Source organism: Bidens hawaiensis, unplaced genomic scaffold, assembly GCF_021521415.1.
Source record: "Bidens hawaiensis isolate Kalapana, Puna unplaced genomic scaffold, B.hawaiensis_p1.1 tig00028728_1, whole genome shotgun sequence".
In the NCBI taxonomy this organism is placed as follows: Eukaryota; Viridiplantae; Streptophyta; class Magnoliopsida; order Asterales; family Asteraceae; genus Bidens; species Bidens hawaiensis.
Window position 1 is genome coordinate 174,869 of NW_027494698.1, and position 72,089 is coordinate 246,957.

Below are 72,089 nucleotides of genomic sequence, written 5' to 3' on the forward strand. Positions count from 1 at the left end.
CCAAAAGTTCATCTAACTGTTTCTTCAACTCTTTCATTTCCGTAGGTGCTAGTCGATAAGGAGATTTGGCTATCGGTGAAGTTCCTGGTATAAGGTCAATTTAAATTCTACCTCTCTATCAGGCGGGGCTCCTGGTAACTCATCAGGAAAGACATCTTGAAGTTCAAATACTATTGGCACCTCTTCCATCTTCTTGGGTTCGGGTTCTTTGGTTATATAGGCCATGAATGCGAGGCATCCTTTACCTATGCAATGGCTTGCTTTGATATTGGAAATGATTCCTACCTTTCCTCCTTCTTTGTCTCCGATTATACGAATGGTTTTATTATTAGGTGTTAGAATATCGATGACTCTATCGTTACATAGGATACGGGCTTGGTTAAACGATAACCAGTCCATACCTAAAACTACATCAAAACCTGCCAATCTCATAGGTAACAGTCATACGGATGTGATTGGCTAACGAAATGGTGGCGTTATTTAAAGCTTCGGTTATTCGACTTACATTTCCATCAGCAGTTTCTACTTCATAATGTTTTTCTAGTTTAACTAAAGGCTCATTCAATAGACTACAAAATTTATAATCTATAAAACTTTGGTTCGCTCCCGAGTCAAATAAAACTCTAGCATAAACATTATTAATAGGAAACGTACCGGTGATCACGTCCGGTATATCGGCTGCCTTTTGAGTGTCTAGCATGAAGACACGAGCGTTTCCTTTCTTGGCCTCGGTCTTGGCACCGCTGCCACTTGCACCTACCGTATTTGTCATCAGCTTCTTCTTTGGGCACTCATAACTAAAGTGTCCCTTCTCCCCACACTCAAAACATACTGTTGTCTTCTTCCTGCAATCTGTTTCCGAATGACCCGGTTTCTTGCAAAATCCACATATAACGGTGTTAGTTGGTCGAAGACATCTACCGAAATGTCTCCTACCGCAAGATTTGCAAATGGGGCAACTATACACAAATGCCCCTTCCCGTTTCTTCTCGGTCTTCTTCATCTTTCCACCCACACTCGTTCTTCAATCATCCTTCTTCTTCTCATCACGGTTTCTAATCATTCCGTCCATCAAATACCCGGCCAACTCCATAGCAGATTCCGTCGAGGACAGCATATGTGAATGAACTAAGTCACGGATGTCGATTGGTAATCCGTAAATATATCGTGTCACTTTATTACTTTCAGGAGTCACCAGATGAGGCATAATTCTACAATACTCAAGGAACTTGGTGTTATATTCTTTGAGATTGGTTCCCACAACTTTGTGGTTCCACAGTTTAGTCTGAATCTAATCCATTTCATTAATCGGGCAAAACTTCTTTAATATCATTGCCTTAAATGTTGCCCAATCTAGATTATACAAATTCTCTCTACCTTTGATTCTGATCAGGGTATTCCACCATTCTAATGCCTCTCCTTTTAACATCTGGGAGGTATATTGAACTTTCTCTTTTTCCGTGCATTTGCTTATAAGCACAATCGATTCCATTTCCTCCAACCATCGGAGGGTATTTATTGCTCCCTTATCCCCGTGAAATTCCTTGGGGTTATAAACCTTGAATACCTTAAAATCACAACCTTCCTTTATTTTAAGTTTCTTTGTTTTCTCACGGAGGTCGTTTTCCGCTGTTGAGATTTCATCACTTGCTTCTTTCTTCCTCTCGGTTTCTTTTTCCTTTTTCTTACTTTCTTTCTTTTCCGTTTCTCTTTTAGACTCTTTCTTTGATTCTCTTTTTGAATTAACCGTTTCAATTTTGCTTCTACTTGCTCTTTTATTATATTGGGAAGCAGTTCGGCTTGGATCGTTTTTCAAGATTTCATAAATTGGACTCACAACTTCCTTTATTAGATTGCGAATACCGACTACATAGTCATTCGGTATTGCTTGAATATTTTCTGCTACAGTCTTTTCTTTGTTGTTGATTATTTATACATTTTCTTCCATGTTCTTTTCTTTATTATTTAATCGAACCTCTTGATTACTGTTGGCTTTAGACATGCTGTTACATGAATAAATTAAGGTTTAGGAAAGACACACTTTATATTACATTATTTATTTTACAAAAAGAAAACATAATAACTAACAACAATACACAACAACGATTTCTAATCCTTAATGCACTTTTTAATAAGATTTTTCATCTTGTCACATTTCTTAACTATCTTTCTCCCCATTTGCTTTTTGTCCACTTTCTCGTTCCTCGGCTCATCCATCACTGAATTTGGCGGGTTCGGATATCCCGTTGGTGATGATACGGATGGGAAGAGATAAGTGTTCTCTTGTGGATAGAGATGCGGGTTTGCAATGTATGTATGCATTTCTTCATCGGGAATATTGGTAGTATAAAATTCCTCAATAAGATTTGACTCCTCGCGGATCTCTTTAGCTTGTTGGGAGGTTGAAGGTCTCGTTCCTAAATATTGAGGAAAATAAGGATTCTCATTCTCCTCATCTTCTTCCTTGGGATCCTCCTCTTCTTCGGGATCCTCTTCTTATTCATAAGGATTTTTTATTGTTGATGGATTAAGTCTCTTTTTATAGGGCATGGTAACCCTCATATTTGGTTTCCGGCTTGGTTCTGCAGTAGTCGGTGGGATCTGGTATTGACAGTTGGACGGTGGTGATCCGAATTGCCATCTCCTTTGATCAGAGTGACAATTCATCCAGCTCGATGATTCGGATTCGGTCTCCTGTTTGATCTTGCTATGTACTTCCTGTTCCTCGGAAGGATGGTATGTTGGAATATTGGACGGATAGTACTGGGGAATGTTGTCGGTGGTGTCGTCAGAAATTTCTATTGGCATTTGCTGTCTTCCTGGGAGATACACGGGTTGGCTCCCATATGGCATCACCGGATTGATTGGTTGATTGAGATTGAAAAAGCTAATATAATAACTATTGCCACTCTCCATATCGGATGATCGTGAATGATTGTTGGTTTTGATCAGATAGTTACTCGGCGTCTATGACCAAGATAGTTAACGTAAGACATCTGCACTTTGATTAAATTTAGGGATAGGAGGTTTACCAATCCTATCTTATCCCTACGAAATGATAATAACTTTTAATGGTTAAAGCTTAGGTACTAATGTTTAATACCTAATTCGCTGAAACCGATGGCTCTGATACCAACCTGTCACACCCCGACTTAGGGCCTAGGCGTGTAACTACAAGTTGGTACCTGTTTTGTAAATATATCAGAGTTCATGGGTTAGTTTTAGCGGAAGACTTTAGGTTGAATATAATATTAATTTACATTGAAAATTTACTTGGGAATTAAATACCCAAGTATCGGTTTACAAAATATAGGTTTCATATTACAAGGATTTTATTTCAAAATGGAGTCATCTCGTTACGCGCTTCTATCTTCAATATAGACTCTAATCCTTGTTATTGCTACTTATGCTTAATTATCTGCAATGGGTAGGAAAATATGTTAGCTATGTGCTGGTGAAAACGTATGACTCAATAAAACATTTTGAATGACGATTGCAATACAAACATAGTTTTCAAGACAAACTCAGCGGAAGCATTTCTTCTTCCGGTATATGTACCACTGCCATACACACATAATGGTATTCTCCTAGCCATATGGCCCTGAACAGAGAACTGTCATGACCGTTTAAGCCCGCGGCTACCTTGCCTTTGATTGATTGATTGATTGATTGAGCTTGAACAGTTATGTTTGGATCCAGACACATGCGTATTCGGTCTGAGTTGATTTTATTCTCTACTTTGTATTATAATGTTTTAGAGATCACATGATCTCATGTAGACATTGATTGACTCGTTAAGACAAACACCCATTGATTGATTGTATTATATGTTTTGACTGATTGCAAAGGTTAACGTATTCACCTGTACTGTCAGTGTTGACAACCTTGACTGATTGATTGTGAATGATATTTAACCAATACATAAATAGGTTTTTATGAATGTTTTGAATGGTGTTTCTTGATTAAGTTATGTTTGCTAAGCTTAACTTTGAAATCGTTTATCTTTGATTGTGAATGAAAACACTTAGTTTTATGTGACGTTTGATATAGCATGCTTTCGCTTAATAGGTTCTAGCACGTTGGTAAGTTTCTCCAGTAAGTAAACAGGTCCCTCGGTTGATTGGGATTTTTATGAATTACTTTCCTTAGGCAAGAAACTTACCACTAGTGATATCCCCCTTACCTACATGCCTGTCAAAATATATCTTTTACTTTACATTACTTCATCATGAAGTAACGTTTATGAAAACTTGATTGTGAATGTTTATGAAAATACGATCAAGGTTAAAGGCCATAGCCTCGATTGATAGTCTAAGCTATAATTCAAATAACTTAAACATAACTCCTACCTTATACGGGTACTTAGATTTTTAATAAGAAAAGGCAGGATCTTGATCTACTCGATTGTATGATTGTTAGCTCGATTATAACTTCGTTCCTTGCACGAACTACGAGAAAATGGCACGTCGGCTCGACACGACAATGGGGCACGCCTTTCGATGTTAAGTGTGTGAAAATAGAGGTGTGATGGGATGAATTTGGCTTCAAACCCGTTCACCCCTTTTATAGGCGAATTTAGGACCCCGTCGCAATATGCGATGGGTTCTTTTACCCCGTCGCGTATCGCGGCACTGCAATTTAACGCCGCCTTACCAGCTCGTGACACGTGGCCTGTCATATTGTGCCACGTGTTGACACGTCGTTGGACACGTGTCTAGTGACTCAGCATGGTCATCGCGATACGCGATGACTGTTATATTTTGGGCCTTAGCGTATCGCTACGCCGCCCATTTCTGGGTCTGCGTGCAATTCCATCGCGCTACGCGATGGGTTTATCTTTTCCCCGTCGCGTATCGCGATGTATGAAGTTTTCAGAATATTCATTTTTGGTCCTTATACTTTCTAAGTTAGCATTTTAGGCTCAAATTTATAAGATTTAAGACGCGGTGTTACATATTCAAAGAATTTTTATAGATTTATAAATTTTAAAATTATGTTTATCTATCAATCCATAAGGTATTTTATTATATATATATATATATATATATATTATTAAATTTAACTTTTGTGTTGTATTTATTTAGCCACCCGTGTATCACACGAGCTCTATCCTAGTTAAATAATATAGCTCAAATAGCTACTTATCATATTAAAATGTATTTTCCTGTAAACACAAGCCTTAAACGAAGAAACAAGTGAAAAAAATGAAGAAAAATGAAAGAAAACCCAAGAAAACACTCAAACATGCCCCCCTGGGCACGCCCCCATGCTTTCCTATGCAATAAAAGACAAAAGTATGCAAGAATAGACAAAATACTTGGCACGTGGACAAAGGTCCGTGCCTCAGAAAGCATGGGGCCGTGGTCACCTTTCAGAAAAAACAAAAGAAATATAACAAATGACCGAAAACACGGGGCCGTGCCTCAGGAAGCACTCCCCCGTGCTAAGTCAGTATGTACCATATGACAGAGCATTTAATGCGACTGGACAAGTGGACACGGGGACGTAACTCATGGAGCACGGGGCCGTGCCTGAGTGCCCAGACAGGCTATAAATAGTGGAGAATATTTCACTCATTTGGTGTGCTTGAAGAAAACTTCTATACGAGTTTCCCTTATAAAAACACTCACATTACACTCATATTGAAGATCTTGTGGAGAGTTTGAAGGCTTGGAGGTCATCATCATCATCCATCACCATTGAATAAGGGATATTCATCCACATTTGGTTAGATTATTCTAGTTTGATAATGTGTTTGTTATCTTCATCTCTTTTAATGTTCATAACCATGCTCATTATGAGCTAAACTCCATTACCATCTAATTTCTATGAAGAATCTTTGTTTTACTTGATGATTATGCTGAACATGTGATTTAGTTTGGTAAAGTACATGGTTATTTTGCAATTATCCTTTGATGAATAAATGTTTTATCACTTTAACTCAATACATCAAGGTTGATGACTAATAGTCATTCATGATTCACTCATGTTCTTGGAGACTAGAAATGGTAAAAAGAATACATTGATAACTTATTCAAGATATAACATGGATCCTTATATTGTACTTAGAAATGATGTGATATAAGTTATGATCTATTTATCTAGTTTTGATAATTCAGAAATAACATTGTTAACATGATTGCTTAGGTTATCATGCTAGTTGAAGAAATCATATGTTAATGGAATGTGTAACTATAACCTAATTAAATTAACCAAGGGGAGGTTGTGTGAGTTAACTACAACCACCCAAAGTTGTTAAGATTGGTATTTTAGAAATAAAAGTCAATCATAATCTTTCTATTTAATTAAACTACTTGTTTATTTAAATTGACATTCTCGTGGTAGTATAAGATTAAGCAAGGATGGACTTGAAAATACGCATGCTACTTTCTTTTTAAGTCATAGAATATGTTCACTTATAAATGAGAGACTATTCTATTATATATTATTAGGATAAGTTTATCACATGTTTAATAATCATTAAGAAAAAAATAGAGTGGATTCTTGATCTTAGATGGTAACCTTCATATAATTGATTTACTCATTTAGAATTTCTCTTCTTGTCATATATATTATATATAAGTATTTTTATTAAAGTTTAAAAATCAACACCAAAAATGATAAAAACTCTCCGATTGAACTAAAACAAATATTCATTATTAGAAACATTTGTGTCCACGGATAGATACTTGGTTCTTATCAATACTATTCTACATATACGATAGATACATTTGCCTATTTTGTGTGTATTTAGTCTTAGTGTAAATCACTTTTAAAAATTTAAAACACGACATTGTACAAAAGCTAAATCTCTCATCCATCATATTTTATAAGCACACTACGCACAGACAACATAAGTAACTCTAAACCGAAAATGTAAGATAGGAAAAAAATGGTTGGCCTTGTGATTTTTAAACTCTTCGTACATATTTGTTTGTTTAACTTGTTGTATTTTGATGTTTTCGTTTTTTAAATTGGTGTAACGTTTAAGTTTTAATGAAAACGTTTTACTTTTTTTTAGTGTTTAATTTTTAGTTAGAAAAAAGGAAAATAATTTTAGATTACTAAAAAAAATACAATATGTGATTGTAGTATTTTACGTAGTTTTTGACTGAAATGACATGATGGTGCACGATTAGTAGAACCTAGGTTATCGACAGGCCCGACTACAGGGGAGGGCTGGGAGGGCTCAGGTCCCAAGCCCACTCTCTCTTTAGGGCCCATGAATTTAGAAAAAATAAACTTATATATGCATTTAGTTTTAGACGCATCACCAACCATTGAAAAAGAACATACAATAATAATGATAATAAACTTGGTCGTTATCAGAACTTAGAAGTTTTAATTGCTAACTTCACGCACCACTAAATATGTTGTAAAATTTGCAGTTAAGACTTTTAGATTTTAGTATTAAATTCTATATTTTTGTTAATTAGTTTGTTATGAATAACCAATAATTTAGCATAAGTATTGTCTATTTCTCTTTACCGATTATTGAATAAGTGTTATTAGTTATCAAGTTTTATGTTATTTTTATTTTTATAGATATCATGCCTCTTAAGCCTAAACATTTATTCTCGATAGTCAAAAACGTAAAAGTAGGAAAATAAAAGAAGAATCAAGAAATGCACAAATCGAAGAACGCGAAGATACATACATTTTCCAAAAACATCTAAGTTGTAATGTTAATGAAAAAAATGTACATGTTGATGAAAACGATCAAGGTAATTTGAAGAGTATGAAGCAAATGTCAATATGAATGGAGATGCTCATAATCATGCTAAACAAAAAACTTTAGTTTTGTTTTATTGGCTATCACATTTATCCGAATTATATAATAGTTTTTTATTTTGTATTTTAGGGCCTTTTGTTTTTCATGTCACATGCCTATTTTTTTTTTAATTCTCGGAGAAGACCCTGGTTATCGACCATCGGACCCCTCATTCCAATGAGTGCTATCCTTATCTTGTGATTAATTGAGCCGGCAGCAACTCACGTGTGCACCTACAACACCCTCTTCCACCGCCAAAACCAGTTTGCCACTCTGTCTGTCTTGTTCAACTACCACCAAGCTGCCCCTATCCATCCATTTAATTTTTCAAACGTACATATCATATGAGATTTCTTCTTTTTCTAAAAAGAAAATTTATTATAACGTACAATAAGAAGAAAAAATAGCTTAAAACTACTATAAATGGCAGGTAGTTTGACCAATAGATATATTTCATATAAACAAGTTAAATTAAATATGTGGCGTATACAAAGCCAAAACTCAAAAGAGAAAAGAAGATGCCCTTTGCCATTGAATTTAAAATGTAAAAATAAACTTTTAAATAGTTCAACTTCAACTATCTTTAGTCACGTTTTATTCTCAAATTTATTCGTGGTAATTAGAATCAGAATTTTTTGTGTATTACATATCAATAACAGCTGCACATCAGAAACCAATTTATATGCCTTTTTTAGTTTTTAAAAGTTTATGTACTGACTGCACATAAAAAAATAATTCTTACACGGAGAAAAAAAATCCTAAAATACGAATGACATTTGAAAGTACTAACTCCGTATTACAATAAATTCAAAATGTAAACTTGCATCAATTTTCTCATTCTAGTTCGTCCGCCTTCCCTCTATTTTTCACCCAAGGGAAACAATAACGTTTACTATCTTCCTTTAACCTATTAAATGATACTCTCGTTTTATTGAATAGCACATCATTCCTCATATTCTATAAGCGCCAACACGCCGTGAGAATAATCGATTGGATTATCCATTTTACTTGATTGTGCCTCTTTCATCTCTTAGTATTTACAATGGTGAAGTAAGAGATGACCTCATTCTTTTGCCATTGGTCCTCACACAATAACCGTTTAACAAACTTCGAAAGCGATTTTTTCCCTAGTAAATACTTATAATGTATTATTTTATTTTTACTTTTATTCGTATGTGTGGGCTTAGTATTATTTTTAGTCCCAATACCTTTTTTTTCATTTGTTTCTTATATTTTAAAAGCATTAATGATTAAAATAATAAATACTTTAATCGTTAATCTTTTTTCTTAGTATTATGGTTTTTTTAGAACCGTGTATAATCTAAAGAACGTGTGCCACGAGATTGTCAAGGACGATTTCTAGAAGACATGTTTGGAATCGGATTTTAGTTAACAGATAAAATTGGTGGATCAGCATAGCATCATGTATAATAAAAATAAAAATGGAATTAGATTAATATATTTTCTAAACTGATAATTTATTTATATATATGTATAGACATTATTAGTTTATAAATAGTTTTAATTGAGTTATATATGCCATTATAGTGCTGGTGCATGTGGTTAGAAGTTTCTTTCGAGCCCCGGCCTCACCCTCACCCACCCCAACTGTGCACCTAGAATATAGAATATACTTAAGTATGAATATGATGAGTGTAAGTAAATAGGAAATGTGAACAAATGAGAAGCTAGATCAACAACGAAAGATGATCAGGAATTCAGGTAACCTATTAGTAGACTTGGTGGTTGATTAAAAAGGCGGCTAGAAGCTACGTTTAAAGTGATAGGTGATGCATGTGAGAGGCGGTGACATTTTTTTATTTTTTTTCATACAAAAGTGATAGGTGATGTATGGGAGAGGCGGTTATTTTTCTTAACGACGATAACATATTGAAATATTGAGCTACTAAATTTTTTTATATATAAATGAGATAAATATAATTATTTTAATTAAACTTTTTTTTTGCTAAAGAATTAATTAAACTCATATAATAACTTTAAGTACAAGGCTAAAATAAAACTTTGTTTTTGAGAATATAATTCCAAAATAAATTTTAATTTATTTCTTAAACTAAGTTAGAATCCCGTGTGTATCCCATAGGTTAATTAAGGGGGTGTTTGGGAAATTTCTTATTTTTATCTCCTTATAACTTATTGACTTTTGTAAGTTAAAAAAGTGTGTGGATAATGTGACATTTTTAAGTTTTTAAATAAGGAAAAATGAGTTTTGATAAGTTAGGATATTATAACTTGTCAAAAACTTCTTAAATAAGTCAAAAGGAAGTGTAAATAAGGAATCCCAAACATGGCCTAAATAAATGTAATGTTATATCATAGTTAAAAAAAAGTTATGTTTTATAAAAATTTCATAGCGCATAGATTAAACAAACATGTATATTACATGAGCTAAATAAAATATCACTTACAATCGTCAAGATATATCTTTATGGAATAACTAGTTTTTATCCCCTGTATTACGGGGGTTGTTTTATATTGTTTGTTCTAATATTTTTTTTTGAATTTATATTTTTTTTATTGTATGAAAGTTAATAATATACTTATGGTTTGATGATAAATTGTTTCACAAATAAATGAGATGTTATAACCCGATTTAAAAGCTATATGGTTTTGATGAGACTCAAGACCCGTTTATCTTTTTTACTATAAAATTGGTTTTTTTAATTATAAATAATATTTATGAAAGTTAATAATATACTTATGGTTTGATGAGACCCAAACCCGTTTTTATACTATAAAATTGGTTTTCTAATTTAAATAATATATATATATATATTAAAATAAATAAAATATTAATTTTTAGTATATCCTATTTTATAGGATTTTTACATCAATAATTTGGTGAGAATATTTTTTATTTAATGAAATGTTATAACTCGTTTAAGGAATATATGGGTTTGGTAAGACCCATACCCATTAATTCGGGTCAAATGCATGAGAAGCCTCCATTTAAAAATCAAGCAAATCTGGTGACTTCAAAAAAAGGGGAAGCGACTACATCACGAGACATAGGATCTTTATGTTTTCGTTTATATATATTATAGATTTTTATCATGGCAGTTAAAATTTTTGTTACGCTAATTTTTAAAACATTTTTTTTTTCAAATGGGTTAACTTTTGGTTTTTATGTAATTGATGAATGTTAATTTAATTAAAGTTTACCTGGTCCTTCAAATATTCTTTTAGCTTAGTTAAGTTAACTTATAAGTTGCAATTATAGAAATATAAATAGTAAGAACTAAAATTAGGATCTCATATTAAAAATAGTAAGAAATGTTTTTGAGAATACTATAATGCTAATGAATATGAATATTTTTTAACAAACTAACAGATATATCTAATACTTACGGATATACCCACCTGACATATAATTGATCAACTTGTACTGGTATAATATAATTTTTTAATATAGTATAAGAGCATTCATAAGGGATTCTTCATATTATTATTGAGAGTGTTGTTCATATTTTAGGGTGAGTGGTTGTGTGTGAAAAGTATGAGATGTAATGATAAAACTGAACGTTGTAAAACTATGAGGAAAGTGATAATCATCAAATTGCTTGTAGTGTTACGATGATGCCAAGGTATGTGCAACGTGTTCTTTCCTGATTGAGTTACAGTATTTTAGTGGTCACGTTTAAAAAAAAAAGTTAATAATAATAATAATAATAAGCTTGAGCCAGATAGCGGGAGGCAATGTGAAGGTGGGATGTTGAGAGTATAAATACGAAAGAAGAACCAAATGCAATCCCCACTAGTACTACTACTACTACCAAAAACAAACCATCTCATATTCATTCATATTATTATTCATTCTCCGTAATCCCAAACCCTACATTAACCATTATTCTCTTCATTACAGATCCATTGCATACGTACACCAATTCTTTCTTCACTTATTCTTTCAAGTAACAGGTACATATTTGAACATGTTACGTTAGGTTATGATTGATTCAGTTTTTTATCTTAATTACTGATAATTAGGTTTACTTGATGCTGTTGTTGTGTTTTAATTCATAATAATCACCTTGACTGATTGCAACATGTAGCAGTTTCATTGCTTATTTTGTATCGGTGTTTGTTGTAGAGACGGGAAAACGATTCTGTTTTTTCCTTTCGGTTTCTTTCTTTGTTTGTTGCGTGCTATTTATTTTATCAATGAATGAATTATCATAGGTAGGTTTGTTGAACACGTTGTTCATATGATACACCTCACTTATTTACACGTTAACCTCATCCTCCTTATACTTTCGTTTAATGTTTAATTCATTTTTCTTTATCGTTCGTTTGGGATTCAGTTCGAAAACAACTACAGCTTTTTAACTTTATCAAAATATTAAAATAAACACTGACTTTTGTAATTGCCAAACACTTTTTTAACTTACTGAAAAACTCAATCCCTATGAAAGTTTCTCATCTACTCTCTCTGTTTTCATGCAGTGATATATATAGTAAATCATTTCTGGAAACATCAGCATTCAACTGAATTAAACATTCAAATATTATTATAATCATGGTTGCTATGAGTGCTACCACATCACTGTTTCCGCTTTCTTCCCCGAAGCCTCACTTTGGGGCCAACGCATCTGATAAGCTTGACGTGTTGTTGAAAAATTACTTTACCGAGTTATGAACCTAATCAGTTTGATACAACGTTATCAAAACTAATTAAAGAAAGGTAGAAGAAGACTGTCCCGTTTTCTGACGTATTAAACGACAAGTAAAATTAAAACCAACCTGGTGATCTTGAAACTTCAAAGACGATTTGAACTGCACGGATGACTCCTGTCCTTAAAGGATTTTACGCGCTTGTATTGCTGTAAGCGACAGCGTAAACTCCCAGGATTTAATGCAGAACTGATCTGGTATTCTAACAGCAATAGAAACCAGAAAACGCGAAGCTGGAAAGAAGAACGAATTGAAGGCAGAAAGCAGAGAGAATTCGTATGTGTTGGTGTGTGTTGAATGAGAAACAGAAACCTATATTTATAGCCTTTGATTCAAGATTTAAAACGAGATAAACTGATATAGAGATATTCCTCTAATTCGAACTGAAACTGATGTTGTTATCTGTAACGAGTTTGAATGAGAAGATAACAGATAATCTGATAACCCCCACCAGTTTCGAATTCAGACTCACATTTATCTCATTTGATCTTTATCTGATACACAAGTTTAACACACTTGACCAGACCCTGGCTAAAAATAAAAGCTCCTAGCGACGATGCGTACGTGCGAAGTGCAAAGTGCGCCTCAAACGCGCCCATTCGCGCCTCAAACGCGCCCATTCGCGAGCTCGCGGCTCGGCTCGGCTCGGCGCGCGTGTGGACTTAGCCCATTTCTCAACTCACACAACACTTTGTGAACCCATGAAGGTTAATTCCTTATAAACCACTCAACTTTCTTTTACACCACCAATGTGGGACAATGAAAACATACCAACTTGTATGTTAACACTTCAAATTTTCCAACAATCCCCCACCAAGTTGGAATGTTTTCTTTCACTCGGACAGAAGATGTTACTAGGTATCACGGAGATTAAACCCAGTTTAAGTTGATAAACAAGAAGAGACAGATTAGATGGTGTCCTATGGAATTAAACCATTAACCTGATGACCCCCTTCGGTTTACCCCCACACATCACCCGCCAACTTTGCGTTCTCACTGAGCGCGAATATGGCCGTGCGCTATAAATCCTTTTCATGACCCTCTAGAAGATAAACCACTAATCTTCATTTGAAGCGGCACCACCCTTAGATCATATAGGCAAAGTTTTACATCATCCACGTTGCTTGGATGCCTCTAATACTTTGTTAAGAGCTTTAGCTCACCCTAGTTCTCGGCAACGTCGTACTATCATACCTCACATGGATCTATCAAAATCGATAGTACCTTCTATCGTTAAATGATTTCGTTATTACCCATTAAACTTGAGAAATAGGAGCACTAAGTTCAAGTTGGGTTTCCATCACTAACGATTCTATTGTGGTTTTAGACCCATGTTTCTCGCGGTATTCACAACCAAATCTCTCGTCAGAGGTTTGGTGAACGGATCAGCCAAGTTCCTACTTGTCTTGACATAGACAACCTTGATGGTACCATTTTCAATCAGTTGTCTCACATAATTGTGCCGAAGACCTATGTGTCTTGACTTCCCATTATACACTGCGTTGTATACTTTAGATAGTGTGGCCTCACTATCACAATACATGGGAATAGACGGCATTGGAACATCCCACAGATGGATGTCACTAAGCAGATCAATAATCCATTCTGCTTCCTTACCAGCAGCAGCTAGAGCTATGAACTCAGCTTCCATAGTTGAGTGAGCAATACACGTTTGTTTCTTGCTTCCCCAAGAAATTGCTCCTCCTGCTAGAGTATAAATCCACCCACTTGTAGATTTAGAATCATCGGTTTGATCAATCCAGCTAGCATCAGAATAACCTTCGAGTATTCTGGAAGAAACAGAGTATGTTAGTTCTAAGTTACTGGTCCTTTTAAGGTATCCAAGTACTCTAACTACTGCCTTCCAGTGTTCTGTTCCTGGATTGTGGGTATACTGACTTAGTTTGCTTACAGCATAAGCAATGTCAGGTCGAGTGCAATGCGTTGCATACATCATACTTCCAATGGCACTCGCATACTCTAATTTAGCCATTGCTCTCCCAGAGTTTACCTTAAGTTTCACACTTGGATCAAAAGGGGTGTTAGACTCTTTGATGTTCAAGTGTTGAAACTTAGTCAGAATTTTCTCTATGTAATGAGATTGACTTAGAGAAATCTGACCTTCAGTTCTCTTCACCTTGATCCCAAGAATAGTATCAACTTCTCCTAGATCTTTCATCTTAAAGTTCGAGGATAAATATTTCTTAGTTTCAGTGATACCTTCAAGGTGAGTGCTAATGATCAACATATCATCAACATAAAGACAAATCACGATTGTATAACAGGATTCACATTTAGTGTAAATGCATCTATCAGCACTATTATGTCGAAACCCGAAAGTCGTCACAGTGGTATCAAATCTCTCATGCCACTGTTTAGGAGCCTGTTTCAAACCATACAAAGATTTAATAAGTCTACAAACTTTGTTCTCTTGTCCAGGAATCACAAATCCCTCTGGTTGCTCCAAATAAATTTCCTCATTTAGATACCCATTTAGAAATGCTGTCTTCACATCCATTTGATGGATGTACAGTCCTTTCAAAGCAGACACCGCTATTAGAGTTCTAATAGAACTGATTCTAGCCACAGGTGCATAGGTATCAAAATAATCGATTCCTTCTCTCTGCCTATACCCTTTAGCGACTAATCTCGCTTTATAGGCAGAGATGGATCCATCTGGATGATATTTCCTCTTGAAAATCCATTTGGATCCAATAGGTTTCTTTCCCTTGGGTAAATCAGCTAACTCCCAAGTTCCATTCCCCATTATGGAATCCATTTCATCATTAACAGCTTCCTTCCACAAAGGAGCATCTCTTGATGACATTGCTTCGCTGAAAGTTTTAGGATCATCATTCAAATTTACAGTGAAAATGACCTCTCTAGTCACTTTCTTTTGAGTTCCCTCAACCAGGTAAGAAAAGAAATCATCTCCATAACTTTTCTCTTTTCTAGCTCTAGTACTTCTTCTAGGTTCTTCAACTATCGGTGAAGGTTGAACGATTTTTCTAGAAGTACTAGAAGCTGTGGTGGGGTTAGAGTTTTCATCATCTCTAGAAAACTTGTCCTCAAAAAATTCCACATCTCTAGATTCTACAGCAGTACCTGATTCGTCATCCAAAAGTCGGTATGACTTGCTATGCGGAGCATATCCAATGAATATACTCTTGAAAGCTCGCTCTCCTAGTTTCATTGTCTTAGGATCAGGTACGCGATAATACGCCAAACACCCCCAAACCCTCAGATGCTCTAGGTTAGGTTTTCTTCCTTTCCACAACTCATATGGACTAGTGGGTATCACACGACTAGTGATCCTATTGTGAACATAACATGCGGTTAACAAAGCTTCCCCCCACATATTTAGTGGTAGACCCGATTGATTTAACATACAGTTAACCATTTCTACCAAGGTTCGGTTCTTTCTCTCAGCCAAACCATTCTGTTGGGGGGTATATGGTGCAGTTCTCTCATGTATGATGCCTTCCTCTTCACAGAATGCATCGAATTTTCGGTTAAAGTATTCTCCGCCTCTGTCCGAGCGAAGAATTTTAATGCGTTTCTCTCGTTGGTTTTCAACCTCGGCTTTATATATTTTAAATGCATCAAAAGCTTCGTCTTTTGTATGCAATAAATAAACATATAAGTATCGGCTATAGTCATCGCAGAAAGTGATAAAGTATCTCTTACCCCCACGGGTAAGAACTCCATTCAGTTCACAAATATCTGAATGAATTAGTTCTAGTAGTGATGTATTGCGTTTATGGACACTTGGAAAAGGTTTCTTTGTAAATTTTGATTTCACACAAGTTTCGCATTTTTCAAAATCTTTATCTTTTAATTTGAGTAAACCTTTAGTTTGCATTTTTCCAATGTTTTTAACATTTGTATGAGCTAAGCGTTTATGCCATAAAGAAATTGAACAAGCGATATAATCAGAAGACATAATTTCATTCAATTCAAAACCAATTACATTGCATTGACCAACACTAGTACTATCACTACCATAGTCACTACTGTCACTATTTCCACTATCACTATCAATTTCATTCCCAAAGCCATCAATCGCAGAAATGTCACTTTCATCCGAATCTTCTTCAGTAATTCCATCTCCAGTTAGGTCAAGACGATACATTCCACTCGTGTTCCTTGCTTGACCCACATAGATGTTATTCAGAGAAAAATTCACACGAAGATTTTGGAGAACCAGCTTGTAACCATTTCGATCAAACTTATCAGCAGAAACAAGACCTTTGGTAACACCCGGAACATGCAACACGTCCTGAAGAGTAACCGATTGACCATCTCTAAAGTTTAGTCGCACCGTGCCTCTACCAAGAACCTTCACATGATGACCATCAGCACACACCACCACTGTTCCTTCAGGAACAGGACCATACGTGAGAAACGAGTGTCGATTCCCACAAACATGAACAGTGGCTCCAGAATCCAGAAACCACCCTCTACATGCAATCACGCGAGTACGTCGAGAAAGCATGTTAACGTTTCCAATACCCACATTGGCTATTAGATTGGTGATTTTCTCAACCTCAACATTGCTTGTAGAACCAATCGTCTGCCCAGATTTCCTCTGAGAGCACTCTCGTGCATAATGCCCGGTTTCTCCACAAACATGACATTTTCCAGACCTCTTTGGTTGATGGTTATTATTCTGATTAGGCTTCTTGAATTCTCTTTTCTTTGGTGCAACAAACTTCTTATTTTTTGATGCCCACTTTCCCTTTTGCCCAGATCCTCCTGCCACATGATTCACACTCGATCCGACTTTACTTCTTTTGTCCCTGTTGCGTGTCTCCTCCTCAATTCGGAGGTGCTTTAACAGTTCATCCAAAGAGTAGTCCTCAGATTTGTGCATCATTCTCTTTGAGAAATCTTTCCAGTTAGGTGGCAGTTTAGCAATAATCACCCCTACTTGGAAGATTTCTGGTAGCAGGATAGAAAGCGCAGTCAATTTGTTAACAAGAACTTGGAGCTCATGCACTTGCTCCAAGATTGACTTGTCATCGACCATTTGGAAATCTAAGTACTTGGAAATAAGGTATTTGTTAGTACCTTCCTCATGTGCCTTGTACTTATCTTCCAAAGCTTTCCACAGTTCTCTAGCATTTGTTACCGGCGCGTACAAATCATAGAGACTATCAGAAAGGGAATTCTTGATGTGACCAAGACAAAGATCTTCAGTTTCCTTACGGATAATTCTTTGCTTAGCCAGATCTTGATTCGGTACCTCTCCAGCCTCAAGAGGAGGGTCTTCAGGAATTTCAGGCAAGTTAGGATCAAGGATATAGTAGAGTTTCAGCACAACGAGCATGAACTTAACCTTGTCCGCCCACCGGGTATAGTTCTGTCCATCGAATCTGTCCAGCTTGACAAACTCTTGGTTCATGAATCTCAGATTAGCTGTTGGTAGTTCAGCGTCCATATTTCTGGTGATTAAAACACAGAATAAAATCCTTTAAGAATGTTGAAAAATTACTTTACCGAGTTATGAACCTAATCAGTTTGATACAACGTTATCAAAACTAATTAAAGAAAGGTAGAAGAAGACTGTCCCGTTTTCTGACGTATTAAACGACAAGTAAAATTAAAACCAACCTGGTGATCTTGAAACTTCAAAGACGATTTGAACTGCACGGATGACTCCTGTCCTTAAAGGATTTTACGCGCTTGTATTGCTGTAAGCGACAGCGTAAACTCCCAGGATTTAATGCAGAACTGATCTGGTATTCTAACAGCAATAGAAACCAGAAAACGCGAAGCTGGAAAGAAGAACGAATTGAAGGCAGAAAGCAGAGAGAATTCGTATGTGTTGGTGTGTGTTGAATGAGAAACAGAAACCTATATTTATAGCCTTTGATTCAAGATTTAAAACGAGATAAACTGATATAGAGATATTCCTCTAATTCGAACTGAAACTGATGTTGTTATCTGTAACGAGTTTGAATGAGAAGATAACAGATAATCTGATAACCCCCACCAGTTTCGAATTCAGACTCACATTTATCTCATTTGATCTTTATCTGATACACAAGTTTAACACACTTGACCAGACCCTGGCTAAAAATAAAAGCTCCTTAGCGACGATGCGTACGTGCGCCTCAAACGCGACATCGTCGTGCGCCTCAAACGCGAGCTCGCGGCTCGGCTCGGCGCGCGTGTGGAGTTAGCCCATTTCTCAACTCACACAACACTTTGTGAACCCATGAAGGTTAATTCCTTATAAACCACTCAACTTTCTTTTACACCACCAATGTGGGACAATGAAAACATACCAACTTGTATGTTAACACTTCAAATTTTCCAACACGTGTGTGGGATCAAGACAAGGTCTGTTAATTCTGGTGGCATGCAAGTTAAGGCTAATGCGCAGGCTCCTGCTGAGGTGAACGGGAGTAAATCGCGTGTTATTAACGGGTTTAAAACTGAGGATTATTCTACGACGCACGCTCCAAGGACCTTTATCAACCAGCTGCCTGACTGGAGCATGCTTCTTGCTGCAATCACAACAATCTTCTTGGCTGCAGAGAAGCAATGGATGATGCTGGAATGGAAGACCAAACGACCCGATATGGTCGCTGATATGGATCCTTTTGGGTTAGGTTGAATTGTGCAAGATAGCCTTGTGTTCCGCCAAAACTTCTTTATTAGGTCATATGAAATAGGGGCTGATCGAACTGCGTCGATAGAAACACTAATGAATCATTTACAGGTATTTTACTTTCATTATAATAGATTCCATAGTTTTATTTTTAATCAGTGAATGATTTACTAGGAAGCTGCTCTTAATCATGTAAAATCTGTCGGTCTGCTTAGTGATGGATTTGGTTCAACACCAGAGATGTGTAAGAAGAATCTAATTTGGGTCGTGACAAAGATGCATGTGATAGTTGACCGTTATCCAACTTGGTGAGATTTATGAACCTGCTTTGTTTAATTATGACTTTGACCAGTTAATATCCTTTTTTTGACATTATCTATTGCAGGGGTGATGTTGTTCAATTAGATACTTGGGTAGCCCAAAGTGGGAAAAACGGTATGCGTCGTGATTGGCTGCTTCGTGATTGTAAATCAGGCGAGATTTTAACTAGAGCTTCAAGGTTATAACTTATAAAAAGTTTTATATAATCTTGTTTGATTTCCTATACGCTGATTATAAATTTTTAAGACAATTTTTTATTGCTATAATATATTTGCAGTAACTGGGTTATGATGAATAAAGAGACAAGGAAGTTATCAAAACTCCCGGATGAAGTCCGAGGTGAAATAGGGCAGTTCTTTGTAGATGCACCTCCGGTTGTGGAGGATGATTCCATAAAATTACCTAAACTTGAAGAAACCACAGCTGACTGACTATGTTCGGATGGTTTGACCGTAAGCCAACCTTAGTCTTTTTATACGTACATCGATGGTCTAGCCCGTATTGATATGTTTTATTATTGTTCATGCAGCCAAGATGGAGTGATTTGGAAGTCAACCAACATGTTAACAATGTCAAGTATATTGGCTGGATCCTTGAGGTAAAGCATCTTCTCCATACTGCTACATGAGTACAGTCACCAGTGTTATTATTGACAACTTAAATGTGTGCATATACACCCATATATCATGCCGAGAGCCGTAAGATATAACGTAACAAATTTAGGGTTGTTCATGTTAGAAACAACTTTATACACTACTATAACACTAATAGAGAGTATGAGAATTGCAAGATAATTGTGGAAGCATTCCCCGTATCATTCCCAGCAATATGCTCGATAAATACTTAAATAAAAATAAGCCGGCCAATCTCAAAAAAAAGAAAGAAATTGAGACTTGGGAAGGGAAGATCAGAACTATAGCGAGATCTTACCAAGACTATATTAGATATTTATGCCTAAACAATTACCCAGTGGATAATAACCCTGAACAATATGCTGAATGTGAGAGATTATATAAAAATAATCTCGCATTATTTAAGGAAGGTATGTTAGAGTCTTATACGAATTATAGCTTGCATTATTAAAGAAAAGAAAGAAAAATGATTCAATCAATTTTGATGAAATTCATTGGACTGGGCCGTTTGAAACTACAAACCAAAACAGACGGTTTAGCGATTTAACAGTTCAGTTTTGACAGTTTAACTTAACTAATCTTTTTCAAAATGGTTAATTTCTATTAAAAAGTAATAAATGGTAAAGATCCTTATGAATATAGTACATATCACAGGTGTAAACGAGCCAAGCTAAGCCCAAACTCGACTAGGCTTGCAATCGGCTCGTTTAACTTTAAGCGCTCGAGCTTGGCTCGTGAGAATTCTTCGAACTTGAGCTTGGTTTGTTTATTAATTCTTAATTAATTTATAAGTATAATTTCATATAAATAAATAAATAATAATTAGAAAAAACACATAAATATTAATTAGGTATAACTAAATTCTATATTTATTAATTATACGTAATTCAATTTTTGGTTATTTTTATCATAATTTTGTTACATAATAATATTTTGTTACATAATAATAATTATTGGATAATGTATATTAAATAAAAACTATATAAATAATAGGCTCTATTAGGCTCGCGTGCTAGCTTGAGCTCGATAAGTGACGCTTGGGCGCGGGTCCGGGCTTGTTTATTAAACAAACTTATTTTTAGGCTCGAGCTAGGGCTCAGGATCGTTTAAGTGTGGCTCGATTCGAGCTTTTAGAAAGCCAATCTCGAGCGGCTTGGCTCGTTTACACCCCAGTAACGTGTAAATAACTGCATTGTTCAAAGGTGAAAAATAAATAAATAAATAAAGAAGTGAAACAGATGGCTAGGACCGTTAGGTTTACACGACGGGTTCCAAGTTCCAGACTTCGTCAGACTGTTAAGCCGCCAAAACCGAATCGTGTAAATCTCAAACCGGCTGACTTGCTTCAGTTTACAATCATGGTATCGTGTCCATCTAATTTTAATATTCATGGTTAACATCACAGAGTGCTCCACAAGTTGTGGAGAAATATGAGCTTGCTAGCATTACTCTTGAGTACCGCAAAGAATGTAGAAAGGATAGTGTGCTGAAATCACTGACTGCAGTATTAGGTGGTGGCGGTGACAATGGTGGAATAGGTGATTCCAGCCAGGTTGATTGCCAACATGTGCTCTTATTTGCGGGCGGTTCAGATGGGGCTCCTGGTGGTGAGGTTGTTAAGGGAAGGAGCCAGTGGCGGCCAAAATATGGTGAAAGAATTAGGAATATTGATCACTCACAGAATATCTAAATCACTCACAAAATATCTAATAACATTTTTGATGTTATTGTCCTTTTGCCTCATTTGAATGTATGTAAAAGAATCCTCAAAATAACATGTAATGTCTAGGCATGTCACTCACATGGATGTATATATGTGCGTGTATATATAAATATATACATATACTTGCATGTTTTTTTTTCTCTTTTGTGTTTATTTATTTTCCAATTGTTTTGTTCCCCCTGAGGGAAAATTGGTGCTATTAGATTTAGGGGTGTAAATGACTCGAGTTTGAATATTCAAAGATTAAGCAAACGCAAACTTCAGTTGTTAGAAAGTTCTAAAACGGATTGACTCATTTATTATTCACTATTTATGTTATAGTTGTAGTGTAGGCATAACTAGTCATAACGTAAGAGAGTGTATCGAAGTTAAGACGACAACTTGTTGCGGTGTAGGCATAATATTTATTTGTTGCAGTGTATGAATAACGAGTTACAAGGCAGACATAACTACTAGCAGTGTAGGAGAGTGCACTGAGTTTAAAAAGATACTTTGTTGTGATGCAAGCAATACTTGTTGCAGTGTAGGAGAGTAACTCTGATTAGAATTTAAGTTCATTCACATTGCAAACCAAGTGGATTCATAATTGAGATCACAAGAGAGATTTTCATAGCTTTTGATCTTGAGAAAGAATTTAGGATAAAAGCATAGTTTGCTGATCAATCACACAGACTATGCAAAAAAAATGTAGATTTGGGCCTTTAGTTAATGCAAATCAAGGTCTGATTAGAATGATGATCAAATACATACATAGTTACCAAAGGACTTTTGACCCAACAATATTAAGATGTTAGATAAGACTTTGTCTTTTCAAGGATTGAGGGTTTAACTTTTCAAATTCCATCATAAAAAAAGATGTAATTATTTATGAGTAGAGTTATATTTGCAATTTGAAAAAAAAAACAAATACGTAGACTTCTAGCCCAATAGTATTTAGGAGTTCACATAATGATGTTTCCTTTCAAAGTAGTGAAGGTTTGAGTATGTGTAGGACAAATATGTTGATTTTAAAGTAAAACTAATGAGCGTGTGAGTTTGTTGTCTAAAATATACTTAATGCATATTAATGCTTAAGATGAATGAAAGCGCATAATAGACATAATTTGGACAATTTAAATGGTTGGATAAACAAAATGAAAAAAGAAGAAAAATTCACAATTGTTGGCTTTTATCTAGTTTCATAAGTTTTAACTGGAATTAACTATTGTTTCAACTTTTTTTATAAAGTTATGTCTTTTTCTATTTACTTAAAAAAAAGGTGATTTTACTCATTTCTTAAGGTAATGTGGCAGGTTTTAACGTTTTAGCCATTGTGATGCCCAATTTAGAGTCTCGGTTTTTGACGATTTGTTTCGGCCATGAGTGAATAGTATGAAGAAAATAATTTTTATATATTTTACTAATTAAGTTATGTAAAATTGTAAAAAAAACGACTTGTAACACTTAACTGATTTTCGGGTACCAAAAGAGATGATTATAGTAGGAACTTGTTTTGACATTAAATTGAATGGATAGACGTTGAGAACCGAATATTAAATTGTTGGTTTCTTTCTTTATTTGAACCAACAATAAAATTCACATGGGAGACATTATCCACCAAGTGACTTGCTTTCAAAATTAGGAAAAAAGTACATAACCTCACATGCATTTGTATATGAGAGATACCCCCACTCAATCATTTACTACTTTCATTTTTGTAGACAACATATTAAAAAATGTATTTGTTTTTTAAAGTTATTATTCAAACCAGATTGTTATATTATATCACTCTTTTTATATTTAGAGTCTAGTGTAACCAATGACGGTTGGTTGGTCTAACTAATCAAGATCGGTCTCAAGAAATTCTATACTTTGGTCGAGCTAAAAAAAAGGGTTTTGGGTTCACTGTATTTATGATAATTAAGATCCATACATATTTTATATATTACTTTTTTAATATATAAAAATTTTGGTTCCCGCAAATTATGAGCCTCGGCCAAACGTGTGGCTTGCACTATCCTAGCCATGTAACTAATTTTGGTTAACTTCTCGTTTCTGGTCCGACACATCGAAAGAAGTACCAAAATTCATGGAGGAGTACCAATTAATGAGGAACTGATACGTGGTATTTAATCGGTTCATGGAAAAGTAATCAAATTGGTAGATTAAACAGAAAAAGAAAAATGAAAAAACAACTTGGTGTGAACCGCCCGTTTAACTCGATGACTTTCATCTCTCTCAAATAACCTTATGTTATTGTTCCAAAAAAAGATTTGACAGGTTACTAAGCTACTGAACCCCAGTCCCTTAAAATTCTCCTCATCTCTCGACCCCCTCTGTTTCTCTCACATTGTGTTCCTGAGTTTCATTTAAATGAAGAAAGGAAAGGAAAGTAATGGAAAGAACAAAAAAATGTGTTCCTGAGTTTTTTTGTTGGAAGGAAATAACAAAAAAAAGTGTTACAAAGATTCATTAAAGGAAAGAAAGGAAATGAAAAGAAGATGTTTAAAGAGTAAAATGGAAGAAAAGTGTTTCTTTCCAAATTAAAAGAAAAGTAAAGTGGAAAGGAAAGGAAAAGAAAAGAAAAGAAAAGAAAATAGTAGAATGGAACCCCTAATATAAGAACTTTGATTCAATTTTATTGCATTTAGCCTAAATTACAAGCAAATTTAGATGAAAAAGTATTGCTTTGAACTAGAATGTTGTATGTTTGGTACAATTGGTTAATCGTTTAATTTGTGTGGTTCTCAACTTCTCATGCTTGAGGGGATTCTTAAGAGCATTTTTATTGTGTTGATTTGTGGTTTTTCATCTGGCGTTGAAAGACGGTGATGGGAACAAATGTTGTGTTCCGAGTTCATTTAACTCAGAAAAGGAACTAACGTTGTGTTCCCGAGTTCTTTTCCTTTTCTGTTCCTTTCAGTTTCTTCCAAATTGGAAGGAAAGTTATTCATTCCATTTTACTCTTTAAAACACACTACTTTCTTTCCTCTCATTTCCTTTCTCCTGTTATGTGAATCTCTAGAACACACCAAAATTATCTTTCTTTCCATAAAAAAACTCAGAAACACACTTTATCAATTTTTTCCCTTCCTTTCCTTTCTTCCCATAAGTGAAACTCGGGAACACATGTTACGACACCAGTGATATACAGTGGTTTGACAAGAGTGTGTAGGTCATCAGTAGTGATGCTTTGATGAAAGAATGGAAATGAAAGGAAAAGAAAATTTTTCCTTTCCATTCTACTATTTTCTTTTCTTTTCTTTTCCTTTCCTTTTCATTCTTTCATCAAAGCATCACTACTGGTGACCTACACACTCTTGTCAAACCACTGTATATCACTGGTGTCGTAACATGTGTTCCCGAGTTTCACTTATGGGAAGAAAGGAAAGGAAGGGAAAAAAATTGATAAAGTGTGTTTCTGAGTTTTTTTATGGAAAGAAAGATAATTTTGGTGTGTTCTAGAGATTCACATAACAGGAGAAAGGAAATGAGAGGAAAGAAAGTAGTGTGTTTTAAAGAGTAAAATGGAATGAATAACTTTCCTTCCAATTTGGAAGAAACTGAAAGGAACAGAAAAGGAAAAGAACTCGGGAACACAACGTTAGTTCCTTTTCTGAGTTAAATGAACTCGGAACACAACATTTGTTCCCATCACCGTCTTTCAACGCCAGATGAAAAACCACAAATCAACACAATAAAAATGCTCTTAAGAATCCCCTCAAGCATGAGAAGTTGAGAACCACACAAATTAAACGATTAACCAATTGTACCAAACATACAACATTCTAGTTCAAAGCAATACTTTTTCATCTAAATTTGCTTGTAATTTAGGCTAAATGCAATAAAATTGAATCAAAGTTCTTATATTAGGGGTTTAACATAAAATCTTAATTTTTTTTGCCCATTTTTCATTTTTAACCCTAGATTATTTTGCTAAAAGTTGGTAATTTCAAGCTAAAAAACCAAGATCAAAATCAAAACAACAGCAGCAATAATAATATTTCCAAGGTAGATGAGATGAGATGAAAAACCTATTTATTTCTATTTCTCGGATGCTTAATACACAAACAGAAGACACAATCCTCCATTAATATTAATATTATTATTATGGCTTCAATTTAAAGAAATTAACATAACTCTTTGTCTCTGTCTCTCTCATGTTATGTCTTCTTCTCTTTCTATCACAAACCCATGTCCATTTTTCCTCCTGAAACTTCAGGTACTTTCTCCTTCTCTCTATTATTATTATTATTATTATTATTATTATTATTATTATTAACATGTACAGATCTCTTGCTTCTTCACTGTTTAATTTTATAGCATTTTGTTCACAATCTGGGATTTGTTGGTCTGTGTTTACAGATCTTTGTCCAGGTTACAGATCTGGATCTTTACTTCTTATATATAGCTTTAATTTCAACTTGGCCCAATCATTATTGGTTTTCTTGAAAAGTTTCAATTTTTATGCCCATTTTGAGATTAGATCATGATGAAATTGTTGTTTGATTAAACATGGTAGTTGCAAGTATGGCAAAATACAAATATGGTTTACAGAATTGACAGTCATTTTGGACAATATGCATATAAAAAACTTATTTTGCTTGACAACTTTTGTCCAAAACAAATTGAATCTTGCAAGGTTTTATATTCTTTTTCCATTTATGTTTTGCCTATAACAAGAAGCAACAATATGCTGATTTTTGTCCCTTAATGGTTTAATAAAAGGGAGAACCGCATAAACAACTATAAATATTACCTTAACTGTGATACACAAGACAGTTATGTAACAACATAGCGTATAACTTGTGGTTAGGGGTGTTCATTGGTTTGGTTATCGGTTTATTCAGTTTGAATTTTTTTTGGCCCTAACCGGAAACCGAACTGAATTAGAATTTAGAAATGCGTCTAACCGAACCAAATTCAACCAATTTTTGGTTTTTTTTTGCCAGTTATTATTCTGCTTATTTGATTGAATTCGGTTTAGTTATCTGAATAAGCAAGATTTGTGGAACAAATAACTGAACTGAAGTCACAATTCAGATACAGTTAGGAATTGAACCAAAAACCGAATTAAAAGTCCGATTTGGTTTTTTCCGGTGACGGATACGGTTTGGTTTTTGGTTTCTTTGAACAGTCCTACTTGCTGTTCTATACTAAAATTTGGTTCTGTATTGAAAACGCCTTTAATAGAAGAATATTAAATTTGCCCAAAATGTTTCGCTAACCTAATATTTAGTTTTGTTTTCACCCTCAAAACTAAAAATTCTGCCTCTTTCTTTTTAATAAAGGATATGCTTTCTTGATTATTTTAACAGTCACATTAACACTTTGGGCTTGTTTTAGGCTTATTATCGGCTTCAAATTCAACTGTCTCCACAATGATCAAACAATTTCTTGCAAAAATACCAAGAAAATCACCAAAATCCAACACAACCGATACTGAAGGAGCCAATTCTTCAAGTAACATCACAACTGATGCAGGAAACAACAGCTTCATCAGTACTTACAATGCCATTTCAAGCCGTTTAAACACGGTCAAACAAATGTCATCCTCAATTTTCCCAACAACCATAATTTCAGGAGGCGAAATGATTGATCCCCATACACCTTTCAAAGATGTCCAAAGTTCAGATAAACTAAGACTTCTAATCAGCAAACTAAATCTTTGTTCAAAGTTATATGATTTCCAAAATCAAGATCAAGATTCTACTGAAAAAGACATAAAGCGACAAACTTTATTAGAAATTATCGACTTTTTGTCATCCGAATCACCAAAACTTAGTGAACCCGCGATGTTTGCAGTTTGTAAAATGTGTGGAAACAATCTTTTTAGAGATTTCCCGCCAAAGCGGTTATTTTATTCGCCTCGTGGTGAAAAAGAAGACGATGAACCATCTTTTGATCCTGCATGGTCACATCTACAACTTGTATATGAAATATTACTCAGATTTCTAAGTCAAACCTCTGTTGACCCAAAAATTGCCAAACAGTATATCGACCACTCGTTCATACTTCGGTTACTCGATCTTTTTGATACTGAAGACCCTCGAGAACGAGAATGTTTGAAATCGGTTTTACATTGCGTTTATGGTCAATTCATGGTGCATAGACCCTTTATTCGGATGGTTGTGAGTAATATTATATATACCGGTTTGTTGTTGAAACCGAAAAACATAACGGGATTGCAGAGTTATTGGAGATTTTTGGGAGTGTGATTAGTGGGTTCGCGTTGCCGTTAAAGAATGAACATAAGATGTTTTTATTAAGGGCTCTTGTTCCTCTGCACAAACTGAAGTGTGTCGGGGTTTATCATCACCAACTAACTTATTGTGTGGTTCAGTTTATAGAGAAGGAACCGAAGCTCTCGAGTGCGGTTATAAAGGAGTTGTTGAAATATTGGCCCGTTACGAGTAGTCAGAAGCAGTTGATGTTTTTGAGTGAGTTGGAAGAGTTGCTTGAGAAGATTCATACTGATGAGTTTGAGAAAATTATGGTTCCGTTGTTTCAGCGTTTAAATTGTTGTCTTCGCAGTACCCATTTTCAGGTATATTTGTTTTGTTTTCTGTAGGGTTTTTTTTTTCAATTTTTTTATTTATTTTGTATTGCACCTTTAGGTAACTGCAACAAGTTTCTTCCGTGTTCCAGTAACGACTTTGTTGTGAATTTCTATATAAATGTTATTTTTTAAGTTAAGGTGACCTAAATGGATCTTGGCTACTAATTAGTGATTATTTTTTTTGAATTTACTGAAGTAGGAGATAATGACCAAGTAATATAATTGTTCAATATAAGTCAATTTGAAAACGTAGTCACTAAATAGTAACCGCGCTTCATATATATCCCATTTAAGTCACTTGGTTTCAAATCTTTGTAACACTTGTAAAAAATTTCACAACGGAACAATAGTGAAACTTTGAGTGGTTTTTATAGTTAGAAAAAGATGAAGAGTGACTTTATTGGAAAATATTAAAACTTGGTTAATTAAAAAAATATATCACTATTCACTAAATAGTATCCAAGATTCATACATGTTTCATTCCGGTCAATATTTACCCCTATTTATTAGGTATCAAAAATACATTTTGGGTGGTTTTTGACCTTTTTTAGCTAATTATATTGTATTTGACCCTTTTCCACTTGAGAAAGATTGTATACAAAGACTCCTGTTTTAAAATATCTAACTTTATGTGCAGGTGGCTGAGCAAGCACATTTCTTATGGAACAATGAACATATCCTCCATCTTATAATGTGTAAAGAGAAGACAGACGATGAATCATGTTAGATCCGTAGAAAACATTACTATAGAGGGGAGGAGGGGTAGAGGACGACCGAAATTGACTTGGGATGAGAGGATTAGGCATGATTTGATAGACCTAAACCTCTCCGAGGACATGGTTGAGGATAGGAATTCGTGGAGAAGTAGATTTAAAGTTAAGGATTTTTAGAGAGAATTGAATACCTTAGGGCTTAGACTTAACTTATTTAGGTCACATACCATAATGGTCTTTCCCTTACATATTCTATTATTATTATTATTAGCTTTTATATTGCGGTTAAACTGTGACCTTTTTATTAATATTATTATAATTAGTAGTAGTTTTTTATATAACTGTTAAACTTTGATTTCCTTTTTTTGCTTCATACACATGTTCTTAGAGCCGAGGGTCTCTCTGGAAGCCACCTCTTTATTCCTTTGGATAGAGGTACGGTGTGCCTACATCCCACCCACCCCAGACCCTACCTATAGCTCTGCTGTCGGTGGGATTTTACTGGGTATGATTGATTGATTGATTGATTATAATGTGTAACCGCCACACCATTATACCTATCGTCTACTTGTCAATAGAACAAAACTCACAAAATCATTGGAGCCGCACGGTACTTAACCTTGCACAAAACATGGTGAAATTGTTGAATGATGTGGATCAAGAACTGGTGCTATTATGCCAGGGGCAGTCAGAGGAAAACAAGTCAAAGTCAACCGTGGTAGCCGAGAGGAGGCGGCTGATATGGGAGCGCCTTGAAAGTATTGCTAGTTTTCAGCCTGCCGTTGGAAGAGTTCCGGTTTTGGAAGAAACCTCGGTTTGTGTTGTCTCTTGTTAGTATGGTTTTGCATTGGATTTCTTCTTGTTTTATGTATGGGAGAAGATTGATGTTGGTGGTGGTACTGTAGTTTAGAGATGTTCAAAACGGTTTGGGACTAGGAACCGGAACCGATTCCTAACCGGTTCCCATATTCAAAACCCCATTTTAAACCGGTTCCAGGCTCGAACCGGTTAGGGAACCGAACCGGTTCTCCCACCCTCGGACCCCTAACCTATCTAACCGGTTCCTAAACCGGTTCCTGTACTGTAACCGGTTCCAACCGGTTACAGTGTAAAAAATTTTTTTTTTTTTCGTTTTTCGTTTGCGATTTGGATTCTAAACTACGATTCGTATTTGTATAACATGAAAAATAAAAAAAACAATTAACATAAAATTCATTTTATTTACTTTAAGAAGTTAAAAAAAAAAGGTTACATGTTTTAAAATCTTCAAAAACAAACTAACAAAACATTAAACTTATAAATATAAAGTTGTGACATGTTATTTCTAGAAAAGCCTTCTTGTTCGTCGTAATTATTGAGCGGCGACTTCTTCCTCGGAATTACTTGTAGAAATGTCTTCTTGTTCGTCGTGCACTCGAACATCAAGTGGTGTTTCATCTTCGAGAGTGGTTACGTGTTGAATACGATCGATTGAGTCCAAGTGATCCTTTAAGCAAATGCACATCTCCACCGACTCCGAATTTAGTCTTGTTCTTCTCACCGATATTACCCTGCCACTAAGAGAAAAAGCGGATTCCGAAGCTACCGTAGAAGCTTGGACGGTTAGTAAATCACGGGCCATGGTGGCAAGAATCGGAAACTCGGTTTCCTTTACCTTCCACCAAGCCAAAACATCAAAAGTGCCATATTCCTCTTCAGATAAATCAGTAGAGTAATCATTTGCACTATACCTTCCTAGTTCGCTTGAAGGGGTGTTACCCCTTTGTTTTTTAGCCGTTACGTTGCGAACGGTGTTCATAAGGCTAATCATGGGATCTCGTACTCTAGTAGCACTTGAACTTGATGAAGACCCCCCGGCATAGGCATGTGTATGTTTGACCCATATTTATTTAAATAAAAGTCATACATAAATTTAAAATTCAAGTTAAAATAATTTTTTGTCTCTGTTGAAAAGTTTGGGTCAACTTCATGCATATCTAAGGCTGAAAAAATTTCGTCTATCACAAATTCAACCCCCGTAACATTTAACATTGGGTTTAAAGCGGCGGAGCAAGTAAAAACCGGTGGCAATTCAAGAAAGTATTTTTTTAATTTAAACTTCATTGGTAATATGATGTTTGAAAACATTGGACTTTTATTTTCAAATTCTTTAAGATTGTTAACCATTAAAAATAACTCCGAAAGAACCAAGGGACTTGTCGGATAATACGTTCCCGATAGTTTCGTAGTTGATGTTTTAAAAACTTCAAGAAAAGTCGATAAGTCATTGATAATTTCCCATTTCTCATTTGAAAAGGGGATTGCCAAATCATTCTCGGCAAGACTAGAATGAAACATTTGTAAAGTTTCTCTTTGTTCCAAAGCACTTTGAAACATTATGCAAGTGAAATTCCATCGATGAGGTACATCCCAATTAGCTCCCAAAGCTTTTCTTTCCGTATCTTTACAAAATTTTCTATATTCCATTTGTTTTTTTTTACTTTTCTTAAAAACTTCATGTATCATTAGTCTAAAATCGTTTATAACCGATGTAACCTCATCCGAAGCAAGTCCGTCTTGCACGATTAAATTAATGATATGTGCAACACACCTTGAGTGAAAAAATACACCATTGCAAATCGGCGTATATTTTAATTTTAATTTATCAACCGCCGATGTATTATTCGACGCGTTATCAAATGCCATTGAAAATATTTTATTTTCTAGTTTATAAGTTTTTATAACATAATTTAAAATTTCAAACAAATTATCTCCCGTATGTGGATACTCAAAGAGTTCGAAAGCAATGGTGTGTTTCATCATTTCCCACGATGACGGGTCTACCCAATGAGCGGTGACACAAAGATAAGATTCGGGTAGACCATGTGGAGCCGACCAAACATCACTAGTTAAGTTTATTCCCGTATTTATATTTTCAAAATATGCAATTAGTACCTCTTTGGCCTTCTTCCACAATTTTAAACAATAACGTTTAAGAGTATGACGACTTACGTGAGTGTATTGTGGTGAAGCGTATCTCGAATCATGGCGGTTAAGCGAGGGTTGTCGAAGTGGCTAAACGGCAAAGCTTCTTGAATCACAAACTTCGCCATACGATCTTGAACTCGATCAATTTGGTATGTAAATATTCCGCCTTCACTATCCATTTGCGTTTGTTGCGAATCGACGTTCTTTTTCAACGCCTTGCAATACGGTTTTTCGATGTGTTTCTTCAAATTTGAATTCGAAAGTGGGTTTAAATAAACCCCACAAAACTTGCACCGAGCCTTCAATGAATGGTCACTCAATTCAACTAAATCCCAATTGCACCAAATCTCTTGATTACGATTATGAGGTACAATACAAACGAAACTTGGTTCGGCGTTGGAACCTTGACCAACCGATGATTGTGAGGCAACCATAACAACAAATATGAATATAGAAGAAGAGAAAATAAGATATTAGAGAACTCAAAACGTTGTAATAGCGTTTTTTTGAATTTTTTTGCGTTCGGGTTTGTAAGTTGTGATGAACCCATGACACCAAATACCTATTTATACTAGTAGTGGGGTGCTTGGGGGAGCCAAAAAACGGCTATTTTTGACCCCAACGGTCAAAAAACGGCCAAAAAAACGATTTCCAACGGCTATACTCGATCCAACGGCTAGAACCGGTTAGGAACCGGTTCCGGTTCGGTTCCGGTTCCTACCCGCCCCCACTCAGAAATGCAAGAACCGGTCACGGATCATCGGGTTGAATCAGATAGGGTCCGGTTCCTACAAAAAACGGGTAGGAACCGGTTCGGTTCCGGTTCGGGTCCACCGGTTCGGTTCCAGGAACCGGTTTATTTGATCATCTCTACTGTAGTTGTTTATGAAGTTTGATAATGTTATTGGTTGATGAGAATAAGGAGTTGTTATTTACATATTTTCTGTATTTAAATCCTAACAATCATTTTATTGAAATATTTTAATAAAAAGTATAAGAATTTAATATTTGGCATTTAAGAGTAAGGGTCTTTTTATTTTATTTTAAGATTTAAAAGGTTTTGTTATTATTTTAAAAGCAAATATTTGTACTTTCTAAAATTCGAGTCTATGATCTTTGGATGTTTAAAGACAATTCTGTAGTAAAATTTTAATGAATTACTTGTTATTTAGTTTACTTTATCAAATTTTGTAGTAAAATTTTAGTTGAAAAGGTTCTTTTAGAGTGTTATGAATTTATTTTTGGTCACTAAGTTAATGGTTTTTGTTGAGAAATTTGAAGTGGTGACTTTGGTATGATGTGTTATGGATTTTTAACGAAAATAAACCATAATAATGCCAAAATATTGAGAAAAAACATGAACTTAGGTTTCGAAATATGGAAAAATCTAGAATTTTTTTCTTAGTTTTTATATATCATAATAAGCTCATAAACCTAAATTTATAAATTTTGGAGTTGTTTTGATTAATGTTTTCGATTATACATACAAAATAAGACAAAAATTTAAAACAATGTTAGAAATTGTAAAACGAGTTGAAATTTTTATAGTAACTCTATTTTGGTATACAAGTATACCAAAATATTTTTTATAAATTTTTGGTCACCGAAGTATGATTTTTAATTTTTGCTTTATTTTACGTAAAAGAATACATCTTATAAACACTCCAAAATATAAAAACAACTTTTACATAAACTTAAAAATAATAAAATGGTTCTACAAATTTTTATAGAATTTTTACAAATCATTTGATCACTTTTTATGAATTTACCAAAACTTTATTTAACATTAAAGTTGTTCAAAACGAGTGTTTTAAACAAAAATTATTTTATCAAATTTAAAGATAAATTTTTTAAAAAAGGTCAATTATTTACTGACTTTTATAGCTTGAAATAAAATATACTATTTTATAATATAAAATTTTAAATTATGTTTATTAAAAGTTTAACTTTTAAACCTGAACCGAACGAACTGAATTTATTCAAATATAATAAATCGGCATTATAAACACTTTTAAACCACCACATAACTTTTCAAAAACCAACTTTATGTGAAATTTTATCTCACAAGATATGGATGGTTTATAGAAATGTAAACAGAAATAATCGTATGTATGCCGTATTTTAACGTTTATTCGAGTCGTCCATATTTTCTCGTGTTTTTAGTCGAGAAATATTTTTAAGTTCCAAAATTTCATTACATTATATGTTAAAATGTAGGAACCTAATTGATATCCTATCTGAACCTCAGTTTGATCACAGAGCCTCTTTTATTAACAAGTGAGTTTTTGCGACCTCTTTTTTAAAGTTTTTAAATGTTTTATAATATGGGGGAAACATAGAATAAAAGTTTATATTATGTGCATCTTATTAACTGAGTTAAGATGTAATACGTAAATAAGTTGTGGTATACCAATTGTGAAATCCCCAACACAAACATTTAACTCGTAATAGCCGTTGGGTTTACGGGTAGCACTATCGGGTTTTGACAAGCCCCTATTCATGTTTGGTCGCTCCAACACAGTATGTAATGAATAGTGTATCTGTCCAATCCGTTTGTTTTGGTATAACAAAACTGGGTGATGGGTAGGTTAATATCACACGATTAAAGGAGTTAATAGTACATGGTTTTATCTTAATTGTTTCATGTCAAATATATGTACTTTGATGGTGTGGTTGTGATTTGTAAGTGTTGCAGATAAAGGACACAAAGGAGCGGATTTAAGCGTGTATAAAGGCCAAGAGATTAAAGAAAATGTTCCCAGCCGTACCCTGCAGCTGACCAGCCGTACCCTACGGCCCTTGCAGATTTAAAAACATGAAAATAAGTTTTTGACCAAGTTTTAATGAGGATTAATATCCTATTGTTGGAAATATCTGACCATATGATTTGGGGATATTAATGGCCAATTTAGAGGTTTTGAGAACCATCTTTGGAAGAACTTTTTGAATAATTATCATAATCTATTTATCAGTCTTTCATTATCTTTGTCATCAAGAATCAAGAGAAGAAACAAGAAGCAAGGTCTTTCATCATCAAGGTTCATCATGAATTGAAGATTTTATCATTGTCAATTGTAAGAACTATGGTTAACATGTTAGGCTAAACTTTCTTTTGATCAACCTAGGTCTAGGGTTTATGTTGGCATCTTATGACTTTGATTTATGTTTGTTGGATTTAAACTTTATATGTTTCATCATCTTTGTTGAACAATTAGGGTTTATATGGTATTTGTGTGTTTGAAGAACAAAGTTATTACTGTTGAATCTATTGTCAATTGTCTGTTTTTGGTGTTTACATAATCATATACTAGCAACTGGTTTACGGATTTCATATTATATAATTTGATTTTCACTAAGACAAATTCCGCGTGTTCCTTGCCCGGTCATAAATCGAAAGGTTAATATGGCCGGAATCCCTTATTTTGTAATATAACTTTTTGCACTTATTTACCAATTTATGTCTATGTAGTTTCCAATTAACAAACATAATTAAAGTATAAATTGCTACATAGCTCGTAGCCTGGGGTGGTCATTATTCCTAATTCTTGTTTACGTCAATCAACTAAAGTTACTTGGTTACTATTTGCTACCCGTTTTCACATTAAAGTCAAATCTATTTATTTTTATAAATCAAGTGAATCAACTTGTTGGTTCATCATTTTGCAATTTAATTCATATTTGGTCTATATGGCTTTACACAAGCTTCATAATAACTAAACTTAAACCACTGACCACAAACTTTTCGTGGTTCGACACCTTTCTTACCCCTAACTAGTTTAAGGTATCTGGGACACACATTTTCTCTATCTTTGACCGGTTCGACGACGACCGATCAAATTTTGGCGCCGTTGCCGGGGGAGATTATGCGCTTGGTGTTTTTAAATTTAGTTAATTTTTTAGTAGTGATAATTTGTTTAAGTGTTTTGTTTGTTATTATTTTTTGTTCTTGTTTACGTGTGCAGGTGACAGTTATTGTATGAATACTCGTATATCCGGGCGGACTTCACCACTTGCTTTTGTACCAGAAATAGAGAGAATAGCAAGGCAAAATCGAAACCGACAACAAAACTTGCAAACTATTTCACCCGAACCTACAAACATGAGCAACCACTAGATTGGCAATAACCATAGACCACCCACTCCACCAATGCCCATTAATCAAAACCGCAATTCTAATCAAAACCGAAATTCCAACCGAAACAAAAATCCGAATCCCAATAACAACCGAAGAAGCCCACAACACCAACTTCTCCCTAACAAAACATTTTTTCCAACAATAATGAAGAAAATGATGAAGAGGATAACGATAGTATCCACACATTACACACGGGATATACGGGTTATAATGATGATGGTGATGAGTTTGGGTATGCAAATAATTATGGCAATGATGGTTATGAAGAAAGCAACAATTTTGGAGAATGGAATGGTAACGAGTATGCGGACTATAGGTACACGGGCGGATATGGATTTGATGATATCCCTCCTAACAATAATCGAAGAGGAAACCAGATCGACATCAATAACAATAATCTTTATGATCGGGTTCCTAATTCAAATGGAATGGGTAAAAAATCAATTCAAAAAATGGTGTTCCAATTAATAATTAACGGGGTGGTGGTAACAACCACCCAAAACTTCAAAGAAGACATCATGTGGCACCGGTTCATGGAATTAATGGTCGGTTTAGACTGGCTATTTCAGATAATACTTCACCTATTGCTCCACCAAGACCGGGTACAAGAACATTTAAGTTAAGGCCCAACTACATAAATGTTCTTACACATTTTCATGGTATGGCCACCTAGGAACCATACACACACGGATATCAGTTCTCTTTAAAAGACAAAGCTAAGAGTTGGTTCGCCACTTTACCCGCAAATAGTATTCATTCATGGGATGAAATGCAACAAGTATATTTGGATGAATCCTATTCTTTGGCGAAAATGGATGAAGCCCGAATGAAGATCGCACTACTACAAAAATAGGTATCAGCTATGGTCAAATCCGTAGCAAATTTTGTAGCAAAACCCATTTTGCTACGAATCAGCTACGGATTTGGTTCGTGGTTAGATGTCTCGTAGCTAAATCATTTGCTACGAATTTTAGCTACAGAATTAAATTTTGCAACGGTTGTAGCTACAAAAAAGAACGTCACTATTTTGGATAAGTTAGCTACGAATTTTGCTATATAAATTTTTGCTATAGATTTTTAGCTAAGGATTGATAACTACGGACCTTTTGCTACAAAGTCTTGCTACAAAATTTTAGTTACCGATTTTGCTATGGAGTTTTGCTAAGAGATTTGTTTGTCTTTTCGCTACGAATTTTGCTACAAAAGTTCATGAGGATTTGGCTATGAATTTTGTAAGGTTTTTGCTATGAATTTTATAAGGGCGCGTTCGTTTCATAGAATTCGTGGTAATTCAAAAGAATTGGAATTAAAATCCCATGACATGGCGTGTTCGTTCGTTGGAATTGGAATCTTAATTCCATTTTGGTGTGTTCGGTTGACAAGGAATTGGAATTGGAATTCAATTCCTTCAAATTCCTTTAAACAAAGGGATTCTAAATCCTTCCATCATGTGAAGGAATTCAAGTAAATTTGATGGAATCTTCAATTGGGCGACTAACAAGGTCGCGTTCGGGTCGACATTTCAGGTGTGTTCACATTCAGGTCGACGCTCCGAGTCTTAGCGCTTTCAGCTCAGTGCTCCGGGTCGGGTCGCGTTTGGGTCAAAACCCCGGGTCAGCTCGCATTCGGTTCGGCGCCTCGCGTCAGTTTGTGTTCGGTTTGACTCCAGGGTCAGTTCGGCTCAACCCGACCCGGTCCGCCGACGCCCCGGCCATTTCATGGAGAGTAAACCGACTAAAATAAAACAAAAAAAGGGAAATGAACAAAACGAAACAAAAAATTAAACCCGAACGTAAACGAAACGACATAAACGAACCAAAAAAACCAAAACGGGCCGAAACCAAAAAAACTGAATAAAATAAGCAAAAAAACGAACTTGAACCAAACATAAACAAAAAAACACATCATAATCGAACCAAAACGGGCCGAAACCCTAGAAAATGAACAAAATAAGCAAAAAAACGAACTTGAATCAAACAGAAACGATAAAAACGAGCAAAAAAAACCGATATGGGCCGAAACCCAAAAAACTGAACAAAATAAGCAAAAAACGAACTTGAACCAAACAGAAACCGAAAAAACAACATAAACGAATCGAAAAAACCGAAACGGGCCGACACCCAAAAAAATGAACAAAATAAGCAAAAAAACGAACTTGAACCAAACAGAAACCGAAAAATAACGAACAAAAAAAACGAAACGGGCCGAAACTCAAAAAACTGAACAAAATAAGCAAAAAAACGAACTTGAAGCAAACAGAAACCGAAAAAACAACATAAACATACCAAAAAAACCGAAACGAGCCGAAACCCAAGAAACTGAACAAGATAAGCAAAAAAAACGAACTTGAACCAAACACAAAACGAAAAAACTGAACAAAATAAGCAAAAAGAAAGCTTGAACCAAACATAAATAGAAAAAAACGACTTAAACAAACCAAAAAAACCGAAACGGGCCGAAACCCAAAAAAACTGAACAAAAAAAAGAGAAAAAAACGAACTCGAAGAAAACAGAAAACGAAAAACCAACCTAAACGAACCAATAAAAATTTGAAACCGAGCCTAACCAACTGAAGCAAAAAAAAAAACGAACCGGAATGAAACTGGAAAAAATAACGAAACAAAAAAAAACGAAAGCGGGTCGGGTCGGGTTGGTTGGAAGCGGTTCGGATCATCAGCTGGCCGAATCTTCCAAAAACGTTGTGGGTCGTCGGTTGAGTGGGTCAAAGTGATTGCCTCCGACATTGGCCAACCAAACATGTTAGATGGAATTGGGATTCCAATTTCAACAAATTCCATTCCTATGGGAATGTTTAAATTCTAATTCCAATTCCTATGCAAATTTTAATTCCAATTTCAATTCATTCCGTGAAACGAACACGCCCTAAGGATTTAGCTACAATTTTGTAAGGTTTTTGCTACAAATTTAATTATATATTTCGTCTGGAATTTAAAAAGTAAACTTTTTTTTATATTATTTCTTTTCCTTGTAAACGTTGCATTTATAAATCAGGAAATATAAATATAAACCCACAGCAATAATAAATCCAAACGAAGTAAAATAAAATATCCAACTTATTCAAATGTAATACAATACATATCAAAATTATTCTAAAGCAATAAATATATTCCACATATTCTAACGAAGTGTAAGTTTTATGGCGTGTTTTGTGACAACAATTGAAGTCTCTCAATTTCAGCATGTTTCTCTGCTACCATCTCCTCGTTCCAACAACGCCAATTGTTCCCTCAACCATTGCACCTATAAATAATAAATTAGCACATCATTAGATAGTCAAAGAGCAAGAATATTTTGTAAAGATCTTATATGTTATATCTACACATATTAGAAATTTACTAGGTAAACAAGAAGTAGGATTCAAAGTATGGCTCTTTTTATTATATATTTACTAACAAGCTTAAACTGTTTAACCTGAGTAAAACGATTAGGTCAAACTCTAAGATATGTGGTGAATCGGAACTGCCCAATTAACTTCATAGGTTGGCCCTCTTCAGAATTCAAATCTAGCTGTTGATTATAAAGTTAATTGAAGGTTTTGAGTAGAGCAATAATCTCCATAACAGTAACTAGTTCTCGAGTCAATAACCAAATGGAAAATTAACAACATATGAATCAAGCACGCCCACAAAAAAATTATGCTAAAGGCGATGATGATAGAACCTGGGTTATAGAGAAACAGGTTGTTTAGAGATCTCGCTAGGTCTCAAAATCCCAATCGCCGGAAACTCGTGAGCTTACTTACAAGGCTGCAACCTAATATCGTTGGTAGCGTATCATACAAACTAACTGAGTAATAACTAATCAATGAAGTTGGATCTACCTGATTGAAGCAACTTGTTCAAAAGGCGTTGTTCACAACAAAAACAGAGAAATCGAGGGTCATAACTTCCGAGTGTCGATAAATGTGTGTGGTGGACTGTGGGTTGGCTTGAACGTGGTCTTGAGATACCGGTTAGTTAAGCAGAATTGATCTGAGACATGATTTTGGTGAAGGTCGAATTATTGGTAATTTAAGGGAATCGAAAAAAAAAAAAGAGGGAAAAAAGCGGGATATTTAAAGATTTTATTTTTTAAGCCATATTTCAAAATAATTTGTCGAACTTATAGAATTATAAATAATAGGTTTTTAAGTATTTTTTGGAAAAATGGCGCATGGCTTAACATATACTCCGTACATTGCAACATTTCTTAAAGTTTTTATGAAAACAAACTGTTAAAATACTAATGAAGAGTGTTTTATCGTACCAATAATGTAATAAAAAATGAGTTTTTACATAACTTTACATTATTTATTAATATATGTAGTTAAAATTAAAAACCCATTATCAAACACACACACATATACATATACTAGTTTTTATCACCGTACTACGGGTTTGATTTACATTATTCGTTTCTAATAGTTTTATATATTTTTTATAAATAAGACAATATGGTGGCTTTAGATAAAGTATTTTTTTTATTATAAAATTGTTTATTAGTTGCAAATAATATCTTTTTTTTTGAAAAAAATCGGATACTAATTTTTAGTATATCCTTATTTTATAGGATTTTCATATCAAATATTTGGTGAGAAAAAAAAATTATTTTAATGAGATGTTATAACACGCTTAAGAGTTACCTGGGTTTGGTGAGACCCATACTCGTGAATTCGGGTCAAATCCATGAGAAGTCTCCATTTATAAATAAAACAATCTGATAGCTTAACAGAATATATAGATGTTTCGCTTATATATGTTTAAGATTAAAAGTCATTCAAAACAATTTGAACGGTATAACTATATATAGATGTAAACTAGTGACATCACTCGTGAGCTACTAATTGTGTAGCTAAAATGTGGATTTAAACTGAGCTTAAACACGTATTAGGACTTAAAATTGTTAAATTGGGGTGTCTTGACTCATATTAGATAATAGTGAGCAATAAAATGTCATACATGTCAAAGCTCTTTATGGAGCATAATGGCTCCAATATGCATATAACATCATAAATAACCATCATTAACCAATATTAACCCTGAATTGCCAATGTTGACCCTAAATAACTATTACTAACCCAAATTGGCTAGCATTGATCTTAAATGACAACACAATAACCGTCATTGACATGAGTTAGCCCTCAATGACCCTATTTAGTCCTATGTGTTACGTATACGATAATGGTTGGCTGTCATGACTATAATTCATCATCCACAACCCTAGACCATTTACAGCCTAACTATCCATTAGTGACCTTAACTCGCCATCTACATCCCTAACTGACCATTAATGATTCTAACTAAACATGATTGACTATCAATGATCATTTATTGGGCAATGACCATTAATCCGTTATATTTGGTTTTAACATGTTAGATTTCGAATAACTAAGGCCATAATCAACCTCGACTGACCAAAATTGACTGAAAGTTTGACTTGGATTAACCAAGTTTGTTTGTGGGTGACTATGGTTGGAACATGTTATAAAGACTCACATGTATCTTAACGAGGCATATTGGGTTTTAATAGTCGTAATAGCTTTTAATGGAGCATGACAAGCCTTCTTTAATGTTAAATGTATTGTTTGATTAATTACGTTTAGAGTCAACCAAAATTCTTTTGTTTGATCAAATTTTGACTTTGATTAGCAGGCGTGAATTTCTTTAACCAACATAGGTCCTCATGAGTGTCTTAATGATTCCAAAGTTCTTTAACCAGCATAGGTCCCAAAGTTCTAATATGCCATACGTGTCTTAATGATTCACACGATCCTAAAACTTGATTAGCTCATAACAATGATTCTAGGACATTATTCAATCATATCAGGGTTTAATGTATTATAAATTTGCAGATTATATATATGATTTATTATTAGTGAATAAATTGACTTGCCACATCATAATTGACAAAGTTTGATATTGGTTAAACCAAGTTTGAGTTTCTTTGATCAAACTAGATTGTCATGATGTATAATGGATTTTATTAATTTTTTATATCATTATCTTTATTTATTTTGATATATTTTTCCATTATAATATGAATGTGGTTATTTTTTTTAAACACTTGTTGTTTTGTTAAACTTTTTATTAAACTATTTTAAAAACATTTTCTTTCTTTCTTTCTTTTCGATTTTTTTAGGAAGTTTGTTAAATTTCTTTTAAATATGTATTTTCCAGATTTTTTTTTATGAATTTATCTATCTACCTATCTAATAAATGGGTGGATTCTCCACCAATTTCTCCCCTAACTTTTCACCAGAATTCATTCTTTGTCCACGTGTAATTTTCTCTTTTATTATTAATTTTAATTTAATTTTAATTAGTAATCCTCGTTAATTCTTTTTCTTTCTTCATTCTCAGTTGCTAACCCTAACAATTTCACAACGTAGGCGACCACTGATCTTTAACCATGCATTCGTCATCAACAAATCAGGTATTAATCATCTACATATTCAATTGTCTTCAACATTAAAAGTACAATAATAATCCTGACTTTGGTTTACAGATTCGGTTTTACACAATCAACAATATAGATCATCGTCTTCTGTTTTCTAGGTATCATTGTCAACAATCTTTCATCTTCTTATACATTTAAATCATCAAAACTAACTGTAACTTTGTTTTTAAGCCTTTAAATCGATACCCTCATCTAATGCTCCGCTACAATTAGGGTTCATTAATTTTAACCCTTTTTGAATTGTTTGTATTTCTGTTCTTGAATAATTGTGTTTTTACATCTATTTTGTTTAGAATAGACCGAATACAGGACGTCAAAAAGGGAATTTTAAGTTTGATTTTAGGTCGTTTTTAATTTGTCTTTTTATTGTTGATTCGAATTGAAACTATAAAACATAATATTTTTTTACGAATAGCAGTTCAATATAGTGTTCATCGTATTGTTTGACACAAGATTTGTTGAAATGCTGTTAACATTATTATTTTCATTTTCAAAACTTAATTGGGGCTTGCGGAAGCTTTTGCTAATAATACCTCATTTTTGTTTTCATATTGGATCTTTTTTTTGGGTATGAAGATGGAAATTTGAATCTTCTATGTTAATGCCCCCTTATTGGCTTTGTTTTATCATGGTTCTGACCTATAATTTCTGTCGTCGACATGAGAGATAAGGTAATCGACTTATTATTCAACTTTTACAATCAATGGGTTCTATGTTGTACTGATCGTCTTTTATTTTGGAAATTATCATAACAATTTATTTTGCATTTCGTATTTAGCTTCGTTATCATTTATGAATATTGTTTATTCTATTATTGATTTGTTTCTGTGAAATTGATTAGATTAGAAGTATTAGGTGTCACTCAATTACAATATAATGGTAAATTTGTTTATTTCATTAAACACCCTTCAATTTTGAATTTAAAATCTTGTGAGACTTTTAACAATGATGTTTTTTTTATTCCTCATCATGCTCTATGTTGTTAGGCATAAGGCTGAGGGGTGTGGGGCGCTAGAGCCTCTCCGCTCGCGCCCCGGGGCGCTAACCCCACACCACCGGGGCGCGAGCAGGGGCGCGAGCGGGGCGCGAGCGCGGAAATCCAGGCAGGCGTGAGGCTGGTCGCGGGAGAAGAGAGATAAAAGGTGTCTTGGAGTTCGAAAAAGAGCCGTTGAGGGGTGTGGAATTAATTAAAAAATATATATTAGCTGGAGCCCCTCCACACCAGGGCCAGGGGCTCCAACGGGGGCTCCAACACCCCCCTTATCCAGTTTCTCTCTCTGCCACACGTCATAATATTATTGGCTGGAGCCCCCACTAAAGCCCCCATTAGAGCCCCCCACACCCCTTAGCCTAATGTTTTATTATGTATGTATTTGTTTGTGTCAGAATCTATCATCATGTTTCTTCAACTGTATGTATTGTCATGTTAATTGAAGTTGTTTTAATGGCAGCCTGATGTTAAATTATGCAACTCATATGCACGTGCTAGATGGCAGGGCTAAAATGAGGTTAGCTAGCAACAATTTATATTATATTTTAATATTAATTTTATATTAGTCAGTTTCTAATGCGCTGACCTTTCGTTACTTGGTTGACTTAGCTTTCTGCGCACAAAGACAAAACATAAACCTGGATTTCTCTTAGAAAAAATTCAATATAATGGCAGGTATTCTAATTAATGTCGTCTTTTTGCTCCAATTGGAAGCTTATGAATCACTCATGTATGATATGGTTGTCTACTAATTATTTACCAATTTTTTTTCTTTCCGGCTATGATGTATATACAGCAACTATAATTTCTTAGGAGATGAGAATGTTGTTTTGAAGAGGTAGGTCCCAGCAGAGCCCAGTTGGACCCGTAAGACTCACCTTGAACAGGGACGTCTGCGCAATGACCAACTGCTCCAGCAGGACACACCATGCTCAAAGAACCTTACGCGCAGTACGCCAGCTGTACCCGCAGGGAAAGCCTCCCAATGGTGAAGTACCCCGCCTGTTCCCGCAGCTGCGGATACAAGCCATCAGGGAAGGCTACCCGCACTAACAGCAAGGCTACACGCACAAGGCATTCGTTCAGTAGTCACATGAAGGAATGAGCAAGGCGGGAATACTCCCGCCTAAATGAGCCAGTCCGTATGCTTCTGGAAGGTCTTTTCGTACTATACCTACTAAGGTATGGGCGGAACAGACAATTTGACCAGAGCAGCCCATGAACTAATCACAGGGTGACAGCTCACCGACAACAATACGAGGAGGAGCACCCTCTAGTACTGTTTGTCACTATTAGCCGCTGCCTACTCACCAACCCTTACGAGGGGACGTGCGCAGCCTACAGTTGGTGGAACAGTGCGTAGCCGGCAGTAAAGGAACAGTATACAGCCGACCTTATTACTGTTGGCCGTAACCTATCCACCAACCAGCGTGGCCTGTGCGTACGTCCACTGTTGGTAGAACAGGAATACTATTCAGCCGGCTGTACCTGCTTGGAAACCTACCTTCGGCTATAAATACTCCAACACCTTGGAATGGTAAGGACATCATCTGATATCTCAATCTTATCTAGCAATCTCTTAATATACACTTATATTCAGAGCAATCTAGTCTGATTCTCACGCCGGAGGGTGGTCACAAGGAGGAACCCTCCCCTTCTCAGTGACGAGCTTACGGTGTCTGTTTTGCAGGTCTCCAGAAGAACAACCTTCTCTGCCAGACCTCATCCGTGGGAAACATTACTTAACCCCCAGATTATCTATAATCTGCCTGTGGGTTCACTTAGTGTTTCTTCATTGGCGCCATCCGTGCATAAAAGCTAGAACTATTTTAGTTTTTTCAAAATTTCTGAATAAATGGTTAACGTTACTCCAGTCCTAAGGCCAGTAACCGACCAAGAAACCCCGGTAACCACAACCCCAGCAACTGGGGGGAACACCGGCGGTTATACAAATCTTACGAACACTACCCCGACTACCCAAGCCGGGGCAAGTGCAGTAAATATTCCACTGGGGTTCACTGATGCCCAGTTGGAAAAACGACCGAGGGCCCCTCGCCAAACACTAGATCAAGTGAAGGCGTGGGCCGAAGCACGTCAAAGAGAATTCCAAGCGGAATTGGATGAACGCTTGCGTTCAGTTCAACAGGCTGACGAATTCGGCAGTACTCGCCAACAGCTCAATATGAACAGCGAGTGCGAGTACTCAGACGAGGAGAGAGAGGAATCCGACACCGACGCAAACCCTCGCCATAAGGCGAAAGGGAAGCGTAAGGAAACGGACTCCCAGCCAAAAAGGAATTTTGGGGAAGCTTTTAAACCAACAAATGCGGAGAGAAACCCGCGTGACTTCTCAAAAACCTTTAGGCCAACTGCTACAAATGCAGGAAAGTCAAAGTTTGCAAGGGACATTGCGGAAGCAATCGCCCCGAGAAGTGCCAAACAAATGTCTAACATTGGCACTTATGATGGTCTATCCGACCCAGACGACCACTTGAACAGATTCATTGCGGGGGCAACCGTCAGTAACTGGACGGAACCCACGTGGTGTTATATGTTCCAGATGACTCTGGTTGGAGCGGCCAGGGCATGGTTCGATCGTTTACCGGTCCACCACATATATGACTGGGCGGACTTTCAGAACAAGTTCAGCCAGCACTTCAGCCAACAGAGGAAATACACCGAGGAACAGTGGACAATCCTCAACTGCGTAAGAGAGGAGGATGAATCTTTATTAGACTTCATCACCCGCTTCAACTCCAAAAAGCTAAGTCTCGGCAACGTAAGTGAAGATCTTGTTCGCGCCGCTTTCATCCAAGGCGCCGAATACCCGGAGCTTATCCGCACATTGACGGGTAAGGATGGCATGCCATCAACATGGGATGCCATCATGACGGCGGCCAAGCGCTTTGCCGAGACAGAGAAGCAACTGGGAAGGGACCTCCCCCAGAGTACACACCTCTACACGCAGAGGACAAGAGAGAACAATGTCCGGATCGCCCGGCAGAACAAAAAGAGGAAGCTAGGTATCTGGCAGTCAAGGGTAAACTTTGACACCTCATCCAGCTCTCGCCCTCTTGTTGGCGGAAGAAATCACACACACCCTTCAAGCCAAAAGCACCGGTGGACGCCACTCACCAAAAGCGTCACGGAGATATTTGCCACTGAAAAGCTACCGTGGCCAAAAGCTCCAGTGATCCGGCACCGACCTAATGCGGATCAGAGCAAATCCTGTGACTTCCACGGGACAAAAGGTCATGGTACGGAAGAGTGTACATCCTTGAAAGATATTGTTGAAGCATTCGTCAAGGATGGAAGATTGGCACACCTGGTGGCATCAATCAAGAAGGGAGGACGGAACGACAACCGGTACCGGGGCAACGGACGAAAGCCCGTGGACATCAGCATCAACATGGTTCATGGCAACATCAGAGGAAAAAAAAGGCGAACGCCAGAACCATGCGCGTGGAAAGAAGCTGAGGTGCGCTTCCCGCGAGTGCCAGGAGGACCCAGCAAAGAAGGCCCCATCGTCATAAAAAGCCAGCTGGGGCACTACATCACTTCTCGCACTCTTGCTGACAACGGCGCCTCATCAACGGTGATGTACAGGCAGTTCTTCGACAAGCTTGATGACGAAGACAAGGAGCGCCTGGAAACGATCTGCGCCTCGATGGAAGGGTTTGATGGCAGCACAAGCACCTCCCTGGGTATCCTATCTTTCCCCGTCACTCTTACAGATGGAAAACACTCCCGCACAGAAGATGTGGACTTTGTCGTAATGAGGAAGCCACACCACACGTACGACATTCTCTTCGGGAGAGACGGGATGGCAAGATTCAACGCTGTGGTATCCTCAGTCCACGGCATGATGGGATGGCCAACAGCTGAGGGTGTAGCGATGATCACCGGCATTCCCCAGGTATGCATCGCATCTGTCTCATCTAAACCCAAACCAAAGATGGCTAAACCAACCATCACCGAATCAGAAAGATGGGCCTTCAATGGCAAGTACACTGACCAGGCCGTAACCATTGGCCCAACAATTATTGATCCCACACGCACCTTACTTAAGCGCTTATTACAAAGGAACGCCGACATCTTCGCGTGGACACCAGCTGACATGACTGGTGTACCCCGGAGTAAGGCAGAGCATAAGCTCAAATGCGATCCGGCTGTCACACCGATCGTACAAAAGCGCAGAGTAATGGGGCCAGAACAAACTAACGCGTGTAGAACCCAAGTCAAGGAACTTCTTGACGCAGGCATCTTACGCGTTAGTAGATATCAAACTTGGGTTGCAAATCCCGTTATGGTACCGAAGAATGACAAACAATGGCGCATGTGCATAGATTTCAAAGATTTGAACAAAGCATGCCCCAAAGATTGTTATCCGTTACCTGAAATTGATCTTAAGGTGGATTCGTTGGCACCATTCCGCCTTAAATGCTTCCTGGACGCGTATAAGGGGTACCATCAAATCCACATGGCCGTTGATGATAAGGACAAAACCGCTTTTCGGACGCCCGATGGCACATTTTGTTATCAAATGATGCCATTCGGACTTAAGAATGCCGGGTCCACATACCAACGCCTGATGGACAAAGAGTTTCATTCCCAAATTGGTAGGAACTTGGAAGTCTACATGGATGACTTGGTCATCAAAAGCCCTGACCCAGGAGCGATGTTGAAAGACATCGAAGAAACTTTCAACACGCTCAGGAAGATAAACATGAAGCTCAACCCGAGCAAGTGTGCCTTTGGAATGGAAGAAGGGAAGTTCTTGGGGGTCATCGTCACTAAAGATGGCTTCAGAGCGAACCCTGAAAAGGTCGAAGCCATTATCAAAATGGAATCACCTACTACCATCAAACAGGCTCAGACACTGAATGGACGACTAGTGGCACTTAATCGCTTTTTGGCAAACCACGCGGATAAGTCGTTTCCCTTCGTGTCAACGTTGAGAAACTGTTTGAAGAAAACGCACTTCCGCTGGACACCAGAAGCGGAAGCAGCTTTTCAGGAGATTCGGTCACGCTTGATCGAACTCCCAACACTCACAGCACCAGAAGCGGGAGAGGAGTTAATCCTATACCTTTCCGCAACTGATAGAGCAACCGGGGCAGTCCTGCTAGTAAAGCGAAAAGGCATCCAGATGCCAATCTATTATGTCAGCCGTATCCTAACAGACGTAGAAACCCGGTACTCTACCCTCGAAAAATTAGTCTTAGCACTTATACACGCTTCACGCAGGTTAAGACGATATTTCCAGGGTCACCCAATCACCATTCTCTCAAACTTCAAACTTGCAAACGTTCTAGGCAAACCCGAGTTATCGGGACGCCTAGCCAAATGGGCAATTGAGTTGGGAGAGTACGCGATAAAGTATAAGCCAAGACCAGCCATAAAAGGCCAGGTTCTGGCCGACTTTATTACAGAAGTGCCTGCATCACGGGAAAAAGAGTGCCAGGAAGAGGCTCAACCCTCTCCAGCACAAGACATCAATGATGTCTGGCGACTCTACACTGACGGGGCAGCCAATAACGAGGGTTCAGGCGCAGGGCTAAAGCTAACCAACCCAGCGGGCTAAGAATACACTTACGCTATTCGACTGGATTTTCCAAGTACGAATAACGAAGCCGAGTATGAGGCATTCCTGGCTGGGCTGAGAATTGCGCGTAAGATGGGAGTGAAAAACTTGGAAGCCCACGTGGATTCCATGTTAGTAGCCAATCAAATCAACGGGACGTACACGGCCGTGAACGACACAATGGCCCTGTACCTCGCACAAGCAAAATCCCTTATGCACGATTTCAATGACTGCAAAGTCATACACGTCAAGCGAAGTGAAAACAAATCTGCGGATGCGTTAAGCAAGCTTGCTTCATTAGCCTTTACCCACCTAGGAAAGGATATCCGCATTGAACTCCTCGAGACACCTTCGGTCCCGCACAAGGAAATTTGTGTCATCCAAACCGGCACGGAAACGTGGATGACACCAATAATAAAATACCTTGCGGCAGGTACACTACCGGAATCCAAAACACAGGCAAGAAAACTACGCTGTAAAGCATTGAATTATCAATTGATAGATGACATCCTTTACAGACGTAACTTTCTTGGCCCACTCTTAAGATGCGTGGACAACCAAGATGCTGACTACCTCCTAAGGGAAGTACACGAAGGCATCTGTGGAGTACACGCAGGTCCCCGCGCTGTTGTAGCCAAGCTAAACAACGCGGGATACTTTTGGCCGGGGATGCATACGGATGCACTGGCATACATCAGAAAATGCAGGTCTTGCCAGCTTTACGCACCCAACACGCACCGCCCGAAGAATGAACTTGTTCCAGTCACTTCTTCATGGCCATTTCAGAAGTGGGCCATCGATGTGACAGGCCCATTTCCTACAGCAGCAGGAAATGTTCAGTTCCTAGTGGTAGCCATCGACTACTTCACCAAGTGGATAGAAGCAAAACCTTTAGCCCAAACAACCGCGAAACATATCAAAAAATTTATTTGGGAATTTATTATTTGTCGTTTTGGACTTCCACAGAATTTGGTGAGCGATAACGGCACCAACTTTGCTGACAAGAAGCTACAACAGTGGCTGAAAGAACTTCAAATCACCCACACCTTTACTTCAGTGGCACACCCGCAAGGTAATGGTGAAGTGGAAAGAGCAAACAAGAGCATCGTCGAAGGCATCAAGAAAAGACTCTTGGAACACAGATCCGGCTGGGTGGACGAGCTTCCCACGTCCTTTGGGCAAACAGAACGCTGAAGAAGGCCAGTACGGGAGAAACCCCGTTCAGCCTCACTTATGACACGGAAGCCATGGTCCCGGTCGAAATTGGTTTACCCTCACCAAGGATCTTGATTCAGCCAGAAGACAATAATGCGGAAAGACGGTTGGATCTTATGCTGACCGAGGAACGCAGAGACTTAGCCGCAGTGCGTGAAGAGAACTACAAGCGACAAATGCAAAAGTACTACAACACGCGGGTAAAACTCTGCAACTTCAATGTAGGAGACTACATACTGCGTAACAACGAGGCTTCGAACCAAGAACGCCCAGGAAAGCTGGCCCCGGTCTGGGAAGGGCCATACATTACAAAGAAGTCCTGGGAAAAGGCGCATACCGGCTCGAAAGGCTCGATGGCACTCCCATCCCAAGAACGTGGAATGGAGCTCAATTACGCAAATGTTATATGTAGATCAATTCCAAAACTTGTAAAGAAAAGGCCTAGAGCCACTTCTAATGGAAATGATTCTCCTTTCATAATGTGTTAACTTTACCTTTATACTTATGAACTTCCCACATTGGTGCCGGTATTCACCGCATAAATGGGGAAGAAGTAAGTAGTTACGTGTGGAAGGCGGCAAAACCCGCATAAACACAACGATAAAAATAAGGAAAACCTACACGCAGGTCAGATGTAAGTAAAGTTTAGCCATCCTTGTAAGTGCAAGTGACGGTCTTACCCGCACAATCACGAACAAGGAAGCAAAACTTCAACCTATCATCTACCACGTTCAAAGGTTATCCTAAAAAAAGGATAAGGAAAACCTACACGCAGGTCAGATATGGGTGAAGTTTAGCCATCCTACTAAGTGCAAGTGACGGTCCTACCCGCACAATCACGAAAGAGGAAGCAAAACTTCACACCTATTATATACCACGTTCAAAGATTAACTTATCCTCAAAGATGAGGAAAACCTACACGCAGGTCAGATGTAAGTAAAGTTTAGCCATCCTTGTAAGTGCAAGTGACGGTCTTACCCGCACAATCACGAACAAGGAAGCAAAACTTCAACCTATCATCTACCACGTTCAAAGGTTATCCTAAAAAAAAAAAAAAAAAAAAAAGGATAAGGAAAACCTACACGCAGGTCAGATATGGGTAAAGTTTAGCCATCCTACTAAGTGCAAGTGACGGTCATACCCGCACAATCACGAAAGAGGAAGCAAAACTTCACCTGTTATCTACCACGTTCAAAGGTTAACTTATCCTCAAAGATGAGGAAAACCTACACGCAGGTCAGATGGTAAAGTTTAGCCATCCTACGTGCAAGTGACGGTCCTACCCGCACAATCACGGAAGAGGAAGCAAAACTTCACACCTATCTACCACGTTCAAAGGTTAACTTATTCTAAACACTTGGAAAATTGCTAATTTAAACTAAAGTATGTGAGTCATATAACGTTTATAAAGCAAGGAATCCAACGAAAGAAGCGGTCTTAGCCGCACAAAGATTTACATTTCATAAATATTTGTTACAAGAATGGCCGGGTAACTACCCGCCTACAAGAAAGTAAATCTATACAAACTAAATCTATCCTAGCAGCGGGAAGGGATCTTCAGGATCAGGCTTCAGGGCCACTTCCACTTGGACCAGCGCCGTCAGTAGAGCGTGGCTGTTCAAGGAAAGCCTTAAGGATAGCTAGCCCATCATCAGCAGCAGCAACTTCATTCACCTTCTCCACCACCGGATGCGGGAAGGCAGCATACTGATTCACTGCTTGGTCGTAAATAGCTTCAGTATCCACATTGTACAAAGGGAAGTTGGATGGCGGGACGCCTTTCTCAACGAACCCTAGACCAAGCAGGAAGCCGACCTTTTCCCCATCCTCGTGAGAAGCGTTGAGGGCTGCGCTCATAGCATCGTCGTAAGATGTCTCTGAGAAGACCCGATGCACAACCTACATAAGAAAATATACAAGTGTCAACACCCTGTTTACAAAGAAAAGCGTGAAGACATGAAGATAGACTTACCTGAGACAACGCTTCTCGAAGAAGCCATTCCTTGGCAACCAGAGCCTCTTGGAGGGCAGCTTGAGCTTCGTTACGGGCGCGTTCGGCTTCATTCTTGTTGAGGTTGGCAAGCAACACTTCTTTAGCCGCAGCCTCTTCGACGCCCTTTAGCTTACGCTCGGTATGGTCAAGCACCCCCCTCTGGTCCAAGATTTCTTGAAGCTTCTTAGCATCCTCCATCGCCAAGGCATCATTAGCCTGCTGGAGAGCCTCTAATTTGGCTTTAAGTTCTTCATTCTCCACGCGCAGAGGCTCAGCAACAGCTTCAGCCTTGGTGGCCCTCTCGGTTGCGTTCCTCGCAGTTTCCTTAGCCAGCCGAAGCTGTTCATTAACAGCTTGGGCAGCCTTGGAACGGGCCTCGAGTCGTGCCTGAACTTCAACCTCAAGGGCCTTGAAGGCCTTCTCCTTTTCCGTAGCTATAGCGGAAAGCCTATGGTTCTCCTCCCGGATGGCCCGCGCCTGAGCAACTTCTTTAAGGCGAGCTGCTTTTAACTTGTCGTTTTCACGACAAAGCAGCTCGACGCGCGGCTGCATCCGAGCAAGGAGAACCCGAAGCTCATTGGTTAGCCTACCCTCCTGGTAGCTAGCCATGGCTTCCCCCAACGCACCACTAGGAGCAGCGTGACGAGCCCATTCCACGCACTCCACAGGGGTGCGAAGGGTTGTTCCTCGGCGAATGTTCCATCGTGGAACATACACTTCATTGGAATCCGACACTGCAAAAAACAAAAAGCAGTTAGGAAAAGATGATAAAAAATATATGTAGAAAAATGGGCCAAAAGAACCCTACGCACCTGTAGGGTCAATTACAGGCCGATAGCCGCCGAACCCATCACCTGAACCCAATGGAAATCCATCCAAGAGGTCAGGCAGATGGGAAGGTGGCGGAGAGATGCGAGAAGCCCCACGCGTACCTGATGGACCGGCCGTCGTTGCCGATGGCGGGGGCATGGTTGCAGCCGCCGTGGTCGCCACCGCGGTCACTGCCGCAGAATCCGCAGAAATAGTAACCGCCGGCTCTGTGAAGGATGCTGTAAAAATCGCACTCACAGCCGGCGGTGACGTCATCTCGGCTGGAACAGTCGGCTCAAAGGAGTGAGCAACTGATCCAGCGGAAGCAGGCGCAGGCGCCTGGGTCGACGCCTCAGGTAGGCTGACCAAGCCTACCGTCATTGGCGGAGAGGTACTACTAGGCGCTTCACCCTGGAATGCGCCAACATCCACGCCGGAGGGTGGTCACAAGGAGGAACCCCCCCTTCTCAGTGACGAGCTTACGGTGTCTGTTTTGCAGGTCTCCAGAAGAACAACCTTCTCTGCCAGACCTCATCCGTGAGAAACATTACTTAACCCCCAGATTATCTATAATCTTCCTGTGGGTTCACTTAGTGTTTCTTCATGTTTACAATGCAATTTTGGATGGGAAAAGGGTTGGTGTCTAAAACATTAGCTTTATTGACATCAAGTGGTAATAACTTCATTAAGAATTGCAGTTATTTTTAAGTTTGTTTAACGTTTTTTTATATATGTATGCATTTTCTTATGGCATGTGGTATACATTTGTATGAAGCACATACTTCACGTGGGCAATCTTTGCTTATGGCATGTGGTATGCATTTGTATGAAGCACATACTTCACATTTCATCATGCATCTGGTATTGCTATCAGTGTATGATGCTATTTTTGAAATAAACGTAAGATGAACTTAGTGCAGTTGTTGGATAACATGAGTAGTCTCATTATTACTAACAGTTACTTATTGTTTCAGATTATGCGGGTGGTGATTCAACGAGTTTCTGTTCATGAGCCAGACATTATAAGTTTATATACCCCTAATAATCTATGCACTGATAATCAATATACAAGTAAGATTTTCATTAAAAAGATACATTGGTTTTGTTTCTTTGATATTTATAATTTGAGTATTATGCGGGATTAATAGTGAAATGATGTACAGAGGATGATTGCAAGAATGAAGATGGAATGATGTGAAGGTGAATGGCTGGTGCAATTATAATAATGGACAACAGTCACAACACAATTGCTTGACTAAAACAAACAAACATCAGTGTAATTCTTTCTAGCACGTTTTTTGTTTGATCCAACTTTTGGGGGTTGTTTTTAGCACGTTTGATCCATTTTCTGCTTTTTTAAAATGGTTTCAATAACAACTTTTCATATTCTGCATAATAAAGATGGAATTGGAATTTGAAGCCATGAAGGGTAATTTGATCATTATTGATAGCTTGCAACTTGTGAGAGATTTGGATAATTGTCACATTCTGTATATAATTGTGAGAGATTTGATACCTAAATTAATTTTTGACTATATAAGGGTCAAGTTATTATGTAACCGTTAAATGTAAGATTGTTGTAGTTATTTATATTATTGTATATATCTTTTGTCGTTTTTGTTTTATTACCAGCCTGTGTATTACACGGGTTCTAACCTAGTGAACTTAATAAAAAGCTATATTTTAAAATTCTCTCTCGAATGATTTCAAGAGTTTTACTAAGGAATTAATTAAATAATTTTTGAAATTTTTATTTTTCCAAGTTTTGCACTTTTGCTACGTATATTTCAATGGAAAGTTATAAACTATTTTAAATATTAGTGTACTCGTTTTTGCTATGGATTTTGCTACCAAATAGTTATAACACGTTTTGAAATATAAATGCTCTTAATTTCGCTACGGATTTTGCTATGGATAGTTATAAACAATTTCTTAAATATTAACCTTTTTCAATTTCGCTACGAACTTTGCTACGATTATATTAACTTATTATCATGATTTTTTTGTTTGCTCACTTTGCTACGAATATTGCTATGGATTGTTATAAACTATTTTTAAAATATTGATTTTCTTGATTTTGCTACGAAATTTTGCTACAGATTTAGTTTGCAACGGAATATCCGTAGCTAAACCATAGCAAAAAATTTTCGTAGATAATCCATTGCAAAATCGTAGCAAAATTTGCAACCGATTTTTTTCGTAGCAAAAAATCCATAGCAAATACTTGTTTGTGTAGTAATGAGATTCAAACCTTCAAAAGCCGGGTGAATTATTTCATGAGGCATTTACCCATTTCAAAGAGTTGTTGAGGAAATGCCCACATCATCAAATTGAGTTATGGGAATTAGTCAAATGCGTTGTTGATGGGTTAACAGAAGAAGAAAGGAAATATTTTAAGTTTACAAGTAATGGCAATTTGTTATCAACTAGTCGAAGAGCTAAGCATCCTATTTCAAATCTAACCCGGATTATGAGACTAAGGAGAAATTGACATCATTAGAGTGGGAACTAGCTCTTTTGAAAAATAAGTAGAAAAAAGATGTTGCGTCGGTAAAATTCAATGTGTGTGAAAGGTGTAATGACATGGGGCATAAGAGTGATGATCGCCCATTTGATGAGGAGGCGTATGAAGAGGTGAGTAATGTGTATGGAGAAAAGAAGAATTATAACATGAACTCCAACACATATCACCCGGGTTTGAGAAACCATCCTAATTTTAGGTATGGTAATGCATCAACTCAATCAAACCCAAATTTTGAAGGGTCAAGCCAAGGTAGGAGTTCTTATCAAAACCGCCAACAAAGCAGTTACAACTCGGGAAACTATCAAAGAAATTCATACAATAACCGAGAAAGTAATTCGTCAAGGAAATACACTCAATGGCGGAGTCAAAATCAAGACCAAGGTAACCAACAAAGTTCTACTACCCTTGATGACATGATGGCCATGTTGACAACAATGGCACAAAAACAAGATGAAACGGATAAGAGGTGGGTCCAACAATGGAAATTCAAGATTAATCTCAAACAACATTAGAAAAACAAATGGGTTAATTGGCCGAGGAGGTGGCTCAAATCAAGAAGAATGCGGGAAAGCTACTGGGTGACACCACAATTAATTCGGGACATCTGACGGGTGAACCGAAGGGAAGCCGTTAAGTGAGCTAAAAGATATAAATGCATATGCTTAACCAATTAATTTTATGGAATTAGTTGACTATGGTTACTCATAATTTCAGGTATGAGGAGATAGAGGATGAAATCACGAGAACGTGGCGAAAACGGTGAAGAAAACGGAGTTGAAAGGAGAAAGATATGAAGAAAACAACAAAATGAGAAAGAGCTCCACCGTGGCCCACGGTGTTGACCGTGGGCCACTGTCAAAATGGCAAAAATGACAGTTTTCACCGTACCGCGGCGTTCTGGGGCACCGTGGAAGCCACGGTCCGGAAGCTGTAACATCCGTTTTTCTTTGTTTTTAATCCGTTTTTCATTATCTTTTCACATATCTATCATTGGGAGACAACCTAGGGGCATTTTTGGGTTCAAGAACAATAGTTTGGTGATTCCAATAATTGATTTGGTATTTTTGATTTATATGCACAATCTAATTGATGTGATGATGAACCGAATTATGTGTGGCTAATTTCCTTTGTGTTCTCTCCTAAATTGTAAGGTTTTTCATTGAATGTTTGCTAATTGTTTATGTTATTTGTGGGATAGTACTTTGATCTTATATTTATATTGCTATGGTGATTGTGAGTTTGATTTGTAATTGTTAGTATAGTGTAATTCGTGTTCTTGACTATCAGTTCTTGGTGCCATTGGCAATCGGGATTTATTGGAAGGGAATTAGGGTTGGCTATATAAAACTAATTATCGAGTGACAACCTTGCATTGTTACAATCCAAGTACTTAGTCCTCTTTTATCACAATCAAACACATACTCACGAACTATGTCTATGTAGTTCATCCCAAAAGTAAAAGTTAATATTATCAATCTTGGAAACCAGAAATCGGGAGAGAGCATTGTTTTTATTGAATCAGTTAAAACTCGTTAAATTGTTTTAAGTTCTTTTTGTTAATCAAATCAAACAACCAAATCTTTGGTTTTACTTTTTATGCAATCTAGTTTACTATAGTTAAATTATAAAGCTACTTAGTAACACATTTTCCACAAACTCTTTGTGTTCGACACCCACTTACTGCTATCTAATAAGTTGTATTTGGTTTATTTTTGAGTGAGTCTTCGACCTCACGTTAAATTTTGGCGCCACTGCTGGGGAGTAGTGCGCAACGTGTGTTAGCTTTTGTAGTTTTGTTTGCTATTTTCGGGTTTAGCTTGGTTGTGTTAGTGTGCAGGTACTTACATGTGTATGCATATTAGAGGCTCCAACAGGTTATCACCACTAGTAATTGATCCCGAGATTGAACAGACACTTAGAAGAAACCGAGTGTTACTTAGGAAGAACAAGCTTCTTGGTTCTCCAACTTCATCAAACAGCATCATGGAATCACCAATTCCCACTTCAGGTCAAACATTGCCATCTACACTTCCACCAATTTCACCTCCACCGATTACTAATACGATACCCATTACATCAAGTGAGTTGAAACCAACTCACACAACCGAACCCATAAATGCTCAATTCACCTACTCAACATCATCAACATTGCCACCTATTACTAACCCTTTCCCTACCTTTGATGCATCATCATCATCTCAACAAAATCAACAACCAACCTTTCAACAACCACAATCAAGTTACCAATATCAACCAACACCCTTCATGCAATATTCAAGAACACAAGGTGATGGTAACAAGTATGGGTTTAACAGTGAATTTGAGGGGTATGAAGTGGAAGGTTATTACACGTGAGGTGATGGAAGTCAAAGGGTAAATCTAGGAAAATTTTGCTTATGGTCAAGGGCAACAAATGGAACCGATGCAAGAACTTAATAGACAACCACCGCCGGTTGTTCAACAACAAGTTCAACCACCTCCGGTTATTCAACAACAACAAGCTCCAAAACAAGTGCAACCACAAGGGCAACAACAAGATCAACCCTTTCAACAACAAAATGCCCTAACCACAGTTTCCACAATTTGCACCTCGAAGGCCCGTTTATAGGCAAATGGGTCAACCAAGAGTACCAATGGGGGGTACCAAGAAGGCATGCAAGAGAGATGGTAAGGGGGATTGAAGCCCATTTCCGACCGACAATTACTAATAACCCGTCTTTGGTAGTTATTCCTCACAATCAACAAGAGAGGCCATTTGAGGTGAGAACAAATTCCCTCCTAAGTCTACCAAAGTATAAGGGTCTAGCAACGGAGGAACCTTACTTTCACTTGGAGGTATATGACTCCATTTGCATCATGATTGGGGGTCAAGGTTTTACATCGGATGAGGTTAAGTTGGTCTTATTTTAATTTTCGTTGGAAGACAAGGCAAAGAGATGGTTTTACACATTGCCTTCAGCATCTATTTATACTTGGGTCGAAATGCAACAAAGATTTTTAGAAGAATTTTACACGGCTCAAAAGACCAATGATGCAAGAAGCAGTTTGAGAACTTTCCAAGAACAATAAGGTGAAATGTTTCATGAAGCATTTGAGAGGTTTAACATGATGATTAAAAATTGTCCTCATCATGGTATTTCTTTATGGGAATTGTTGAATGCGTTTCATGAGGGGTTGAGTATGGAAGATGAACGAGATTTGAGGTCGATCACAAATGGTACATTTGGTACTAACTATGAACAAGATGATTGGTCATATTTGGAGCAAATGGCGGTCACTTCTAAGAGAAAGGCTCAAACGAGAAGAAGAGCAAGGCTGGCGATTGGAAAACCACAAGTATAAGCCGTGGAAGAAGGAGGGGTACAAACCACTAATCAAGTAATTGGTGTTTGTACGAATTGTAATGAGTTGGGTCATGCTTCGGAGGTATGTTTGATGTGCTAAAAGTAGTTATAAAATAAATAACTAAAATTATACTAATCTAGACATTAAGTAATACTCTAGTAGGGTCTAGAGTATTATACTAACCTGCATAACATGTTCATTTACACTTGGGCGTTGAGAAAGTAAAGATTGGTGAGAAGGTTGATATCCTCCGATATAACTTGTGCAATCCGTGCATTTCGAGACCTTAGCTTGGCATGAGTGCAAACTAAAATTATACTAATCTAGACATTAAGTAAAATCATGCTTCGGACGTAACTAAAATTACTATCCGGAAAGTGAACCGATCGACTCTAGTACAGCTAAGTAAGTCCGGATATCGAACCCACGAGACTCTTTAAATTACGAAACTAGCGAACAAGACTCAACTACAAGACACAACTATTTATTAATAATATTTGAGGGGGAATTTAATACTAATAATTAAAACTTAATAATTAACTAATGATTACTTTAATTAAACTAATAATAAACTAATTAATAAAATATAAAACCCTAACACTAAATATTATAATAATAATAAAACATAATCATTACCACTTAATTAATTAATTTAATATAAAAACTTAACCTAATTAATTTAACTAAAGAAAACAATTAAGAAAACTTGGATTGATTCAGATGATAAAGATAACTACTCAAGCCAGAATCCTTAAAGTTACGGTTTTTAAATAAATGGAAAACTCAAGTTATGGAACTGGGATCATAAAATAGACCATTGACAGAAAACCCGAACAGGACCCTTGAACTTCAAGAAGACGCCTATGGATTTCTAACAAGTTTTAAGACTCACCAGTTTATTAATTAAACTTCCATACGGTTATTTAATAGCTTATGTCTAAGTATCTTTTATGACGAAAACGTACCTTACAGCGCGGAATTCAAAGATAGCAAAGCAGACTCAATTAACTTAATAGACTAAGCTAACAATCAAACATAGACGGACTCCTTACGAAGAACTAAATCTAGCAATCCTGACCAACAAAGATCTATTAATAGCCTATCACCTTACAGCTTTCTAGGCTGGCAGTTCACTTTTATCTATTTAATTGATTTTATTGTTTCTATGATTTTAATGCATATCAATCATAAACTAGTCAAGAGCACACAGTAAATGACCTAACAAAACCCTATACTATGAAACAATCAACAAGGGTAATGTGAAACAATAAATCTAAGTAAATAAAACCAAGTAATTATACGCATCAATTAACTCAAACTTAACAATTTACTTAGAACATAAAACCCATAACGAAAAGAAATCCAAAACAAAATCAAACCGAATTAAGGTTCATCACAACCTAGGTAGTATAAAAAGTTTAGCCTAACATCTTAAAATCAAAAAAACAAAAATAATTAAGTTCAACAACCAAGCTCATGACTAAAATAATAAATTCAAACCGAATATTGATAATGCTTGGTTGAGTAGGTGTTGAACCCAAACGATCTATGCTCGAACCCAAAGGCTTTATCTCTTCTTGCGCCTACGGATGTCTTTCTTCTGTTCGATGTCTGCCTTGTCCAATAATTGTGAGCTCTCCCAAAAAAATATTATAGCATGTTCTTCTTATACTCTCCTTTCTTTCTTGGGGTCTAAGTCTTATTTTTAGCCGACACAAATTAAACTTCCAAACAATCTGGCCCATTAATTACTTAGCCCATGCAACATGACTAGCTAACCAAAAATCTAGTTGGTCCGATATCATTCTATGATTGTTGATATAATTCAGTGATCACGTGTCCTAGCTGTCAATTAACAAACATGTAAAAAAATAGTAACCATTAATTTAATTCAAAGAACAATTCAAAGAAAACAATACGTAGATAAATTCTAATGATCATTTAATGTTATTTAACTCAATTTATTAATCATGTATTTCTTACATTTAATTTTAATAACTAGTCATTAGAGAGAATTTATTATGATGTCCATAGTTTGGTAAAAGTACCTAATTTTAGCTCATTATCTCTTATAATCTTAAAAACTCACATATGAACAAATTAAAAATAATATTCTATAAAGTATGGCTCAAAAGTACTCAAAAGTGTAGGAATATCTATAAAATAATATATATATTTTAGACCATATCAATGTTCGTTAGGTCAAGTACAAGTAGAAGAGGTGAATGCACTTCAAGGGGGAGGTGGTAGGAATTACAATATGAATTCCAACACTTATCACCCCGGGTTGAGAAATCATCCGAATTTTCGTTATGGAAATCCGGCTACTCAATCCAACCCGAACTTTCAAGGAAATCAAGGAAATTATGTTCCTCGCCAACAATATAATAACCAAGGTAATTTTTATGGCTGGAATAATCAAGGGTTTCAAGGTCAAAGGGGTGGCGGTCAAAGTGGGTCCTCAGGTCAAAGTTCATCAAGTGGGAATGAAATCATGGACATGTTAAAGATGATGCAACAAGACATGCAACAGAGAAATCAACTTGATGACGTGCGCATGCAAAAGGATGAAGTCCGTGACAAAGCCATCTAATCTTTGACCACTCAAATGGGTCAACTTACAACCGATGTGGCGAATTTGAAGAAAACAGCTCGAGCTTAAAGAAGGGGAACAACGTGCATGTCAATGCGCTAAGTCTTTTACCTAATTTTGAAATTTCTAGTGTTCAAGTGATCCAACACCACAGTTTGTTGTGAGGGTGGTGGAAGATATTAGTGATGAGATTGAAAATTATTGTAATTATGCAACAATTTTTCAAAATAATTCTGAATTACATCCGAATGAAACATCTTTTTGTGAAAATTGTTCATTTGATAAATGTTTAATTGACAAATTAACCAAAATAAGGGATGAGAGGGTTGATAATAATATTATCCCGAGTAAACTTCAAGACCCAGGAGTGCCCCTTTTATCAATCAAAATTGGTGAATTTAAAACTGATTGGGCACTGCTAGATCTTGGAGCTTGTGTTAGTATCATGCCCGTTTGTTTATATGATCAGTATGAGTTTGGTCCGCTACAAAAATTAAACACCATTGTGGTTTTAGCGGATCAAACCCATACACTTTCCTGAGGCATGATATATAATGTGATGGTACATGTGGAGGATTTCTGTTACCCAGTTGACTTTTTAGTACTTGATTATGCTAAAAATGTAAATAACACGCAACCCGCAGTCATATTGGGTAGACCCTTCCTTGCCACTTCACTTGCAGTGATTTATTGTGCTAAGGGGACACTGGAAATAAAGTGTGGGAATCGTGAAAAGGTTATTATTATTTGAAAATACTACTGACCCTTTTGTTGACAAGGAAAGGCCGAAAGAGGATTTTGTTAACAAGTGTGTATCCTTGAGCAAGGATCACACAAAAATGGAGTGTTTTGTGATTGACTAGTCAATTGAGAAGAAAGAAGTTGAGCATCAACAGAGTGATAAGGTGGCAAAATAAGGTAGCCGACCAAGGAAGACGAAAGTGAGGCATCCACCTAACCTAAATGATCCAGGGTGGAGGATGAGGATTTTCGGGCCTGACCCTGGTTTGCCGGAAGACTGGCAACATTTACTTGAAAAGGATTGTGCCTATAACGAGAAAGCTGTATCGGAGAGGGCTAGTCACCCATATTGATTGTCATAAAAGTTTCAAAAAGGTAGTAATTGTACATTTTGTATATTTTAATTTTTATTTTGCATTATAATTTCTAGTTTGTTTGTTATTAGTGGTATTTTAAGTTACCATCTTAGCAAAAATCAAGTGTGGGGAAGAACCCGGGTTTTTCATGGAAGGAAGTGGAGTTTTACTTAGTAGTGTCTTTTTTTTATTTTCTCAAAACCATACATTGGGGACAATGTATCCCAAGTGTGGGGAAGGGGGAATTTTCTTTTTCAAAATTGATCTAAAATAATTAAAAAATAAACTTTTTTTAAAATATTAAAAAGAAAATCGGTAAGTGGTAAGATGGCGGGGTAAGGTTTTGGTCCCTTTTCATGGTCATAATTCCTTAAAAGACATGTTTGCCTAGTTGTTTTGAAAAAAGAGGTTATGTATTATTCTAGTCAAGGTTAGCATGCTTTCGGTATAATAACCTGCATAACATGTTCATTTACACTTGGGCGTTGAGAAAGTAAAGATTGGTGAGAAGGTTGATATCCTCCGATATAACTTGTGCAATCCGTGCATTTCGAGACCTTAGCTTGGCATGAGTGCAAAAGTGCTAGAGGCAATTAGGTTAATGCCTCGTCTGGATGAGTGAGAGTGTGGCTTTTGGGGGTTTGGCCTCATACGCTACATATATGAGCGTGGATAATGAGAGGGGCGGGGGGTTGGTTCCCTTAGAAAACAATTTTGGACTTATTTTGTTTATTCAATCAACTCCGATGTTAAAATTGCGAGACGATCCGGCTTAGTAGGTTTCTTTGTATTTGTAATTGTTTTAGTATTTATCAATAGGATGTATTAAGCATTATGTTTATTATGCTTGGCTAAAAAAATATTGTTAGAGATTCAATGTTCAAAGTATTATGTAGTGGGTGAAAAAAAAGAGAAAAGAAAAAAAAGAGAAGTTAGTAATGTATATAGTTGTTTATTTCATTGTTTACTTAGTTTGTTTGTAATAAGCCAAATCGGATCATTTTAGCTACTTTCAATATTCCCTTTCCATACCCTTACACCTAGCCCCGTTATCACCCATTTTAAACCCTCTGGATTTGCATTTGTGTCAAAGCATTTGTATAGGTGGAGATTTGATGATTGTACAAGCGTATGCTAGGAGAATTGGTTATATTTGAAAATGTGTGAATGATCATTGAGAAAAGGGTTAATGTGTGAAGGTGTGTTATGTATGGGTAAAAACTGAAAGCATGGTAGGTTTGGTTAGAATTCTATGGTTTAAATCGAATATCAAGTATACTAGTGCAAACCTATAGTAAAGAGGGAATAAGGTATGACTTGGGATCTTGACTAAACCAGAATTGTTGGTATGTTTGGTGGTTATAAGTTAAAAACAGAATTTTTTTGTTGTTGTTTGAGGTGTTGCTTGGGGGCATGCAACGGTTAAGTGTGGGAATGTGACGGGTGAACCGTATGGAAGCTGTTAAGCGAGCTAAAAGATATAATTGCATATGTTTAACCAATTAATTTTATGGAATTAGTTGACTATGGTTACTCATATAATTTCAGGTATGAGGAGATAGAGGATGAAATCACGAGAACGTGGACGAAAACGGCGAAGAAAACGGAGTTGAAAGGAGAAAGATATGAAGAAGTCAAGAAAATGAGAAAGAGCTGCATCGTGGCCCACGGTGTTGACCGTGGGCCACGGTCAAAATGGCAAAAAATGACAGTTTTCACCATGGAAGCCACCGTGTCCCACGGTGACCACCTGGGCCACGGTCCGGGAGCTGTAACATTCGTTTTTCTTTGTTTTTAATCGGTTTTTCATTGTCTTTTCACATATCTATCATTGGGAGAGAACCTAGGGGCGATTTTTGGGTTCAAGAACAATAGTTTGGTGATTCCAATCATTGATTTGGTATTTTTGATTTATATGCACAATCTAATTGATGTGATGATGAACCAAATTATGTGTGGCTAATTTCCTTTGTGTTCTCTCCCGAATTGTAAGGTTTTCCATTGAATGTTTGTTAATTGTTTATGTTATTTGTGGGATAGTACTTTGACAAGGACACAGATTGTGCATATAAAATATTCAACTTGTCAAGACAACGAATAAAATTTTTTCGGATACCCCGTTTTGTGGGCGTATGAGCACAAAAGGTCTGATGAATTATTCCCCCTTTTTGGCAGAACTCTTTCATGGGGTTATTTACAAATTCTCCTCCATTATCAGATCTAAGAATTTGTATCTTGCTTTTAAATTGGGTTTTGACCATGGCACAAAAAATTGTGAATTTTGTAAATACTTCAGACTTACTTTTCAAAAGGTAAGTCCAAGTCATGCGTGTGCAATCGTCAATAAATAGAAAAAAATAACGGAAATTTTGTCCCCCTCCCCCAACTTTTCCTGGACCCCACACATCTGTTGGGCCTAATTTGTATGGTTTGTACTTAGTCTACACTTAGTGGGCTGGGTTATGGGTTTATTATGTAAGCCGAGATCTCATTAGAGATCTCGGTGGGCTTTTGGTTCATATGGGCTTGGATGTTTGGCTCCCTATATATAGTGCATGTATTGTATAGGGTTTTGGTGGTTCATTCACTGATTTTGTAATGTATTTTGGCCGTCTACGAGTTACTAGACGTGCGATTATTGTAAGTGCTTAAGCACCCGACGTATCTTAATAATACGTGTGTTTTGAAGCAATTATGTGTTACGTTCTTGTGTTTACTCGTGCTCTTGAATCACCAAGTGTTGGTATTCCGCACCAATACTTGTTGTGTTGATATCATAATTGTAGTGATTCAGATTCGGGACTTACAATTGATATCAGAGCCTTAGACCTTATTCAGGCTCGTTATTGTGATATCAGAGATTCAAGAAGAGTGCTCGTGGTGGTTTGATTATCTTTTCGGTGAAACTTTAAGCGGAAAAGAAGAAGAAGATAATTTTGGTAAAGATTTCGTATTGGTTTGGAAACAAATCAAGATCCTTTTTCTCGGGAGTTTGTTACGAGTTTGTTAACAATTAGTGTTCTCGGCCAAAACAACAAATAGTAGTTATCGACCAAGACAATTCTCGGCTACTGGTTGTTCTCGGTCAAGACAGTTCTCGGCCACTAGTAGTTCTCGGTCAATAATTGGTCAACATTTGGGTTCTCGGTCAAAGATTGGTCAAAATTTGGGTTCTCGGTCAAAGCTTGGTCAAACTTTGAGTTCTCGGTCAAAGATTGGTCAAACCTTGAGTTCTCGGTCAAAGTTTGGTAATTTTGGTGGTTTTCGGTCAACCAGTGTGGACCTGTTCACAGCCCAGTTAATTGTTTGGGCCTGTTTGATCTGGACTTGGACTTTAAGTTTGGACTTAAGTAATAATTGGACCTAAAATCAATCTTTAACCAATTAAAATGGCCTAGTTAACAAATAGTAGTAATTCAACCAATTCATCACTTCATTAAGAACTTGATTCCATCATGGGGACTGCCACTCGTATACCCCATCTCTTATATCATGAGGGACTTAGTGAATGGAAATTTCGTTTTGAACATTACGTCAAGATGAAGGATTCAAAAATTTGGAAAAGTATTGTTAGGGGACCTCAAAGAATCACCTTTCAAAGGCCTAACGCTGATGAAGTCATTGTGAAAGCAGTTGCACAGTATGACGATGATGATTTTGCTAAAGTCGGGAAAGATGAGAAAGCTCTCTCTACTCTAACCATGGCACTCTCACCTGAGATTTCTTTTCAATTTAGGGAACTTCAGTCTGCTAAAGAATTGTGGGAGGCATTGATAGAAGTATATGAAGGGAATGAAGATATGAAGAGAAGTCGCCAAGATCTGCTTCGACAAAATTTCAATATGTTTAATCATGTTTTGGGAGAAACGTTGGAATCCCAACTTCAAAGATTCATATCTCTTGTGACTGAAATGAGATCAACAGGGATTTACCTACAAACCTCAGAGATAAACAACAAGCTGCTGAACTCATTGCCGAAAAGTTGGGACATGAATGTTGCGATTATCAAAAAGACTAAGGACCTCAACAGAATGGGTATGAGTGAAATGATAGCCACTATTAAAGCATGTGATATGGATGATAAGCAACGTGCAATAAATCATGCGATCTCTTACAGTGCGGCTAGATACAATGTTGCCTCCAATAGTGCTCTAATTTCTCAAGACAGTTTTTCACTGTTCAAGGCTACTCAACAACCACCTCAGGGTAACTTCCAGATGTTTTCATCCACTCGAGGTCAATCATCTTCATCATCCACCCCACCTCAACCAGCTCCAGTTTTCTTCACTAAGTCTGAACAATCTTCACTACTCAACAACCACCTCAGGGTAACTTCCAGATGTTTTCATCCACTCGAGGTCAATCATCTTCATCATCCACCCCACCTCAACCAGCTCCAGTTTTCTTCACTAAGTCTGAACAATCTTCTAATGATACTGGAAAAACTGCTCACACTTCCAGTCAAAACTTCAACCAGATTCCTACCATATCAAAAGAGACTCAAGAGAATATCGCTCTAATGGCAGGATTCATGAATTGCTATAATGCATTTTTGGCTGGAGACTTGGTTCAACCTGTGGTTGCTGCTGAATTAGATCAGATCCATCCTGATGATGTTGAAGAAATGGACATCTCGTGGCAAATCGCCATGGCAGTTTTTAGTGCGAAGAAGTTCACTAAAAGGACATGTAGAAATAATTGAAACATGCCGAATAATAAAGGTGGGTTTTAACAAGGATACTCTTAGGTGCTACAACTGTCACGAGCCGGGTCATTTTGCTCGAGAATGTACTAATCCAACGAAGGATGGAAATACGGAAAGGGCCTTGGTTCTAGTTGGGAATGCCAGAGGTGAGGTTAGAGGTAATTCAGGTAATGGTGAAAGAGGTATGGTTGCTCAACAGTTCTCTTGGGAAGGTCAGATGGCTGCGCTCAGCATTGGAAATCAGACTGTAAACTTTGCCAATGTGGAAGACACTGGAGAAGAAAACGCTACTAAGGAGAAGGTTAAGGAGCTTTAGCTTGCGTATATGGCGTTCACTTCTCCAAATTCATCTGAGGTAAGTTTCAAACCATGTTCTTTAAATTGTGTTGAAAAAATAGAAATGTATAAGCTTCATAACGATAACCTGACTAGAGATATGGAGAGAATAAAATCAGGAAATTTTAAACTTAAGAAAAATGAAAAGGGCTTTCTAGACAAAATAGAAGCACACAAGAAAGACATTTCTAATCAAATATGATTTTAGTATAAAGAGTTGTCATTACCTAGATGCCAATCAACAAATTGCTGAGTTAACTGCTAAACTGGAAGCCTCCAAGTTAGAGATCTTAAATCTAACTAGTAAGTTTGAAAAGACTGAACTTGATTTTAAAAAATTCGATGGTTCCAGCAAAGTAGTTAACTCAATGATTGAAAACCAATTGTCGTGGAAGGAAAATGAAGGTAAGGGAATAGGATACAGTCATGTTCCCCCACTTTACAACCAGAATTATGTCCCTACCCCTATCACCAAAGAACATGAAGAAAAGATAAAGGACATGAAGTATGGTAAACAAGATAAAGGTGACGAAACCAGTTATGTGAACACTGGTCCATCCACTTCAAATATGAACAATTCTAATGTATCTACTTCATGTGCAGAAAAAGTAATTATGAAGGAGTGGACCGATGAGGATGACGACCCTTGTTTTGAATTTAATAATGATATTATTTCTGATGTTGCTTTAAAACTTTCTGTTTGGAATTCTGTTATTCCGACTGTTTGTGTGGGCTCTGTTTTAAAGAGCAAGGATTTTTGTGTGGTTGATTCGGTTAAAACTTTGAATTATAATAATGTGGTTTCTAATAAAATTAAAAAAACAAAAAAATCCAATAAATACGTTGCACCTAAGTTTGTCAAAGAGGGATGCTCTAATGACAAACAAGGTGATAAATTCAAAGACGAGAACAGGAATTCTCGCAGATTCAAGCAGACTGGTCCACACAACCAGTCTAGACAAGGAGTTGTCCAAAATGATTTTTTCTTAAAACGTCAAACTTGCTTTAATTATGGCACTCCTGGTCATATTGCCAGAAATTGTCCCATCGTCCATATGTATTATGGATTTTATCAAAGGAATATGCCCTACAGGCCTCATAACGCATTTAGGCAAGGATCCAGGCATTATCAGGCTAGTTCCTTTGACGATGATTGGAATCAAAACAAATCTGGCAGGTTTAGTACTCATCAGACCAAACCTAACATGTCTAAAAGAAAGGTCAAAAAAGGTGTTTCGAGTTCAAATTCAAACATGAGCACTAAGTCTAGACCAAAACAGGAAAAAGGGGCTGATTCGTCTCCTTCCACATCCAAAGCTCCGGAGGTTACGTCAACCATTCGTACCTATAATTCCAAGTCATACAGACATAAATGGTTGCCTAAATCTCCGACGAAAGTTTCTACAAAATCTATGTTTGATGATCAAAAGGACTTGTCATGGCAATCCATGACAACTGTAGATGAATCAGGGTCACCTAGTGTAAGTATGGACTGGGTATCAAAAACTAACTAATCCCACGTTTCGTGCAGGGACAACTATGGAGGAATATCATCAGACCTTGGTATGTTGATAGTGGTTGTTCCAGGCACATGACAGGGGACATTACCCAACTACACGACATTCAAACTTTTAACGGTGGGTATGTGTCCTTTGCGGGAGGAGAAAAGGGAAAGATCACTCAGAAGGGTACTGTAAGTAACGGTGTTCTAAAATTTGAAAATGTTAAATTTGTTCCAGAATTGAATCATAGTTTATTGAGCGTGTCACAAATCTGTGACAAAGATTTTTCAACTCATTTTACTAAAAAAGAGTGTCTGATTTTGAAACCTGGTATAATTATACCAGAAGACTGGATTGTTGTTCGATCACAACGAAAAGATAATGCTTATGTGATCGACATGAACAAAAATGTTCCTGACGAAATAACCTGCTTGATTTCAAAAGTGTCAGAACATTGGCATCGTCGGCTTGGTTATGCTAATACTAAAATCTGAATCTTCTTGCTAAAAATAATTTGGTGCGTGGTTTACCAATCAAGGATTTCGTGACTATTGAAAAATGTGTGGCTTGTGCTATGGGTAAACATCATCGAAAATCTCATAAGCCAAAGTTGATCAATACCTTATTGTCAGTTTTTCAATTACTTCATATGGACTTTTGGACCAATTCATGTTTTGAGTCTTTCTCGTAGCTCTTATTGTCTTGTTATTACTGATGATTACTCACGTTTTACATAGGTATTTTTCTTGTCAAGTAAGAGTGAAACTGCAGATTTAATCAAGAAGTTCGTGATACTCATGGAACCAACTGAACTTGAAGCTGAAGGGAATTCGTTGTGACAATGGAACAGAATTCAAGAATGCATCATTGAATCATTTATGTTCAGAGAAAGGGGTGATTCGTCAGTATAGCGCCGTTCGGATACCACAACAAAACGGTGTGGCTGAAAGAAGAAATAGAACTCTTATCGAGGCAGCAAGGACTATGTTGTTTGATTCTAAACTGCCTTTGTTCTTCTGGGCAGAGGCTATAAATACATCATGTTATGTTCAGAATCGGGTTATTATCAACAAGTCCAAAATGAAGACTCCATATGAGATTGTTTATGGCTACAAACCCACTGCTGCACACTTCAGAGCGTTTGGCTGTCCATGCACACTGCTGAATCTTGAGTCTACTCCAAAGTTCGGGGCCACAGCTGATGAGTGCTATTTTGTTGGTTACGCGGGTAATGCAGCCTACAGGCTATACAAAAAATCAACTAAACAGATTCTAGAGTCCTATGAAGTTCGTTGGTTAGAAGAAAATGAGACAGACGCTCGTGTTGGTCCTGATTGGTTATTTGACTACAACGAACTCTTCAAACCATTCAACGTGTTTTCAGTCATCAACACAGAATCTCTAGGTGGTTCCACAGTGGAAGCTGCAAAAGATAATTCACAAGCAGTGTCTCACATTTCTCCGGTACTGGATGATGATGTTGCTGAGTTAAGTAATGATTCACCTGCAACTGACACTCAGCCCAAGGAATCTTCAGAAACCAATTGTTCGCCGAACACGTCTGAAGGTGCTGCTACTGTTGAGGGGAGAGTTCCATCCGTCAGATATTCAGGAGCACACTGTTTCCCGATGCCATTCCAGATGAATATGTTGCCAGTACTTCGTATTACCACAGTACGGCGACATCTGGCTGGAAGAATCCCCTTGCTGATTTTAGTGAGAACGTGTCAAATCTTCTACCTAACAATGATGTTTCCGATCATGTAACATCCTGCTTTTGATAGGAATTAATAAAATAAATTTCGTTTATTTTATATTGTGTCGTTTATTAGTTTAGATAAAAACTGTACATGGTTGGGCTTGGACTTTAAAAGATGAAATATAAGATGGAATGTGCCTTAGGTCCATGGGCTTAAGGGAGTATAAATAACACTTAAACCCTAATTCTTTCCATTTCTATCCATCTCTACACCATAGCCTACACCTTGAAAAACACACACAAACCCGAACCAAGATCCGAAGGCGAAAACCCGAGCTTGTTGCTGCTAGAACGTTGTGACGAACCGAACCTACATCAAAGACCAGCTCGTGGTTGTAGTTCGACTCGTTTAAGGTACATTTATAATTGAAAATCGTTTATTTAGGTTCGGATTCATCTAGGAAATCTTAGATCTGTAAACACATGGTAAAAACGAGCCCTATACATCAACCTTACTGAAATTCGATAGCATTTGATGGTTTAATTATTGGATAAACTAGCCGTATGTATATATGCTCAAACCGCACCCTTTAAACGCATATGTTTGGTAGATTGGATACCTAGGGTTTGTAGGCGAGATGAATACGAATCCATTGATACAAATTTCATGTTGTTTCGTTGAGAATCAAAGGTTTAATCGTAGATCTGATGAAGTTTGACTGTTCTTATTCTTATCAATTTTGACTTTGACCCTAGAGTCAAAGATCTGGATAAGAACTGTTGATAGTTCGTTATGGTGGATCAATTTGTGTAACACCCCGTAACCGCAGCGGAAACGTAAACGGGATGCAACAGACACGTCTGATATCAACAGCATTGCTTATAAAGAAAACACCACTACATTAATTTAAACGTATTACATTGTTCCGAGTTTCGTTACCGTCTAGGCGTTATCACATAAGTTTTACCGATAGTACATTCACATATTTAATACAAAATATAGATCCTTAATCTTCCACAAAATAGCACACATCATCAAGCACGTATCACTCATTCCAATTTGGGTGTACCTAGAAAGCATGTAAAGAAAACGGGTCAACTACGAATAGTTGGTGAGTTTCACTAATTTAAGTAAAC

At 37.0% G+C, this 72,089-nt stretch overlaps 2 pseudogenes across 2 annotated transcripts; both read left to right on the forward strand.

Annotated features, from left to right (window-relative positions):
• The first annotated feature begins 12,239 nt into the window (after nt 1-12,239).
• LOC143577530 (palmitoyl-acyl carrier protein thioesterase, chloroplastic-like) lies at nt 12,240-21,716 on the forward strand (annotated as a pseudogene). The gene is made up of 8 exons (XR_013143126.1): nt 12,240-12,394; nt 15,122-15,137; nt 18,783-19,184; nt 19,248-19,381; nt 19,459-19,572; nt 19,672-19,846; nt 19,924-19,992; nt 21,432-21,716. The product of XR_013143126.1 is annotated as a palmitoyl-acyl carrier protein thioesterase, chloroplastic-like (transcript).
• A 4,191-nt stretch (nt 21,717-25,907) lies between these two features.
• LOC143577532 (serine/threonine protein phosphatase 2A 57 kDa regulatory subunit B' kappa isoform-like) lies at nt 25,908-29,897 on the forward strand (annotated as a pseudogene). Its single transcript, XR_013143127.1, has 4 exons — nt 25,908-25,950; nt 27,075-28,275; nt 28,925-28,973; nt 29,528-29,897. The product of XR_013143127.1 is annotated as a serine/threonine protein phosphatase 2A 57 kDa regulatory subunit B' kappa isoform-like (transcript).
• Nucleotides 29,898-72,089: the final 42,192 nt, after the last annotated feature.